We start from the raw sequence: 52369 nt of genomic DNA on the forward strand, positions 1-52369 counted from the left end.
TGTCTGCATATGCATGCATTTTGCCAATTATTTGACGTGTCATTTAGTTGTAGCTTGTGACGCTTCATGCACACTATTAATTGCCCCTCTTTTCTTAGCTTGTCAGCAGGATTAATAATCGAAATGGATTATTTGTGCCCTTTCTCGCAAATAATTTTGTTTTTTGTAAAATTTCTGCAACTTCAGTGTTTACTACGGAACTGTTTTTTTAATGGTTGAGGGAGCTATATATGTAAATAAAAGTATGCGAAATGACAGTCGATGTAATCTGACGACCGTACGTACACATACAGCTCATATTATTTTTATATAAAAAAGTACTCTACAGTCATAAAATTTACGTTCACTGATTTTGTCAAAATTTCAATTTTGATCAGAAATGGTTTGTCAAGTGCTTTAATTTAAAAAATGGTACACGTAGATTACTTTAAAAATATCATCGTAATATCTATAATATATTAATGTTTATATATATGGACATAAAAGTATTTTATGGATTTGGTGAATCTTTTTTTTTTTTGAATAAGAAGGTAGATGAGACTCTACCTTGAATCTTGTTTTTAAACGTCGATTATTTATGACCGGAGGGATTTATGACAGGAGGGAGTATATAATAGATTTGTGTATAGATTAAAATATAGTTGCCGCTAAAGTCTTAAAATACCTAACTGGAGATCAAAATTCTACAGAAGTTAACACGAGGAGGGGAGCAAACAGAGAACAAGCAATCGAAGGGAAGAAACAGAGAAACAGCATATTAATTCAAGGAAACAAGTACCAGCTGACAACGTATCCAATATCGATCGAAGCAAAGAAAATAGCACAGTCCTGGCTAAATAACATGGACTAGAGCTAGAGCTAAGCTAGCCTATTTGATGCATTTTCAACACGGCAACATATGAATTAATGGTCACAAGAATGCCACAAGGACAGTTTGGTGCAGAATTAATATTGAGCCTATGTTTTAAGGCAATGCGACCTGCAGAAAGTATATATATCCCTTTCTTTCCACTTCCAAACTCAGTAGCGAGCATATAATTTGAACTAGAAAACGAACTTATTTTATGAAGCGTAGACAATAAGTCCTTGAAAATTCCACAAAATGCCCAAAAAAATTGACACGTCTTTAAAAATCAAGAACATTTTTTCATTCTCGAAGGAATTCAACTGCTATATATACTGTTTTTTTTTCAATTTGTCTGAAATAGTAATCTACCATAATTTTCCTAAATTGAAAGAAACTTATAGGTAAGAAAGCAAATAGAACACGCAAGAATTGATAGGAAGAAAACCCACTCAACTTTTAGCTTTGTTTATGCTTATAAGCTAAAATTGAATTTTCAACCTTAAATTTGAAGTTGTTTTTGGAGGTTTTATATTATAGTTTATTTTTTACCCTTAGCTTTTATGTCATTAAGAACACATATATAAAATTTAGTTCATAAATAGTTTTTCATTTATAAATATGTCATTTGGATTTTTCCCTGAAAAGCTGCCAAAAGATCACCCTTAGGGAAAATGCAAAAAGGAGATCTGGATAGTCTTACCTATCCGTGTGCAACATTAATTCAGTGAGGCAACAGATTAATTGATGGGTAAAAGTAAGCAATTTCACAAGGACAATATATCAATGTCAAATAAATATGAGATAGGTTATACGCCCTCCAGTTTTCTATATGTTTAACGCTATTGACTTTTAGTATTTGTGTGATCATTTTTCTTATTTATTTTTTTTGTTAAATATAAAAAATATAAGTTATTATTATAGTTACTTTAATAATAAAATAAACCACATCAAAATGAAAAATAATTATATATTTTTTAAATAAGATACATGAATAGTTAATCATAGATTAAAGGTGAACGACGCCAAACATAAACGACCAAATGGAGTAATATCTTAATTCCCATTTTGAGGAGTTAGCGGGCGAGTTAGGGCATGTCCAACAGTGTAGACGGCTGTTGTCTATTTGATATATAGAGACAGCTAAATAGACAACATGTATAATAGGTGGTCTATTTGGCTGTCTATAGCATATATATTTAATACATTATTTTTTATGTTTGTATTTGTGACATGCAACCAATACATGAAGTATTTCTCTAGAAAAAGTTTGCATGCAACTTGGGAGCATGTGTCCAAGCAGTAGACCAGACGAACGAAGAGACAGTAATCTAGTTTTCTTGAGTTAATGATGTCACGTAGGATGAATAATCTGATGTGGACGCATATAGACAGCTGTTGTCTCACTGTTGTACATGCCCTTATAGTCCCTACAAAAATCCATATGTCCTTGCAAAATAAGTTTCTCTAATTAGCTAGAACATGATAGCTTTTCCCGCTTCTCTTTGAAATTGAACTAAGACTGTATATGAGAATCCTACACTAGTTTACTCAAGAGTGCTCAATAAAACAAATTTAGGTATTGGGTAAAAAACAAGGGCCTTTAATTTTAACATGCTTAAAAAAGTATCTCAAGGTGTTATATTTTTCAGTATAAAAAATTTAGTATCTTAAGATATCAGAATTTTATACTACAATTTTTGGTAACTTAAGATACTTTTTCAAGGACGTTAAACAAGCCCAAAAAACAAACATTATATATAAATTATTTCTACATTGAAAAGGAACCGATCGAGGTGTAGCAACAGCAATTAATGTTCCCAACCACATGTAATTAAGCAAAAGAGGATATTCCCAAACTTGGCTTCATGGTCCTTTTGATAGGAACCTATAACCATCTATAGCTGCAAAATATTTTTGGGCAATCGATCGATCGCTTGATGAAGAAATAAATTGATTTATAGGGCTCTACTTTGTGTAAATTAAACTGAGATTGGTCACCTCACGAGTCACGACAAGTCACGGGGATGGGTCATGGGTGGCCTCTTTCACAATCTGAAAATAAAGATCCAACATTTTAATTTGGCATTTTCTCCTTGATATTGATCACACATCGACCAAGAACAACCAAATGCATGCCTTCTTGATATTCGGGTGATGGCTGATGGCTGCTGAATTTGTTTACGGGGCCGGTTTGATGAATCAAACCATAACAAGTATCCCTCCATATTTAAATACACGGTGCTTTGATATTTTAGACTCGTCCTATTTTAATTTCTAAAAAATATTATTTATTTATTATGTCTTGTTTTACTACTCTTAAAGGCACTTTTAAACACAAGACGTATTTTTAGATATTTAAACATTTTTAAGTAAAATAATAAAGTAAAAACGTTATACACTCAACATGCGTAGAGGGAGTAGCATAGACTATAAAAACCTTACACTTTAATTTATAAGTGTGTCCTGGCAAAAAAAGAAAAAGTGTGAACGAAACCGCGGCTAACAGTTATGGTCGCTCGAAAAGAAAATCCCTTTGGCCAGCTACCTGGATAACGTTTTTACTACTGTTGCATGACCAATTCTTCTTCCCTACATTATATACTGTGCAAGGAGAAAGCACGAGGTACCAAATTGTCAGTCTCCTCGCCATATCGTCTTATACAGTTATTTTATCCGTATTTTAATAGATAATAATATTAATTATATATATATAACTATTCGTTCTATTAAAATTAATTATATAATTATCATTTATTTGTTGTAGTAGATTTATTACTTTGTGTATTTTAATTATAACCTATGTTCTTATACATTTGTACAAAATCTTTGAATTAAATGAATGATCAAATATGTGTAAAAAATTAAATGTTGTAGATAATAATAGTGATGGAGCATTAATTTATTTGAAGTGGTCAACCTACTGCCTCTCCCAGACACTTTTCAACGGCAAAATTAGTTAATTAAGATTTTTAATTGATTGTGATTAACAGAAAAGCTAATTAATTGAGCAAACACTGCAGCTAGCTAGCTAGCTAGGCCTCTCTATAAAAGCCGGCAGCCTATGGCTAGCTTTTCGATCGATCTCTCGTTGCTGCACAAGTTGTAGCTTTAGTGCACTAATTAGCACAACTCCGATCCAAGCAGAGCTTGGTTAATTAGAGCTAGCTCCATGGCGAGCAGCAACTGGCTGGCGCTGGCCATGGCGGTGGCGGTGGCAGTGGCGAGCACGCTGCCGGCGGCGAGCCGGGCGCAGCTGCAGGTCGGGTTCTACAACACCAGCTGCCCCAGAGCCGAGGCACTGGTCCGGCAGGCCGTCGCGGCCGCCGTCGCCAACAACTCCGGCCTCGCCGCCGGCCTCATCCGCCTCCATTTCCACGACTGCTTCGTCAGGGTACGTATGAGCGCACCAGCATCACCACTCACCAGCTATAAATTAAAGTTTTTTGTTAATTAAGTTTTAGCTTAATTAGCTTGATACAAAATTAAGGAAGGAAAAAGGTAGGACGAAAACATACATGCATGCATGATCAAATTTTACAATCTCAATTAACTGGCGACTTCTTTAGTTTCCTAAAAAAAGAGAAAATCAGGTCTTGGTTTTGGACCATCGTCTCTTGTAAACATTGCAAGCTTGCCCAATAAAGCTAAATATCAGGACACACATGTGAATATTACGCAACTAACTCCGTTCAAAAATAAATGATTTATACCTATATATAAATTTGGACAATAAATATTTTTATTTAGGGATGGAAAGAGTACTATTAGGTTATTAACGGGAAAGAGAAGGAGAAAGCTAGCCGGTCTCTAGCAGGCACCAATAAATAAGCTATATATTGCGCAAAAAGGTAAAAAAAACTTTATCGTCTATATTAATTGGGTCAAACAAGAATTGTTACTTCTATGTGAAGTTGAGAAACGGTGGCCACTTCGTTTTCGAAAATGGCAAAAACTTGATGTTAACGGCATGTCTTTGTCAAATTTTAATAATTCCATCCACCAAGTTTATATTAGAATAATAAAATTTACACAATATAATATTCTCTTATGACAGTATATTTCGAGCCATAGAAATAGATGAATACAATTTGCTTTATTTTTAAATAAATATTTGAGAAGTTATTTATAATCATATTTTAAAAAGATGATCAAATCTGATATTAAAGAATATTTTTTAGCACCAGAGGATGTAGTACCATGAATTTCACGGCGTTTCTTGCTGGCGACATTACTAGCTAGAAGCAGGCTCTTTAGTGCTGTAGACCGTCTGCATAACATGCTTACACAATTTCGTTTGGACTTTTCCTAGATCGAAACAGTACTATGCTTGCTTTACACATTCCACAATCATAGCAGAAATCAGTTATTTTTTCCTCATTTTGAAAAAGTAAGTGGATTATTCCGAACATTTTTTTTGTCTTAACAAAGGAAGATAAAGTTACTCACTCCCGTTCCATAATTTGTCTTTTTAGTACGAGTACAGTTAAACTTTTAAAACTTTGACTATTAATAATTTTTGAAATATTTAATTTTAAATAATATGACGACCTGTACAGATGAGTTATAAAGGGTATTTTAATAAAACTAAATATTTCTTTATTTATTTATTTTACTAGGAAATCAATAAATTTAGAAACCACATCTTTATTAACACGACAAGAATAATCTGAATCATTAGTTAGCTGTTATGTACAGCGTAGAAACAGCCTAAGCCGACGGTCACTCGGCTAAGTAGCTGGTCAAAGATAAGACACGTACGTAAGCTATCTAATCAAACAGTGATGCATTTTCGGTGCAGTGCACCTAGATATGCAATCTGGGCCACACAAATATAATATAATGTGTCAATATTAATAGGTAGCTAGATCTCTGTATTGTCAAAACCTGTGTATTAATTTTAAACTGTTGACGACCAAGATCGGAGGCACCGCCATGTGAATTGAACCACCTAAAAACGGTGACGTATCCGTGCTACCGTCGACGACCGGTTCTGTTTTAGTTATATAAAACTCAATTCTTTTTTACTTTTATGCGTATCAAATTATAGTCAACACCAATAGTTAAATTGATAATTAAAAATAGTTAATCTCCGATTGATCGGCCGCTGTTTTCGTAGACATATCCATTTCGATATATAGTTTGTTATCGCTTTCACCCATAGATACATGCATGGTCCCTAACATTGAGTATTAATTAACTAGACCCAAAAAAATTGAAATGTTGGGTTAATCAAGTTTACCTTTAAATTTCCAAATCAATCCGTAGAAAACTCGCTGAGATGATAAAATGTCACCTAGCTAGAAATAGTTACATCTTCATGAAATCTCACGATATTGGATGTTGACTACATTGAGAGAGCTGGGACAACTGCTACTTGCAAATAGGACAAGTGCGCCACTAGAGCAGTACAATATCAGACTATAAATCAGCTATAAACATATTTTAAAAAATAAGAAAAGAGAGAAGTACAACGGGTTACAGATTTATAGTCAGTTATAGCATTGACTTCAAGACACATGTGTGTATAACAAGTGTGATTAATATTAATTATATAGTATATATATGTTTATAGATAGCTATGATATAAATTAATTATTAAATTAACTATTGACGATTTAGATACAATAGTTGGTTAGACGATTTAGCTATTTTATATATTGAACTTGCTCTTATGTGTGAAGAAACTGATCAAACTGTAGTACATATGGATGCAGTAGTGCAGTACTACATTGACACATGTTGAAGAACGGATCGATGATGAGTTGGATGGACAGCTACTGTCGTACTTTATTTTGCTTGTCTATTTCATTTTCGCCGGGCCGGTTGCTTATCTATGACTGGATTAATCAACATTTTAAGAGTCTTATCCGATCCGCTTATGGTCCTGGTGCTCGCTAACAACTGCTCGCGCTCTAATTTTTTATTCGATGTTATTAACTTTCACATTTATATTTGATTATTTATTTTATTTTTTAAAAAATAATAATTGTTAATTATTTTATTATGATCTGATTTATTACTATAGACACTCTATAAGTATGTCTTATAATTTTAAGTATTTCAAAAAGAATTTAAATAAGAAGAACGATGTCAAATAAAAAAACAAGAACAATAATACATCTATTTTGCGCTATAAGTTTTCTTTAATCATCTCTATATTATATATATAGATGCTAATCAATTTAGACACGCGTATAAATATATTTATTGACGAATAAATCTAGCTTAAACCTTTATTACAGAATGATGGTCCTTAATTACTACTAATACTCCAGACATTGTATAGAGTTTGTTTTATAACTTTGTATATACAGATGGGGGCATGTCACACCTACCAAGCTATGGGCGTCGCCAGGAAGAAATATTTACTGATCTTAAGTCAAAATATGCGTTAAGTTTGCTTCCTCAAAACAAAACTAATTATGGATTAGGCGGGCAGTTCATAAAACAAACTTATACTATAAGTGTAATAACAAATGTATTAACCTACAGTTTGTTAATCGATACTATATCTACGTCACGTGTACATATTTAGAAAAGAGTATTTACATTTTACTATTGTAATAAAAACTTTATTCTTGTGCGCCAATATTGATAGGGGGTGTACCAATTCTTATAAAAACTTATAACATGCTAATTGATACTATATATATATATATATATATATATATATATATATATATATATATATATATATATATATATATATATATATGACACAAAATAATTTCACATATGGTCATCAACATTGGCCCACGGACATTACGTAATAAAACCCATTTTAACAGTACGATGCATATTTAGAGGAGTATTTGCATTGTTTTAATTTTACTGTCACATATATAAAAATGTGTATTCATTTGTGTCAATACGAAAACGTTTAAATGGATCAGGGTTGTGACGCATCGGTGCTGATCTTCTCGCCGAACGGCACGGCGGAGCGCGACGCGCCGCCGAACAACCCAAGCCTCCGCGGCTTCGAGGTGGTGGACGCCGCCAAGGCCGCCGTCGAGGCGGCGTGCCCGGGCACCGTCTCCTGCGCCGACATCCTCGCCTTCGCCGCCCGCGACAGCGTCAACCTCACCGGCAACACCTTCTACCAGGTCCCCGCCGGCCGCCGCGACGGCAGGATATCCAACTTCAACGATGCCTTCACCCTCCCGAACCCGAACGCCACGGCGACGGAGCTTGTCGACGGCTTCCGGAACAGGAGCTTGACCGCCGAGGAGATGGTCATCCTCTCCGGCTCCCACACCATCGGCCGCTCCCACTGCTCCTCCTTCATCAACAGGAATAGTGAACGTCTGGTACGTATGTCAAAATCAAAACTTGTACTCCCTTTGATTTTTTTTATTTTTAGATTTAATTTTGACTGTCTATCTCATCCAAATCGTTTACAAATATGTAAAATTATAAATCACTGTCAAAGTTCCTTTAATAATAAATCAATCAATATTATTAAAAGATAATTAATAATTATTTATATAATTTTTAGAAATAACATGAATAATCAAATGGAACTCAAAAGTCAATTAATAATTTACTGAATAATGCAAATCGGCACTCAATGGTGGCATAATATTAACAGCAGTGACGCGGCGTTGCAGGCGAACGGGACGATTAGCCCGGCGTACCAGGCGCTGCTGGAGGCTCTGTGCGCGGCAAACACGTCGACGCCGGTGACGACGGCGATCGACTTGAGCACGCCGGCGACGCTGGACAACAACTACTACAAGCTGCTGCCGTTGAACCTGGGCCTCTTCTTCTCCGACGACCAGCTCATCCGCAACGCCACGCTGCTGCCCTTCGTCAACGCCTTCACCGCCAACGAGACGCTCTGGAAGGAGAAGTTTGCCGCCGCCATGATCAAGATGGGCAACATCGACGTGCTCACCGGCACCCAGGGCGAGATCAGGCTCAACTGCAGCACCGTCAACGCCCCGTCGTCGTCGGCTTCCGCCGGGACGATGATCATCGACACCGTCTTCCCCGACGCCGACGGCGGTGAGGTCGCCGCGAGCTAACGGGCGTACGATACGTAGAAACGTACGCTCTAGTGTGGTCGTGATGTAAAATTAATAATGCGATCGCGTGCACCTGCCCGCAGTGTTTCTTACGCCTGGTTTGGTTGGTTTCTTGGTGAGTGTCAGCCCTCAACGATCCATGCGCGCGCGCGCGCGCGCATATATATACATATATATATATATATATATATATATATATATATATATATATATATTCCATCCGTCCAAAAAAATAAATATAGCATGGTATACGATATATTTTTATAACGAATCTAAAATGATATATATTCGATTCATAGTGTTAGTATATGTCACGTCCAATACTATATTAGTTTTCTATGAAATGAACAGAGTGCACGTAATAATTAAGATGCCCAACTGCCAGTAACAAATGGAGTACAATACATCTACTTAGGATTAGGATGTATTTGGTTCGTGGACTAGGTGGGACGGGTTGGTTCCATCACTGTTTTTTAGGATGGGTTGGCTCTATTTGGTTGGCGGGATAGGTTGAACCCTATTTTTTGTTTGGTTGGAGTAATGAGATGGGATGGAGTGAACTTATCACTTGTTTGATTTAAGAGATGGAGCTAAGATGACAAGATATGATTAATATTTGAATAACCTAATGCAATTTTGTGTTTATTTACACTAGTATATTTAAAATCAATTTAATATATGACTATGGATATTTTACATGTGAGGACTAAATTATTTTTTGTCATGTTCGAAGCAACCAAAAAATCCCAAATTCAAAGAAACAGCAAATTTGCTACTGTGATATATGTGCAAGAAGAACCATATATGTACCGCTATAACAAGAAGCATATATGTACTGCTACAGTACAACAATACATCCACGTACCGTGACAACCACATGCATCCAGAGCAGAAAAAAAAAAAAGAAAAAGAAAGCAGGCACCGAACAATCCACGGCTCTTCGCCCCCGGCCCCGGCGGCATGGCAACCCAAAAAACGGTGGCGAACACACTAGCCGGCGGCGACGAAAATGGATCTACAGCCCGGCAAAGACGAACCCGGCGCCGCCTCTGCCGACCGTCGTCTGGTGCATCAGCGCCGCCGCCAGCAACCGAGAGAGAAAGGTGCGATGCCCTCCCCCCCTCTCTCTACGCGACGTGCGATGCCAGCCGGTCCGTAGTGGGTTCGTTTGGTCTGGCCAATTTGGTGGAATCATTTCGGCCAGTATACTGAGGTAATATTTTTTACTGGGTTAAACCCAACCTATCTGGTCCATAAACCAAACACTACTTAAGATGGGATAGTTCTATACATCCCTTTCCATCCTTGGAACTAAACAGACTCTTAGTTACTCCCACCATTCCATAACATAAACCACAACCATCATTAACCCAAAGAGCAAGAAAGAGTTATAATTATATTCTCGTTTAGATTAACTAGGTGCATGTATGTATGTATTCATGTAACATGATTGGATGGTTTGATGATAAAAAATATGCTAGTTAATGCATATTTCTATGCACGTCTTGTATTATGGGACAAACAAAAAGTGGTTATGCCTTATACTATTATGGAATAAGGGAGTACCATTCATATAAATAAAAGTTGTATGCTTTGGGCAGGGATGGATCCAGTATCTAAAGTTTGGGGGGGCTGGTTATATCGTTGTTCCTCCGGCCTGGCCCCCTCTTTTTTCTTCCTATCCCTACTCCCTCATTTTCTATAGAGGATCTAGCGTGTAGGGGGCTAGAGCCCCACAACCCTCATGCTGGATCCGTGCCTGACTTTAGGTTTCTCTTAATTTCATAGTCATAAAAGTAATATTTTCATACCACATATTTATGTATAGAAACATGTACTATCTCCCAACTATATATTCTTTTACAAAATAGATTTTTTTATTAATCTGGACTCTTAATTTCGTAGTCATAGAAGTAATATTTTCATACCACATATTTATGTATGGAAACATGTACTATCTTCCAACTATATATTCTTTTACAAAATAGATTTTTTTTATTAATCTGGACTCTATATCCACAAAGGATATACACAACCAAAATATACCCCTTTTTATATTTAACACTATTGACTTTTGGGTCTATGTTTTACCATTTGTCTTATTCAAACAACTTAGATAATTATTACTTATTTTTCTATGATTTGATTTATTACTAATTGAAATTTTAAACATAACTTATAATTTTACATATTTACATAAAAATTTAAATAAGATGACTACCAAATATAGATCCAAAAATTAATAATATCTAACAAAAAACCCAGAGAAAGTTCAAGAGCTATTATACTCTAAACCTCGACACTGAGGCATAGAAGGAACACATAGAATACTAAACTTCAACCTTGTTCTAACCATAGGCTCCAAACTTGACCATTTATCACGTCCAGAATTTCCTCACATGAATTTCTGAACTTAATTATGTATTAAAATCCCTGTCCAGGACCAGCCAGGGTACACAAATAGATAATGTTGATTACATAACTATCGTTCTTAGAAACAACTTAAAATAACACTTATTCTAACGAAAAAAATACAGCTTAAAGATAGGGTAGACTAGCTCCAGCGGGTATGACTCCAGTCCACAGGCAAAGCTTCGACGGCAGCCCAGCTCACTCCTGAGAGTCACCTTCATCGGATTTCACTTCTAACTTTGGAGGGGGAAATAGGGCAAGGCTGAGTACAAACCACCGTACGCAACAAGCAGCACGGAAAAGAGGACAATAAATGATGCATAAGGATCATCAAGGGCAGGCTAGTGTTAGTTGCAATAAAGCAACATTTAAACAAATATCAGGGATTGAATTGAATAAAGGTAATTAAATAAATTAAAGAATAAATAAATAACAGTTGTAAAATACCACAACACTGTCGAACGTTACACCATGTTACGACAGGCCCAACCACTACTCAACGTTACACCACGTTGCAGTAGTCCCAAGTCAAAACCAGTTACCCAAGTCATTAAAGGTTCACTAATCACAGTGAAGCTGGTAGTCCGCCCGTAACCGTGGGCATGGCTATTCAAATAGATTATACTCTGATCAGAGATGTACTACTATACCCACAAGACATGACTCCACTACACTTGAACACGCGCCGACATACCACTGCATTTCAATCGCACCGCATTTCAGGTTTCACCCCCTCCTTTACACCAAGTCGGGCAGTCCCCTTTTGTGCCTTGGTAAATCCGGAAGCAGCAGAGGCTTTCGTTACACCACGATTATCCGTCCATACTCCATCATGCCTACCCTTGCCTTAGTACATCAAATAGTTCGAAGCCATGCTTCAAATCCCACCTTATCTATTTCGGCATGTGGTTAGCACTAAATTACTTCCAGGGTTTCCCGTGAAATGGTCCTAAATTTTTATGGGTGCGACACTCAAAACCATGCACCCACAGCCCACCATTATCAATATTTTAGTTGACATTAACCCAAATCGGGTGATGAATCATAATTAACAGCTATTCATAACTAGTAAAGATTAAGTGTGATCCCCTGAGCTACTTGTTCTAAGCACGACTAAGCATTAACCTAGGCCTAACTCTATTCAAGTTATCCCTGGTCTAACATGAATAAAGTTGGGAAACAATGGCATAATAATAAGGATTACCCAAAAAATAAATACAGTAAATACTTTAATTAAAATAGTGCATATTTGAATAAATAAAGCGGGGAATTTGCCATAATAGGTTCAATATGATCAAATATGAGGCCAGTCGCCTTGCTCTGCTCCTTGGGGTACTTCAGCAATGATCTTGAAGTAAACCGACTCTTCGGTGGGGTCTGAATCTACGCGACAAAGCACAAAAATAAATAAAACAGACACATAACTATACCGAAACAGTAAAAGAAACTATTTTTAATGGATTCTTGACAATTTTATGAATTTAATGAAATTTGAATAGACCTAAATGGAGACTAGATGAATTAGATATGAATTTTAGAAGTTTTCTGGGTTTTTAACTAGATAGAAAAGTCCTAAATCAATTATTGCGTAATTAATGGGGCTCGCTGATGTCAGCAGAGGGGAGGTGGCGCCGACGGGTGGGGACTGCCTGTCGACGGGTGATAGAAGAAAAGGGGGCTAACAGCTGGGCCCCACGGGAGGAGAGAGGGAGAAGGGCCGGTAGTGGCTAGCGGGCTAGGCCGGCCCACTGGCCAGAGGGAGAGGGGAGAGAGAATGGGAGGGGCGGTCGGCTAATGAGTGGGACCCGCTCATCAGCGACCCGCAATAGAGGAGGAGGAGGAGGAGGGCAGCTCGGTCGACCGCAAGGGGAACGGCGAGGACGGCGACGACGCAACTCGGCGACGGCGACGACGCGACGGGCGCGGCGGTGACAAAGGGGACGGTGCCCGGCGATGGCCGAGACGACGGCGACGACGCGGCGGGGAACGCCGGCCGCCTCGGGGAGAAGGCGGCGATGGCGTGACGGACCCGGCGGAGCTCCGGCGGCAGTGGGGTCACCTCGACGACGGCGAGGCGAAGGCGAACGGGCCGGCGCGGGCGCATCGACGGCGACCGGCGTGGGTGCGTCAACGTCGACTGGCGAGGCGAGCGCGTGGCGGCAGCGCACGGGGTCGGCGGCGGCACCCGAGAGAAAAGAGGGGAGGAGAAGGGAGGGGTGATGTTCACCGGCAAAGCGAGGACGGGGGTGGCGGTGGCGACGTGGATAGGCGGCGATGTCCGACGGCCGGCGGCGAGATCGGTCGGCGGCGCACGGGTGAGGCGAAAAGTGGCGGCGGTGCGGAGAGGTAGGGGCTTTATAGGGTGGCGGCGCCAGCGAGGGCGGGGCGGCGGTTGCGGAGTCCGCACCGGCCACGGCGCGACAGAGGCGGCGGCGGGTTCGACCACGATGCGGCGGCACGGCGAAGTCGGGGCGGAAGCGGACTCAGGCATGGCCGGTGCGGCGGGGAGCGGTCGCTGACATGCGGGCCCCGCCTGTCAATGGCGCGAGGAAGGAGGGAGGTGGTGGCAAGACTTGGTGTGCGGCCGAGCGGGCATGCTGGGCCGAGGCAACTGGCGAGCGAGGAGGGCGTGCGGCGTGGGGGAGAGAGGGGCGATGGGCCGGTCTACTCCGGGCCGGCCCGAGAGGGAGAAAGGGAGAGGAAGGAAAAAGAAAAAGGAGGGAAAAAAGGAAAAAGAAATGAGGGAGAAAAATTAGACTTCGGCCCAATTTGAGAAGGAAGGGAAAAAGGAAAAGCCCCACTTTTGCCGAATTTTAAATTAATTTTTGGGCAAAATTTTATACTCTGTAATTTGAGTTTACATCCAGTTAACCAATTTGGAACCTTGATTTAATTAAATTAATTCCTTTAGAGAGATTTTTTCTGAGTTAATTAAGCCAATTATTATTTACGGATTCTTTTACGAATTAGGCTTAGGATAAACTCCAGATGTGACACCATTGATGCTTCAACATCCTTCTACCTCTTCGCTATCCTTCAGTGTGGAGATTTCCATCACTGCTCGAGAGAGAGCAAGGGACTATGTGGCAACTCTAGTCTGCATTACTCATCACCATAGTCTCTTCATCGTTGCAAATTTCCACCACCAAATAGTCACCACACAAAAAAGTTATTGCGCTACCTACTGACACAAGTCTGATTACGGATGTTAAACGGAGAGATAGCCTACCCAAACCATTGACGTCACAAGTGTTCCCGAACTATACCAATTGATAAATTGGCAGATCCTCACATGACAACAACCAACCCCTCATCTTCACCCGCGGTATTGTTGGGGTGTTTATATGGTGGCACTCCTAGTGCACCACCAAATGACACCGACACCAAGTATGCATTCTTGTCGTCATTGCTTCACTTGTAGCTATTCCTATCATGTCGACGAGTCGACCAGCCACCACTGCGACCACCACCATCCACCGACACCACCCTGGTTCCTAGCGCCATCTCTCCAGGCTCGTCTATGCATCTAGGTCATATTAGGGGCACCAACACCACGGTCAACTGCTACCTCTATCATTCGTCACCCCTGGCCATGACCGTATTGCCACACATCCGAATGCCCCTAACAGAGATTGGTCACCTCATGAGTCACGACAAGTCACGGGGATGGATGGCCTCAATAACAATCTGATAATAAAGACCCAACATTTAAATTTGGCATTTTCTCCTTAATATTGATCACACATCTACCAAGAACAACCAAACGTTCTTAATTTTCCGGTGATGGCTGATGAATGCTGAATTTGTTTATAGCGCCGGCTCGATGAATTAAACGATAACAAATACTCCCTCCATATTTAAATACACGGTATTGGGATATTTTGGACATGAAGTACAACTATTTGTCATGCTTAATTTCTTAAAAATATTATTTATTTTTCTATGACTTGTTTTATTCTTAAAAGTACTTTAAACTGAATATGTATTTCTAGATATTTAAATATTTTTAAGTAAAACAATGTAGTCAAAAACATTATACATTCAACATGCGTAGAGGGAGTAGCATACACTATAAAAACATTACACTTTAATTTTGTATTTTGTAAGTGTGTCATCGCAAAGAAAAGCGTGAACTCAACCCCGGCTAATAATTATGGGCGCTCGAAAATTCATGGAGTATGACATTTAAAAACAAAATAATTTATGAATAAAACTCTTATATATGTATATCTAACGATCTAAAAATTAAGGAATTAAGGCTAAAAATAAAGTTTAGTAAAATAAAATAGTAGCAAACTAATTTAAAATTTAAAATTAAAAAATTAAATTACAGCTTATAAACATTAACAGAAGAAAAAAAAAGAAAGATAGGATCCATCCATTTAGCCGGCTACCAGGATAAAGTCATCAGTCCATGTAGTAGCCACCGACGTGTACAGCAACCTACTACTGTTGCATGACCAATTCTACGTTCCTACAGTATATACTGTGCAATGAGAAAGCATGAGGTGCCAAAATTGTCAGTCTCCTCTCCGGCCGTACTGTCTTATATACCATCTTGCTTGGTTAATTATTTCATTTGTATTAATAGACGACACCCGTTAATTCTTTTACACGTTTAACTACTTATTTTATTAAATAAATTATATAATTATTATTTATGTTTGTTACGATGAATTTATTGCTATGTATATTTTAATTATAACTTATATTTTTATATATTTGCACAAAATAGTTGAATTAGACGATCAGATTTGTATAAAATGATGGACGACGTCATCTATTTAATAACGAAATAACGAGGGAGTATTAGTTTATTTGAAGTGGTCAGCCTACTACCTCCCCCGGACACTTTTCAACGACAAAATTAGTTAATTAAGATTTTTAATTAATTGTGATGAACACAACAGCTAATTAATTGAGCAAACACTGCAGCTAGCTAGCTAGGCCTCTCTATAAAGCCTCTCTATAAAAGCGGGCTCTCGTAGCTAGCCCTCTCTATGGCTACCTTTTCGATCGATCTCTGGTAGCTTTAGTGCACTAATTAGCACAAGTCCAAGCAGAGCTTGGTTAATTAGAGCTAGCTCCATGGCGAGCAGCAACTGGCTGGTGGCGGTGGCGATGGCGGTGGCGGTGGCGAGCACGCTGCCGGCGGCGAGCCGGGCGCAGCTGCAGGTTGGGTTCTACAACACCAGGTGCCCTAACGCCGAGGCGCTGGTCCGGCAGGCCGTCGTGGCCGCCATCGCCAACAACTCCGGCCTCGCCGCGGGCCTCATCCGCCTCCATTTCCACGACTGCTTCGTCAGGGTACGTACGCACCAGCACCACCAGCGATTAATTAAAGTTTTTTTTGTTAACATTTTATTAGTTGAGAAAAGGTTTACACATGGAATTAAGTTTTAGCTTAATTAATTATCTTGATACAAATTAAGCGAAGGACGAAAACACATAGGCATGCATGCATGATCAAATTTTATCATCTCACTTAACTGGAGACTTCTTTAATCTCCTTAAAAAAAAAGAAAATCAGATCTTGGTTTTCGACCATCGTCTCCTGTAAACATTGCACGCTTGTCCAATAAAGCTAAATATCAAGACATAGTTGCATAATATGCAACTAACTCTGTTCTAAAATATAACAATTTATAGGTAAATATATAAATCAGATAATAAATACTTATATCCATGGATGGAAAGAGTCTTTTCCTAGAAATTAACGGGAAAGAGAAGGAGAAAGCTAGCTGGCCTCTAGAAGGTACTAATAAATCAGCTATATAATGCATTCTTAACTATGTTCCGCTAAAAGGAAAAATATACTTTATCTTCTAATTGTGTCAAACAAGAATTGTTACTTCTATGTGACGTGGAGAACGGTGGCCTCTTCGTTTCAAAAAATGGTAAAAATTTGATCTTCACGACATGCCTTTGTCAAATTTTTATAATTCCAGCCACCAAGTTTATATTAGAATAACCAAATTTACACAGTTTAATATTTTCTTATGACAGTATAGTTCGAGTCATAGAAATAGATGAATACCATTTGCTTTATTGTTAGAGAAATATTTGAGAAATTATTTATAATCATGATTTTAAAAGTATGATCAAATCTTATATTAAAGAATATTTTTTATGACCAGAGGATGTAGTAGCATGAATTTCACGGCGTTTCTTCTTGGCGATATTACTAGCTAGACGCAGGCTCTTTACGGCTGTAGACCGTGTGCATAACATGCATACACGAGCTCGTTTGGACTTTTCTTAGATCGAAACAGAATTATTCTTGATTTACACATTCCACAACCATAGCATAAATCAGTTATATTTTCACATTTTGAAAAAGTAAGTGGATTATTCCGAACATTTTTTTTCTTTATAAAGGAAGATAAGTTACTCACTCCCGTTCCATAATTTGTTGTTTTGAATACGTGTGTAGTCAAACTTAATCTTTGACTATTAATAATTTTGAAAATATTTAGTTTTGAAACAATATGATGGCAACCTATATAGATGAGTTATAAAGGTATTTTAATAAAGTAAATATTTATTTATTTTAATAGAAAATCAATAAATTTAGAAATAATATCGTTATTCAACGTGACAAGAGTTATCAAAAGTGATAATAACACATTGATTATTTTAATAATATAGTACAGTCACTTTTAAAAATCACAAAAAATACTTAAAAGTCTCTAAAAATGAAAAAAATTTGTGTGCTACAAGATTTTGATATGAAGAATCCAGTGAGCCATATAAATTAAAATTTAGAAGTGATTTGATATGATTTTAGACTCCAACTCATGAAGCAGCCCGTGAGTTGCAACTCACCATATATATAGATTCATTAGCATCCATATGAATTTAGCTAATCTTCAAAACTTGTGCATTAATTTCAAACTGTTGACCAAGATCAGAGGCACCGCCATGTGAAGCACCTAAAAACGGTGACGGACATCCGGCCTCGATTGGCAGAGCGCCGTGTCCGTGCTACCGTCGATGCCCGTCACCCACGTCTTTTCGTTTTGTTTATGTATACGTTAAAATCTAAACTTGTAACTTTTAATTTAGTTTATTTTCAGTTTTAGCTTTTAAATTGTTAAAAATATACATATAAAAGGTTTATTCATAAATTATTTTTTATTTACAGATATGTTGTTTAATATTTTTCTATGAAAATGCCAAATAGTCAACCCGCATTTCTGTTTTAGTCATATAAAACTTCATTATTTTTAACTTTTATCTGTATCAAATTATAGTTAACACTAAATATTTCATATGTTTTATATTATAAGATTTTCTGCTATTACCTATATTTATATGTGTGCTAATAAATATATATATATATATATATATATATATAATAGGTATTGGTGCATGAATGAATATAGACACAATCTTATAAATTATAATATGGAACATATAGAATATTTAACTTGATAAAAATGATTGATCTCTGATTGATTGGGCGTTGTTTCCGTAGACATGCTATCCATTTCGATAGTTTGTTATTACCTCCATTTTATATCGTAAGACTTTCTAGCTTTGTTTAAATTTATCAATTGATAAATATATATAATTTATATATGTCTATATTAATTAGCATCTATATGAATTATATTTATATGTCTATATTCATTAGCATCCATAAGGCTAAAAAGTTTTAGCCTTATATTGTAAAACGGGGAGAGAGTATCGTTTTCACCCATAGATACATGGTCCCTAGCATTGGGTGTTAATTAGACCCAAAAAATTAAAATGTTGGATTAGTAAAGTTTATCTTAAATTTCTAAGTCAATTTATAGAAAACTCGCTGAGATGATGAAATGCCACCTAGGCCGTGTTTGGCGTGGAGGGATAAGATAACTTATTTCTGACACGGAAAACGTATTAATATATTAGCACATAATTAATTGATTATTAATTATTAAAAAAATAATAAATAGATTAATATGATTTTTAAATAACTTTTCTATTGGAAATTTTTATAAAAAATACACCGTCTAGTAGTTTGGAAAGTGTGCGCACGAAAAAAAAAGATGATAACTACCTTGCTTCACCGAACGCGGCCCTACTGACCTAGCTGAAATAGTTACATCTCCGCCAGACCTCGCGATCTTGATGTTGCTAGATTGAGAGAGCCGGGACAACTGCTACGTGCAAATAGGACAAGTGTCGGACATTATGTATGAATAACTGATCAAAGTGTAGTACATATGGATGCAGTACGACATTGACACATGTTGAAGAGCTGGTCGATGATGAGTTGGATGGACAGCTACTGTAATGCTACCTCCGTCCCGAAATAAGATCGTCTTTCGTTTTTCCGTGTTCAACGTTTGATCATTCGTCTTATTTAAAAAATTTATAAAAAACTAAAAAAATATAGTTACGTATAAAATATTATTCATATTTTATCATCGAGTAAGAAAAAAATATTAATAGTAAAAAAATTTTAAATAAGATAAAGAATCAAAATATTGTATAAGATATTTTGGAACGGGGTAGTAGTAATTTATTTTGCTTGTCTATTTCATTTTCGCCGGGCCGGTTGCTTATCTATGTCTGGATTAAATCAACATTTGAGTCTTATCCTCTTATGGTCTTGGGTGCTCACTAATAACTACTCGCTTATTTTTTTATTTGATATCCTTATTTAAAAAATACATAATTATTAATTATTCTATTATGATATGATTTATTATTATAATATATACTCTAAGTTTGACTTATAATTTTACATACTTTAACAACCAAACGTATAATTAAAAGTTAATGACGTTAAATAAAAAAACATGGATAGTATTAAATCCGTTTTGCACTATAAGATTTTTTTAGTCCTCCTAATATTTAGATGGATGCTAATAAGTTTAGGTACATATATAAAACATATTTATTCATCCATAAATAAATTTAGCTTAAACCTAAAAAGTCTAGAACAATGGAGTAATTAATTACTACTAATACTCCAGACGTTGTATAGGTTTTTGTTTTATAACTTTGTATATACAGATGGGGCATGTCACACCTACCATGCTATGGACGTCGCCAGGAAGAAATATTTATCGATCTTAAGTTTATCATCCTCAAAACAAAACTAATTATAGATTAAGTAGGCAATTCATGTAACAAACTTACTGGATAAATTTTTTAACGTATAGTTTGTTTATATATATACACGTCACACATATATATATTTAGAGGTGTATTTATATTTTATTACTGCTGTAAAATCTTTATTCTTGTTTGCCAATATTAATAGGTGTGTACCGATTTTTATCTAAAAAATATAGTATACTAATTGATACTATATATCTACATCATGTACAGTACATAATAAACCAACACAAAATATTTTCACATGTGGTCACCAATATCAGCCTGCTTACATAATGAAAAACCTCTTACCTAGAAAACCCATTTTAACAGTGGTAGACATATTTAGAGGAGTATTTGTATTGTTTTTTTAAATTTTCACATATATATATATAAATATATGTATATATAAAAGTTTATTCATTTGTGCCAATATATATATTAATATATATGGATCAGGGGTGTGACGCATCGGTGCTGATCTTCTCGCCGAACGGCACGGCGGAGCGCGACGCGCCGCCGAACAACCCAAGCCTCCGCGGCTTCGAGGTGGTGGACGCCGCCAAGGCCGCCGTCGAGGCGGCGTGCCCGCGCACCGTCTCCTGCGCCGACATCCTCGCCTTCGCCGCCCGCGACAGCGTCAACCTCACCGGCAACACCTTCTACCAGGTCCCCGCCGGCCGCCGGGACGGCAGGATATCCAACTTCAACGATGCCTTCTCCCTCCCTAACCCGAACGCCACGGCGACGGAGCTTGTCGAGGGGTTCCGGAATAAGAGCTTGACCGCCGAGGAGATGGTCATCCTCTCCGGCTCCCACACCATCGGCCGCTCCCACTGCGCCTCCTTCATCTTCAAGAATCGTGAACGTCTGGTACCTACCTCAAAAACAAAACTCATACTATATTTGGTTTTTTTATGTAATTGATTTTTATATTTAACTGTTTATCTTATTTAAATATTTTTATAATATATAAAATTATTGGTCATTCTTAAAGATTCTTAATAGTAAATTAAAAGCATAACAAAATCATTAATAACAATATTTTTTTAAAAAAATAAGATGAATGATTGCATAAACTCAAAAGTTAACAGTGTTAAATAATCGGTAATAATCCACTCAACCATCCAAATCGACACTCAATGATTTTACTGTGGCCTCTGCCAATAAATATTAACAGCAGTGATGCGGCGGTGCAGGCGAGCGGGACAATTAGCCCGGCGTACCAGGCGCTGCTGGAGGCGCTGTGCGCGGGGAACACGGAACAGTCGTCGAATGTGACGACGGCGATCGACTTGAGCACGCCGGCGACGCTGGACAACAACTACTACAAGCTGCTGCGGCTGAACCTGGGCCTGCACTTCTCCGACGACCAGCTCATCCGCGACGCCACGCTGCTGCCCTTCGTCAACGCTTCCGCCTGCAACGAGACGGGCTGGAAGGAGAAGTTCGCCGCCGCCATGATCAAGATGGGCAACATCGACGTGCTCACCGGCACCCAGGGCGAGATCAGGCTCAACTGCAGCGCCGTCAACGCCCCGTCGTCGTCGGCTTCCGCCGGGACGATGATCATCGACACCGTCTTCCCCGACGCCGACGGCGGTGAGGTCGCCGCGAGCTAACGCGCGTACGATATAGTACCAACGTACGCTCTAGCGTGGTCGTCATGTAAAATTAATAATGCGTATTTATACTCCATCCATAATGCATATTTATACCTCAACGATCCATGCATATTTATACTCCATTCGTCCCACAAAAAATGAATATAGCATGGTATATGATATATTCTTGTATAACGAATCTAAACAGATATATGTTAGATTCATAGTGTTAATATATGTCACGGTCAATACTATATTTGGTTTGTATGAAATGGGTAGAGTGCATGTAATAATTAAGATGTCCTACTGTCGGTAACAAGTGGAGTACAACACACCTACTAGTTACCATTCATATAAATAAATGCCAGTAACAAGTGGAGTACAACACATCTACTAGTTGCCATTCATATAAATAAAATTTGTGTACTTTGGCTTTGTAATAAGTTTCGTAGTCATGAAAATAATATGCTCACACGACATATTTATGTATGAAAACATGTCCTATCTCCCAGCTATATATATATTACTATCTCCCAGCTACATATTTTTTTCAAAAAATGGATTTTTTTATTGATCTGGACTCTATATCCATAATGGATATACACAACCAAAAGATACCCCTTTTTTATTTAACACTATTGAATTTTGGGTCTATGCTTTACTATTTATATTATTCAAACAATTTACATAATTATTACTTATTGTGTTGTGATTTGATTTATTACTGACTGCAATTTTAAGCATAACTTGTAGTTTTACATATTTACATGAAAATTTTAAACAAGATGAGGGTCAAACGTAGATCACAAAATTAACAACATATAATAAAAAAAACTAGAGTTAGTTCAAGAGTTATTATACTCTAAACCTCAACACCGAGGCATAGAAGGAATAAAGAAAGAAAAAACAGAATACTAGACTTCAACATTCTTCTAACCCTAATCTCCAAACTTGACCATTGATGTGCCATCCTTCTAGCTCTTACTAGCATCTTCCTTCCATGCGGAGATCTCCATCGCTGCTTGAGAGAGAGAGAGCAAGGGACCATGTGGCAACTTCAGTCCGCATTGCTCATCACCATAGCCTTTTCGCAATTGCAAATCTCAACCCCCGAACAGTCACCACACAAAAAAGTTGGTGCGCTACCTGCCGACATGAGTCCGATTGCGGATGTTAGGAGGGGGAGCTAGCCCATCCAACTTGCAAGCCCACTGATGCCACAAGTACGTGTTCCCAAACTAGACCAGCTAGCAACTTGGCAACTCCTCGCATGACAATGCCAGCCAACCCATCATCTTCCTTGCCCATGGTGTTGTTGGGGTGTTCAGCAGTACTCCTAGTGCACCGCCAAATGACACCAACACTGAGTCCACATCCTTGTCATCGTTGCTTCACTTGCAACCATTCCTATTCCTAGCATGTCGACGAGTCAACCAGGCACCATCGTAACCACCAGATCCACTGACGCCACCCTGGTTACTAGACATCTCCAGGCTCATCTATGTGTCTAGTATATCACCAAGCTAGGTGGCAGTATGGGCACCAACACCGCCATCAACTGCTACCTCTGTCATTCGTCATCGCCACCCCTGGCCATGACCGTATTGCCGCACATCCAAATGCCCCTAGCAAGCCAAAGTCGCATTGTCACACCACCACCAAATACAACCATCCTTCGATGCTTCAGGTTGTCCTCACCAACTCAGGCCAGCAGCGAGGTTCTGCCACCATCCGTCGTCGCCACTCCCTTAGCACCGCTTCCACACTCCGCTTCGCTCCTAGAAAGCTACGGAATGGCCTTTTCGTGCCACCGTTGACCACTGCAATTAGATGTCACGTTGCACAGCCCCAACAACACAATCATCATGGACAATGTCGAATCTTTCATAATTCGTCGTGGCCTTGGCCCTTGGCATCATTGTCGTGCTCCTGCCACTCCTAGAGCGTCGTGGAGTCGCTCTATAGTATTTGTACCATTGCCTATAAGCACTAGCAATGTCACGCCGCTCCTGTCTACCGCTATTTGGCGCTTTATGTTAATTATGTGATCCAAATTTAACTGGAATTATATTTGGATTAGTTTCTTAATATGATTCTCCCAATCGTTTCCTATTAGAAGTAGGATTAGTTTTCTAATAGAATTCTCCTAGTTTTTTTCCTACTAGAACTCTTTGATTTCTCTTTATATATCTCTTGTAAGTTGCATGAGAAGGGTGCGACGGCTTGTTGTATTCCCTTGTATTATAATCATCTTCTTATAGTGGTTATTGCCGGTTAACGCCCATGGTATTTTCCTGCAACGGATTTCACGTTAAGTTTGTGTCTCGGTTGTGCCCCTATTTTCATAACTGGTATTAAAGCATTAGAAATCAATCTCTTATTCGACAGTCGGCGTGTTTTGTCCTGACGTCGAAGTTTAAATTGCTTCTGCATGCACAGGGACATTGAAAAGTTCGATGGCAGTATCAATTTCAGCATATGACATGTTCATATGGAAGCTGTTCTTAGACAAGTTGGTATTCATAAGGCCAAAATCAACTTAGCAAAATGAGATTTTGATTGTTTCTGTTTAGCACTTTGATCAATCTGTTTTGGGTGAATTAGCTGCATCAATCCGAACAAACGTACCAGGAGATCTGCATATTTTGTTTTAGTTTACATCTCTGTTGGATTCCACCAATTTATACCACCAGATTTAGAATTTTATTCCTATTGCAAGTTTGAAGTATGATCTATGGCTTTTATTATGATCATGTGATTTCAGAGGAACTGCTATAACCACATTCAGTTTGCTATATTCATAGGCCAAGTTTACAAGGAGGTTTATATGGAGATCAAAATACTTCATTTTATGCACTCAGAGTGTTTTGCGTTTCTGCTAGGGTTCCAAAAAAAATCATACAACAAATTCATGATTTTATTCCCAAGATGAGTTTGAAGTATGATCTACTTCTTTTAGATTGAGATGAAATATATATATTCTCGTTATGCCAAGTGAAGATGCAAGATGATTTTATCTACATGAGATTTTTTGGTTATTGGTGAATTTTATGCTATAAGGGAATTCGTCTCAAAGTGGAGATCGTTAATTATATAATTCAAATTTGACTAGAATTATTTGAATTAGTTTTCTAGTAGGATTCTCCCAATCATTTTCTATTAGGAGCATGATTAGTTTCCTAATAGAATTCTCCTAGACTTTTCATATTAGAGCTCTTTGATTTCTCTTTATATATATATATATATATCTTGTAAGCTGAATGAGAAAGGTGCGATGATCCATTGTATTCCCCTGCGTTGTAAATTGTAATCATCTTCTTATAGTATTTATTGCGGTTGGTGCCTATTATTTTTCTCCATAAGGTTTTCACGTTAAATTTATGTCTCAGTTATGCCCCTACTTTCATAACACTTTATTTTCTTCAATTTTTTCGAACCTCACTAAAATCAGCTTATTAGAACTGTTCTAAGAGAAACCATGGCAAAGGTCTCCAATAATAGGAGAATTGGAGTAGAGTAGTACTACCTGTGCTCATCTACTCCACTGTAAGAGTACGTTGTACTGTCCTACATCCATTACTGTGAACTAGCTGGGGATGAGTAATTTCAAACGTTGAAATATAAATGATCCGGTTCCGGCCGGCCGGCCGGTCGTCAGGCTTTGTCGACGAAAACGTGTCAGCTTTTGGCCTTTGCAAGGCCATCTTTAGTTTCAAAAAATTTTCTCAAAAACATCACATTAAATTTTTAGACATTTAAATGGAGCACTAAACATAGATGAAACAAAAAACTAGATAAACAGTTACGTGAGATATCTTGAGATGAATCTTTTGAGCCTAATTAGTCTATGATTAGCCATAAGTGCTACAGTAACCAACATGTGCTAATGACGGTTTAATTAGGCTCAAAAAATTCATCTCGTGGTTTCCAACCGAGCCGTGAAATTCATTTTTTTATTCGTGTCCGAAAACTCCTTCCGACATCCGATCAAACATTCGATCTGAAATTTTCTTCAAAAACTTTTGCATCTAAATATGGCCCGAAAATCGTGGGTTCGTGATCCCCGTGATAAAAAAAAATATCGAATTGACCGCTTGCAATGGTTAACTTCAGGTCAACATAAATACGTGTACATGCGTGTACATGCATGACCCAATTTTCGTACTACCGTGATGCATTGTACTCCTATCTCACACTATGAAAGGTAAATATCCTTGTCATTAATTTGATGTTTGAATTTTTACAAAACTCTCACGGTATTGACTCTATATCAATATATTTAACATACTTATTACGAGAAAATATTGTTATTATTTGGTCGGATGTCTATTTTTTTCTTGCATGTCACCTAGATAATTATTGATAAAATAGTGTACTTAGTGCGTTTACAGAGCTTAATTCATAAGTTCTTTTCAGTGGTGTATCCAGAAAAAAATATTAGGAGATACTGGATGAAAAAGAATTGTTTCTAGTCCATCCTTCTTTTCAGTAATAAGAGAAATTTTGCGCGGGCTAAGGAGGGGCTTCAATGCGCAGAGGGACTAGGGGGGCTGAAGCACCTAGCTTCGGTGATAGATCCGCCTCTGGTTCTTTTGGCCTTTGCATAAGAGTAAAATTTACAAACGTGTCATTATAATTTTATAAAGTTAGAGATATGACATTGGTATCTCAGTGATAAGGCTTGTATGAATCAATGACATGTAGATCAGGATGACATATCTCTAGTTTTATAAAATTATAATGACATCCTTGTAATTTTCAGAAAGAAAGAAACGCCTTGTCACGTGATACCACGTTAAAGCAAGCAAAGAGGAACAGATGCTTCTGAACAATTCGATTATTTAATAACTACACGAGCGTAACTAACCTTCAGGGTGATGCAAGATAAATATTAATCATCCACAAAAGTTGCGCGAAATGTGATCTAATTCCATGTATGAATTGATTGTAGAGAATACAGAGCAGAGTCGTGCCAAATCGTTCAAATAAACAATGAGGAGAACAAAGTCAAGCCCTCAAATATTTAAAACATATATACTTACACAAGCACAATAAATAATAACCAAACGTATTTTTTTCTGCAACATAGCAAATTAACAAACGTGCACACGCCATCACACCATTACCATCCAACACCACACACCCACAAATACGCATATGTGTGTAATATTTAGGTTACCATGATTTAAACCCAGGTAGATGGAGTCATGCACCCACGAGATTATCATCACGACATTTGTGCTTCTCCATCCATTAATGCATCATAAGTAAACATTGGCATCTTCACATAAGTACAAGTATTATTATTATCAATCAGAAACATGCATCAAACAATACTAGAGCTAAAGCTAGCCACACGAATCTCTACTAGACACGGGCGGTACCAAGCATGTGGTAGTTTAGACTGGAGCCCCACACTGACAAAAAATCGTATTAGGAAGTTACTATTTTTTACTTAAATTTATCAAAAATATTTATGTTTCATTGTTAAGCCTTAGGCTTAATAAATTTCTGGTTCCGCACCGGTAATAGAAACAAACGGAGTACACGTGAAGTTAAATCGAATTTAACTCCTCGCTAATTAAACCCGGCCCCTTGCTCGATCCGTTAATTTCCTTTGACTAAATCTCATCTTATCTTTTCAGCACTCGCGAGAAGACGATGGGACGCCGACAGACATGCAAATCAAGATGTACTCACTCACCTACTCTTGTTTGAGAAATTGAGAAATAAATAAAGAAAACATCATCAGCTGCAATGATATATAGTAATTTACAATATTCAGCTGCAGGCTGTGCTAATACTGTACTAGGACTAATATTCAGATGAGACTGATCCAAAGGTGTGGCTACCTGCTGCAAGGATTCTCTCATCAACTTGGTACCAAAATCAACTATTTTCTTCCCTGGGGACCGGGCAAATGGCTCATCAATGATAGCTAGCTCTGAGGTCCCAATTAACCCAAAAAAGGAGATCGTTCGTTCAAGATCGAGTGATCGACCCATGGGTGAGCCTGAAAACACACATGGGCCATGGCTGCTTTGCAGCATTGGCAGGGAGCATGTAGGTCACAAAGAAGAAAAGCAAGCCACTTGGGGGCTGTGTGTGTGTGGTGTGTCAATCCTGCAGCTTTTAATCGCAACTACTCTCTTAATTAGGGGATGATGGAAACAAGTCTAGGATAATTAGGGTTTGAGCCATAGGCTTTTCTCTTTAATCCTATTTATATCATATAAAAACTTTATGCGAGCTTTTCAATATATAAATAATGGGTACCCAAAAAATACACTAATTAATTAGCTCGGGCTCATCAACCATGCATGTACCTGGCCAATTTCTGGCTCTGATAATATAAACAATTTGACGAGATTGTCCTTTGATTTCTTGTAATGTGGAAGCGGAAACCACTCCATTATTTTGCTATATAAACACCTCATGAAAGCTTTGCAGCAGAACAAAAGAACCAGACCTCACCTGACCCAATTAATTAAGCTGGCATGAGCTCCATGGCCATGAATCGCTGCTGCTTCTTCTTCTTCTTCGTCGCCGGCTGGGCCGCCGTCGTCTTCCCCGGCGGCGCGGCCGGCGCCGGGCTGAAGGTCGGGTTCTACAGCAAGACGTGCCCGTCGGCGGAGTCCCTGGTGCAGCGGGCGGTGGCCGCCGCCTTCAGGAACAACAGCGGCGTCGCCGCCGGTCTCATCCGGCTGCACTTCCACGACTGCTTTGTCAGGGTACGTACGATCTAATTCAGTTAATTTTGCGTATGCTTGCACTACTGTTTGTGCAAGAACAGCCTATCAGTTGGGAAGCTTGCAGCTTTGATTAATTAAAAGAAAGATCAATTTTACGGTACTCGAGAAGGTACCAAGAGGTACCAAAATTTCAGTGTAAAATTTTGTTACCTCCTAGTATCTATTTGAGAAGGTACCAGGTACCAAAATTTCGCACTGAGACCGTAAAATTACTCTTAGTCACTTCTTCGAATCGATTGTACAATTGCAATTTCTTCGGATTGATTGTACACTTGCAATGCAGTTAGATAAGATAAATTTGTGGGTAAATAACTAAATATTGTAAAATATCGGCATAATTAATACTGCTTTAATACCAGAACACCTTGGCTAGCAAAAAAGATGTTTATACATCTGTAATGTGTGCAGTCAAATTGTGCCAGTTAGTTAGTCAAATTCCTCAGAGAAGATGTATTAATCTGGGCCAAATTAAAAGATTGTCTAACATAGGCGGTTTGGATATAGAGACATGGTCGGAATAAATTTGTTTAAGAAACTATAACGAAATTTTAGAACATTTTTTGGGTTCTGACAGTAAAATTTGGTGTGGCCGTATTTTTGTTGACTTAGAAAAGTCATGAACGACTTTATTTACCAAAGAAAGTACAGTCCCATGCTTTGACATTTTGAGCACCTTTTTGCTCCACGACCTATGATTTTGATGGTAAATTTACATATTATGGAATTATTTGTAACAAAATTTAATGATGTGTTTTTCGTCAAACAATCATATAGAGTTTTAAATGTATTAGTTATCAAATTATAGAAAAGTTCATATATACTACTCACCAATTAGCAATTACCTACTGCCATGGCTGTCCCAACAGCAAGCGAGTATATAGTTTGAAATAGTGTGAACTTATTTCCAATATTGTCTCTTTCAGTAAAGGTACGACAATAACATATTGAAAAGGGCTAGCCATCAGCATATAATGGTCACTTTCAGTTAACTGCAATCTGCATACAAATCATCACATGCATCTAGTTCCTACTTATTAGGTTAAGTTGCATAATTTACTTAACATTACCGACAACTTAAGTACGTATACGTGCTATATCAGCTGAGAGAGATGTTACGTATTATATCTATTTTATATTATAAGATATTCGAACGCATTTTAGATTTATACGAATGATAATAAATTACACTATCTTTTTAAGTTCTTACGTACCACTAGGCATCGATCTATACCTTGCAATACTCCGTATTTTCTGATATATAAGTCCTCGATATGCGGGTATGGCTACGACAAAGACCTCTCTCTGCTGCTTTTGACCAGAGATTAATTAGTACAGCAGTTTCTTAATGCTAACCAGATACTCCCTCCGTCTCAAAACAAACCAAATTTTCACTTTTTACTTTGACTCTTCGTCTTATTCAAAAAATTTATGATTAATATTTTTATTTTTATTAGATGATAAATTATAAATAGTTTAACGTGTGACTATTTTTTTTAATTATTTAAAAAATTTCAAATAAGACGGATGGTCAAACACTGGGCAGGGGAACCGAAGAATTGGTTTATTGTGGGACAGAGGAAGTATAATGTAGCTGGAAAAGTGGAAAGTGCAATGTCATCTGAATATGACCTATGCAGCTTTTCGCTAATATTTCTACAAATCTAATAAGTTTGTGGCAGTACGCTAGTGGTACTTTTTCAAGCCAGATATATGTGTACCCTTTTTAAGCTAAGCATTTATTAATAAGTTATTGATTGCTAGACTTATAAAAGTTTCACCAAAGTGATATATTGTAAACGTTTAGTATTTATGACCCAAAGTGATAATTAATTATCACACTTGTCTTCTTTGGGGACGATCAATCAACAAATGCACATATAGATATTCCTTTTAAAACTGTCGACCAAACATGGATGCATACAAACAGATTTTTTAAAAAAATTATTTGACATAATTAAATTCCCAACCTTTATCTCGATAAATTTCAGCCATACACGCATGGTTTTCTGGATGCTGAATGTCATATCAATCTGTTGATTGGTAGAACGAAATTACACCCGTTACGTACTGGACGGCGATATTTTTTAGCATCAGAGTACGGTCATGAAAACAAGTTGAGCATATGGCAACGTACCATCATCACTCGTTTTATTTTAATAATGGGCCATGGAAATAAGTTCGGATGACAGATATGGCTGAGCGTCATCACCTCAATTGATAGAAGTCTAGACGAATGCATAAATTAAAGAAGTGTAAATTTCATCCCGTTATACAACAGAGAATTGATAGACAAAAGTGAACGAGGTGCTAGTTTGGAACGGTATATTTGCAAATAAAAAATAATTTAGCAATAAAATTTTTATAAATATATTGTTAGCAATTTAAAAGTCAATGCTGAAAAAAACCTTAAAATCAACTCTAAATTTAAGCTTGAAAAAATTAATTTTTAGTTTATAAGTAAAAGCAGAAGCAAAGTGATCGGGTGCATGCAAGTTTTTACGAGTTTAAGGATGAGAGAATATATCTTTCCATATACTCCTTCTTATACTCCTTCCGAAAAAATTAAACCTCTTGATTTCTTATAAGGCTATCATCCCATTTACCGTGGATATATCTTATTTTTATAGTGGTCTCTATTCGTAGAGTTGCAAAACAATATAAGTTATATATGTAATCATGTATTCACAGCACAATATTACTACACTAGAGTTACATTTGGAAGCTGTAATTTTACCAGAAAAATAAATAAACCAAAATTTAAATTTGACGGTGGTGTTCATCTCGTTTAGGGGTGCGACGGGTCAGTGCTGATCGACCCGGTGGCGAACAGCAGCGTGCGCGTGGAGAAGCAGGCCATCCCCAACAACCCCAGCCTCCGGGGCTTCGACGTCGTCGACGCCGCCAAGGCCGCCGTCGAGGCCGCCTGCCCGCGCACCGTCTCCTGCGCCGACATCCTCGCCTTTGCCGCCCGCGACAGCGTCGCGCTCTCCGGCAACGTCACCTACAGGGTCCCCGCGGGCCGCCGCGACGGCAACGTCTCCCTCGAGGGCGACGCGCTGGCCAACCTCCCGGCGCCCTTCTCCAGCGCCGCCGAGCTCGTCGGCAACTTCAGCCGCAAGAACCTCACCGCCGAGGACATGGTCGTCCTCTCCGGCGCCCACACCATCGGCGTCTCCCACTGCTCCTCCTTCACCAACCGCCTCTACGGTTTCAGCGCCGGCAGCGACGTCGACCCGACCATCAGCCCGGCCTACGCGTTCCTCCTCCGCGCCGTCTGCCCCTCCAACAGCAGCCAGTTCTTCCCCAACACGACGGTGGACATGGACGTGATCACCCCGGCGGCGCTGGACAACAAGTACTACGTCGGGCTCGCCAACAACCTGGGCCTCTTCACGTCGGACCAGGCGCTGCTCACCAACGCCACGCTCAGGGCGTCGGTGGACGAGTTCGTGAAGAGCGAGCGGAGGTGGAAGAGCAAGTTCGTGAAGGCCATGGTGAAGATGGGCGGCATCGAGGTGCTCACCGGGACGCAGGGTGAGGTCCGGCTCAACTGCAGGGTCGTCAACAGGAGGAGCACCACTGCCGCTGCCACTGACACTGCTGGCGCTGAGCTTGAGCTCACCGCCGTGGCCGGCTCTGACGACGACGACGTTTCATCTGCGGTGGCAGCAAGTTAGGTAGCTCAAAACTGCAATTTTTCTCCTTCTTCAGAGGTTCAGTAAATAAAAAGTCTCTGATCAGTGTTGCTAGCTGCTGCTTTTCACAAGAATAAAAGCTGCTGGAGAGGATGTTTTTCTTCCTTTTTCTGCCTTTTCTTTGTTTCATTTCGCTTGTGTGTTTTGGTGAGTGCTTGGTGTGAAACTGTGAATCTGTCATAAATCAATAAAATATACCACATCCAGTTTTTATGGTGTGTTCACCGTTGTTGACTTTTACATGTATAAGCTAGAAGTCTGAACGTTTGTGTTATTTAAACTTTTTGCATGTATGAAAATTATGTTGTGGTAAAGTTCCTTTAGTTACAAAAATCACGACAAAATAGATTATATATATATATATATATTGACAAAAATCGAAAACAGGAGGGGATCTTTGTCTTTGTAGGACATTTAAGAGGTGTGGGAATGAACCGTCCTGTTCCTTACTTGTAGCAATATCCGGATATTCTGGGAATATAGAAATGGTGTTGGTGAGCGAATTAAACTACCCTTAAAACTAAGCTATTTTAACCACTTATGATTTATTCTAAAATATTGTTATTTCTCTATCTATCCATTCATCTTAACCAATCACAACTATTATCTATTTTTTTTCATCTGCGTTCTCTTGTTAACCAATCACAATTTTTATCTAATTATTTTTCACCTACTTTCTTAATACCCGTGCTATCTCTAGAAATACTTACATATTAGGGTGGTGATTATAGACCACTTCATTATTGGACGTAGTTATTTGCACACATGTTATAATAAAATATTGCTATGCTTCAATACTTGTGAAGTAGCAATCTGTTCCAGCACTGTGCCAGTGTGTGTTAATTACTTACATGTCCAGCGTAGTTACTACCAATGTTTGGTGCTCGGTAACAGTAAAGCAATTTGTAGAACTGAGGAACAGAAGGCAGGCAAATACGTGCATCCATCTATGTTGTCTCTTGTAACATTGCTAATTAATTAAAGAGAACACTATCCAAATGCAAACAAGATTTCATGTTCATGGTACTCGGCCTAGATTTACCAGGCAACTTTCTGCAATTTTGACATTTTGTCTTTTTTAAAAACTTATTTTACAAATATATCTCTAAAAAAACTTGTTGCACGAATGAATTATTTTAATTATACCAACGTCATTGACGTCGTCGTTGAAGAGAACGGTGCCTATTGCTACCGTTCTCCGGCCACGAGATCATAACATAATAGGACGGTGCCTATTCAACGATGGTGCCAATGACATTGGTGTGGTCAAAATTAAAGATCCATTCATGTAATAAGTTTTTTTCAAATCTATTTATAAAATAAGTTTTCAAAAAAAACAAAATATCAAAATTCCAGAAGCAACTATAGCCTACCAAAAGGGCATTGGCCGGCCCAAGTAGCTATCCCGGGCCAGTTTCCATCTGTATGCCATCTTCAATCTGCAAAACTATCTAGGGGAAGATCAATGTCTTCTTTCTTAAGATGATACTCATTTTATGCCACTAAGTTTTATGTAGCTTTTAATGTAATGTAATGATGACCATATTCGCATTCTCGTGTTAATGAAATACGAAAGATTATTTAATTTTTTATAGTTATATAATGATATAAAGTATAGAACTACTCCTATAAATTTAAATATCTACTGTGATGAACTTATATGTAGAAACTATTTATAAAAAACGAATCATTTTTAACTATTTAAAAAACGTGTAGGTAAAAGCCAAGAAAAAAAGAGAATAATATGATGTAAAGACCAGATAACCCTTGAAGAAATGCAAAAGTAGATGAGATAAACAACAGCCAGGACTCATACCTAGCCTAGCTTTACATAGACACAGGCACACAGCACACTTAACCACAAAACACAGGATACAGAGCAGCAAAGTTAAACACACCTAGACCTACACTACCGCATAGTAGATAACACGAACCTATATATAGCTAAGCACGCCTCCATTCTTGATTATACTTTTTGGGGGCTAGCCGGCCTGACCACTGCCCTACGATCACGGCTTCTTCGCCTTCGCGGCGGCGCCGTGGATGCCGATGACGCCGCCGCCGCCGCCTGGCGTGAGCGGCGACCCGCCGCCGCCGGGGAAGACGAAGGAGCCCGGCATCCCGCCGAAGCCGACCTGCGGCGTGACGCCGTTGGGGCCGGGGAAGACCCAGTTGACGGACGGGCCCGGGTAGAAGCCGCCGAACCCGAACACGTTCTGCGGCCGGTACGCCGTCGGCCCCGGCTCGCCGGGGGCGTCCCTCGCGCCGTGGCACGCGCCGGCGGCGAGCAGGAGGAGGCCGGCGGCGAGGCCCACGCGGAGGACGGCGACGCTGATCCCCGCCACCATTGCTAGCAAGCTGTAGCTGCTATGCTCTGCCTGAAGTAGCTGCGCTCACGAGAGGAGACGCTTCACTTTATAAAGCAATTCTTGCAGCATTGCACGTCTCAGCACCCACCTGTCAGTGACTAATGACACAATCAACAGAGGATAATAGAGTCTGAAACAATTACCACGGATTATCTACTTGATTAACTTACCAAGTACAGTAGCTAAGAATAACCTCTGAAATGCAGCAGAAGAAAGTTATTTTTTATAAAAAAAAACTAATGTATTCTTAGAAAAGTGAAGTAAATAATCCGGAACAATAACTCTGGTCATAAGCAAATCATAGTGGGAAGATATGTGGCCACGGAGCTCCATGGTACTGTATTCCTTGTCTTAGTTGGGCAGCTCGGGCTTAATGAAGACCAGAAAGCAAATGCTTGACCTTACTTAAAATGATTAGCAGCGAGCAAAATTGGTGCAGATATGAGGGCTGGGCTGCAGACTTGGAGGGGGCCGCACTAGGAGCATCTCTAAAAGAATGTCTAAATTTTCACTCTCTAAATCTAAATTTAGTCCTTCAATGTCAGGCTTAGCAAGTTCAAATCTAATGTGCATTCCAACAGACCCTTCATCCTCACTCTCCAAATTTGGTGAGTGGGAGGATGGCAGACGGGTCCTACTAACATGGGACCCATAAATAGCAATCTTGCTAGTAGAAAAATAATGACTTGCTAGATTTGACTAATGAACTAGTTATTCAAATAGTATAACAAGTTAAATATGAAGTCTCTTGCAGAATAATTTTTGTATAAAATTATTAAAATTTAGTATGACAAGTAAAATGACTGGTCCCTTAGAGATGCTCTATACGGTATTCATGGCAACGGCAGTAACTAAAGTTACTAATTTACTTCAGCTCCAGAGCTGACCAACTACCTACATTTACACTATCCACATTTACAGCTATCATGGTTCATGTCAGCTCTGCAGAAAACTCAGGAGCGCTGTAGCAGAACAAGCCAATACGAAAACGACAGGAGAGTTTGCTCTGCTCACTTTCTCTGGGAAGGTGCAAAAGGAGACAGCATGATCCTATCAAGTACAACTTCTCAGAATAATTCTGAGGTTAACAAGACTAGACTGTCCCAAGGAGTAGTCTTAACAAGAGATGTCTACAAATTGCAATGTACTAGCATATTGCTAATCAGGATAGCATGTTACCACCGTTTTCGTCTCTTTTCAGATTCATGCAGGCCAACTCTAACTCAGCATTACAAACAATTGGTACTTTGGCATACTTGTCATGTCTCTACAAACACGGGGGTGATTGTTTGGCTGGAAAATGCCAAACGGCATTCGATGAAAAATAATTTGTAAGTAAAACCTTTATATACATATTCTTAGCGATTTAAAAGTCAGGACTAAAAAATAAATTTCAGTGACAATACCCTAAAATCAACTTCAAATTTAAAGTTAAAAATTTAGATTTTGGCTTATAAATAAACATAAGCAGAGGCGAAGGATGGGGTTGAACATAACTGCTGCACTCAAGCACTCTTTTGATTAAAAAAATACTTCATTTCTAAGTTGTAAGATAGCTGGTCAAATCCATCCACAGCTGCAAACTTTCGATGAAATATATACACGACAATTCCAATAGGAACCTGTATGATCTCTTCCCACTAGATAAAAATAACTGAAGGAAATTGAAGCTTTTACTCACATGAAATTTACATAACGTTGATTGCTTTGCCAGTAATCTACGATGACACATGAAATTGGGGTGGGGTATATGAGCAATGGTACCACCAAAAAGAAGGTTAACTCAATACAAGGGAGAGAAGCACCAATAAAAAAATCGTAACACAATACGAGGGAGAGACGAGTACCACTATTAGAAGCGACTAGTGGCAGACTTTGAGAAAACCATCTTCTGTTCCAACAACAAACAATCTTGACATAGGAAGCACAGCAATAGTCGAAAGAACAGACAGGTTTTTATATTTCACTCCTCGGTCACACGAATAAAGGTTCTGAGGTAGGAGCTGCTGGTGTCCGATCTGCATGATAAATTCACAATAGATCGACGATTACTTCTGTGGGAACCAATCGAATTCCAACACAGCATATCCAAAACTTGCTAAAGGGGCCTATGTTACTGTGCCAAATAGCAAAGTTCCATGATTAAGTACTTGCAGGCGTGAATAGTAGAAAGTACATACCTCACTTGTTGGCATCGAAAGGGAAGTAAGTGCAATTTTGTTTCTTGAAACTGATACCACATCCTGACCCCACATACAAAAGTTAATGATACCATCTGAATGACTTCTGAAAATGTTTGACTGGGCTGATAGATTCCTGTTACATTTCCCACAAACATCTTAGCAAACCATGAAAGTTCAAAGTGAAAAAAGTTTATAACCCATGGCATATATAATTGTTCCATAATCCAAACTTGAAGCATGTATTGCCTCTGCTGTGAGCATAACACGTGTCATGGACTCATGGCTAATATCCTGGCATGAAATTTCCAAAGTACTATTAAAAGAAAAAATAAATGTGCACCTCTTATGTCTCATGGTTAGATATATTAAATAAATTTAATCAGCAAATGGACATCAGGCTAGGTAAATTGACTCTAAATTGAATGAATAAGCTATTGGATTATCTGAGAATTACCCTCTTAGGTCCCAAACTCGAAGAGTCTTGTCAAGGGAGCTTGACACAATCAAGTGATCCTCTGGTGCTGCTAGCTGTATGTGAAAAGATAAATCAGATAGCAGAATAGGAGATGCTTCATGTTTTCCTGATTATAATTTGAACATTTGGTAGTAGCCTGGTAGGGAAACTGGAATACCTTTGTAATGTGACCATCATGTGCTCGCCAAACTGCAACGATATTTCCACTACGTTCATCAAGCAATCGACAATGACCAGAGCTTAAACCTGCCGCTATCCAGGATGATGAAGCTGCAGGACTGCCTTTCTTCAGCTTGTCTGAAGCACATGAACAAATAGCTGATACAAGCGATGAGAAAGAAATTTCATCTGAGTCACTCTTCCATAAATGCAGCTTCTGATCTCGATAAACATCAATAAATCTGCATGCACAATACAATAATTGGAGGCATTTCTAGGGTAGTGAGAAAGAGAACCTTTTTTTCCTATATTTTGCTACAGCAATGTCTATCAAACATCATCAGCATTGTGCACATAAGAAACTTGGCGCTTTTTGTCCACATACATTCCACCCAATCAAAGGCACTAATTCCAAAGAATGGAGAAAAATTACAATACCTGATTGAACCATTTCCCATACCAGCAACAAGTTTATCTTTAGATTCCATGTAATGGATAGTCGTATATAAACTACCACGAAATGCATTTGACAATATTCCACCTGAGAGTGCATCCTGATTAAGCATGTTTGCCTGCTCAATAGTTGCAGTTTGCTGAGGAAAGCCAATAGATGACTCGGTATGAACTGCGATGAGTTTTCCTGTCTGTGCGTTCCATATATGAATTGTGCCATCACAAGATGCTACTTTTCCGGTAATTGACAAAATGCAGACAGAATTGACAACCTAGGCAATATTGAAGAATGATCAGAATAATTAGGTAAGAAAATGTTTGCACATAAAGAAAAGGGTAAGGTATGGATTAAATTTATTGAGTGCAAAAATATGAATTAAATTTATTGAGTGCATCAATGAGTGCAAGCAATTTGATATATTATCAAATAATACTTAGCACAAAAATAGTTTATCAAATATTTTCCTCAAATTGTAACTTTACCATAAGTGGTTAATATAAGAATTTGATTTGAAAACTACTCCATTGCAAAATGTAATAATTTATGAGATTTGAATATTGTACCAAAATATAAACATTTCTAGTACATGGTACCGTTTAACCCATCAATCACTTCTCGTTCAAAATTCTTCCCATTTTATATCCACCTACCCACCCAAATCCATTCCTCTTTTATTTAAGGGGCAACTTTGTCTTTTCTTCTCAATCTTAATTTCTGATAAACAACTTAGATATGCTTATATTTTAGAACGGAGGTAGTATATTTCTCTGGGGATGTTACTTGTCACTAGATGCTTTTATCTACTGTCTCATTTCTTCTTGTGGCATCAACACAGATATACCTTACAACCTTTGTACCTATATTAAATTATACAGTGTATTGCATTTTGTTTTTGTCTTTGTGAAATGAGAAGTAAAACTTAAGGACAACACCACATGATCTGATCACAATCATGGCTCTTAATTTCTTACACAGAGCATGTTGGAGAGTACATTTTTACATCCTTGTGACTCCTGTTATCTAGACATAATATCACCAACCAGGGGCAGACCCAGGATTGGCCAAGGCTGGGCCAGTCCATGGTGAGTTGGGACTAGAGCAGGAATTACATAGTGGAAAAATCTTCACTGTTAACTCCAATCCTAGTATCAGGCCATGTCCCAGGTGACCCAAGGCCAGGGTCTGCCCCTGTCACAAACCCCTCAAAACACCAGCGTTGCATACTACATCCTCAGACCTTAGTATAAGGTGTACGTAGTTAGATCAGAAAAGTCAAGCATCCTATCATATAGCAGAGTAAATAAGAAAAATGCCATATGAAGGAAATAGTACAAACTGACCTCTTCATGCCCATAATATCCAGAACTGCAGTTCATGTTTGGCAACTCCCACTTCTGGATACTTCCCTTAAAACCAGGACCAACTCCGCCAGTAAAAATTGTGCACTGATCATCATGGACAGCTAATGACCGTAAAGCCCCAGGATGGGCACGGGCTGAGTAAAGGACTGAAGCTTTGATCTTCCATGGAAGTTCATCCTTCATGCCAGCACTACGTCCAAGAAAATCGGGTGCCCAGCAATTACTATCTGGACTTGGGAACCAAAACCATGGTTGATTTGCAGAAGTTGAGACAGACAAATTGTCACTAGATGACCCATGCTCAAGCCTAGATCCTTGGTTGGAGGTTCCGATATTCCAACCATTTTTAGCAACCTCTGCAAAAAGTTTTGTAGGAACAGGCTCATGTGAGGCATAGTTCCCAGGCTGAAACCTTTGACCTTTCATGTCAGAATGGTCAGTGGACGGCTCCCACTGAAAGAAAGGGATGAGAGTCAAAACGTGAAGGGACTTACAACATATGAGCACTAACAAGGACAGCTAGGTGCCCACATGGTGGGAATAACGGGTTGACTCCCACACACCTAGATTCAATCCATAGGACTGGTATCATGTATGTGGCTGTGTGCGCACACAAAAAAAAATAATGATAATGATAGTGATGATGATAATAATAATGATAATAATAAACACCGTAGAAGGTAATGCAACCTTCCGTACCTTCCAGCCATACAATCTTTGAAGGGCTTGCTCTAATAGAAACCATGTAGAGCAACATTCACGGAGCTTCTCTATTCCAACAAGTGCTGCCAAGAAAGGGTAAAGGAGAAACCTACAAGTTTACCTCAAAAAGTAAATGCATGAAGCATGTAAAACTAATTATATAAGAACACATAATGCTCTACTTACATGAGATCAATCCTAGATTCCATTTTAGTTGGCTCTGTTTTGTTCCCATCAAACAACTTTAACCCTTTTGCGGGGGCGCTAAGACCAGAAGACTCATGAGAGAAGGCTAATTCAGCAAAAAGCTCTTTTAGATGTGGAAGCACATATATAGCCGTATTCGCTGGTCCAATTCGTTGACATAGATCAACAAGTGCACTAGCAGCCACCTAATTAATAGAATACAAAGAAACTAACTTAATTTATTTGACATCTGCTATTTGACGTTATTCTGATGGAAGAGTAACAGCAAGTTGTCTGTGAAGAGTAATTGCCTGAATCACACGAAGATTCAAATGAACCTGCATAAGAACCTTTATATGAAGACAGACTTGGTCCTGTAAAGTGGGCAAAAAGAAGGTAATTTAGTGTGTTTAGAGCAAGGATACCATTACATTAGATGTCTATTCCAAATTTTGTAAAGCAAGATCCCAGCCAAGTCATATTTTCTAATTTCCATTCAGATCACTACCAAAATTTAATAAATGATAAATGGGATCTGCATCTACCCTAAAAGGTAAGAGCTAAAAACATTATCATCCACAGCACTAGTGCACTATTCATTTCATTCATGATTGTATACCTTAGAGTGAATTCATTTGAATTCTGCAATGCGCTTATTTAACAAACAATCCATGCAATCCTGATTTCCATAGTCTCTAATTATGGATATCATAAAGTGTAAGTGGCAGAATTTTTTTCGAGGTTCTAGGGATGTTTTATCAATGCATTTTCATTCCATTTGGACCTCTTGCAAATTCGAACTTTCGTTGAAATTGTCTCTATTCATAATTGCATTTCAACTCAAATGATGAAATCGGACAGTGTACACCCTTCAATTGTTAATACTGTGTAATTTACCCCCCTGAAACTATTTCAAGTTGCTTTGGCATCTGCACAAATTACTGTGGCTCTCTTGGACTCTACGTCCGCATGTGCATGTTTACTCCTCTATTCATCCTCTCCCCATCCTGACTCCTACCACTACATTATGCAAGCTTGACTAGTGCAGAACACCCTCCTAAGTTCCCACTTGTCACCTCATACTTGAGCTCCACCTCCAAGTGCATACCTAGATTGCTTTCGTCTTCATGGTCTGCGTAAGAGATGGCCAAATAAGTTCAAGCATGTAGCGAGAAAGTGTTACAGTCATCCTTGAGTTCTAGTACTTAGTGCATGGTTGCATGCATAGATTAATGACCATGCCTTGTCTACCCCAGTGATGCCTAGATTAATCTTTCTACATACAAAGCACATGCAGGGGATGGGAACTCAAGGGATGGCCTTTAACTTGATTTTGTAGAGGAGCATCAATTACCCCTTCAAGTAGCATGCATCGTAGGCCATGGTGAAGTGTGGTGTGAAAAGCGCAACCAACCTGGATGGACCTAGAAGATAAGCTTAAGACAAGAAGGAAAAAGAAGATGGCAATGGAGGATGGCAGGTAGCCCTCTGTCATTCTTCCCCCCAAATGGTGACTATGCTATCATCTCAGTCAAAATACAGATCACGTGTTGAAACAACCGCCACATATGAACCACATGAGTTGAAGACCACAGTAGGATGACCTCAAGGAGGGTAAAGTGAGAGGTGTGTGAACTTTCTCAAGGTATGGATAGTGAGAGTTGTCCAATATCTGGTTTTGCATTTGGGCATCAGAGATGTGGACTTCAATTAGACCTCATTACCTTACAAGAAGTTATAAACTAATAATAGTATCTCCTAACCATCGAATAGTTCTCAAGCAAGTGATAACTGAGTATGGTATCAGATCAGTTTCAAAATTATCTGCTTTCAGTTAGTAATGATTCAAGTGAACCCGAAATCAATACATTTTCTCTCCCTTATCATCATTAATTGAATTAGTGTCTGCCACAAAAATACCTGAAGAAGCTCTCTGAGTATTGTTTTGACAGGAAGAACTGATACAAGGCCTTCCAATGCAGATAAACCATCCATTAGGGCAAAAGAGTTCCAACTATGTTGTGGCTCAGGCTTACTGATCTTTGAGGAATCAATGCATGAGAGCATAACATTCCTGAGCAAGGGAAGAATTTGCTTGACAGTAAAACTTTCTCCAAGAAGTCCACCTGGAATGGTTAAGCTCAAATAATGTTAAAAGAACTAACAGCTTTATCACAAGTAGAAAGCAATTAATTGGGTTACCTATCCTGACCAATGTATCAATTCCATCTGGACATAAACCTTTGCCAAAACACTGGATTAGAGGTAAAACTGTCTGGATGAAATGAAGAATAAATCAGTAATGCAAAGGATTAGGGGGTAAGCAAAAACAAAGGTTTCTAACAAGACTTGCCTGATTAACAGTTATTGGTATTCCTAGTTCCTCGCTTGAACCAATTAAAACAACAGATGCAGCAGAGGCAGTAATCTTGTTAGGTGAATTGTACAAGTTCATGATTACCAAAGGATGCACTTTTTCAATGTAAGTTTGTTTTCCCATTTTTTTGCACAACTCCCGCACAAATGAATCTTGAAGCAAGGAGACCTTCAGGTGTGAATATTCTGGTGCCTACAGCAAGTAGAAAAGACTAGTTGGAATAAAGAAAAACTAGAGCCAGAAATGGATGAAAGTTATAACAGAATATTTATTAGTGATATTTTAACTGGCCTGTAAGATCTTCTGAATGATGTGGAGTATAAGATCCTTAGTAGCTTGGACACTCAAGCACTTCACAAATTCTTTAAGCAGAGCCAAGGCAAATTCGGTGTCAACATCTGACAAAGATGGTGAAACAAGGGGTAGGCAGTACGGTGCACACATTTCGGCAGCAAATTCTCCCATAGCTTTGAGTGTTCCTTCACTTGCAAGCTTAGCGACATACTTAAGGCGATCTCTAGATTTACATATAAGTTGAAGTGGAGCAAGAAACATGTATGCAGATCGAATTGATGGAGGAAAGTATTGAGATTCCAATAGGTGCTTTGCCAGTGGCCTCCTGCAAAATATAACTAGTTCATAAAAGAGGTCCAATGGTTTCCTTCTAAAAAATTAAGAATAACACACACAGTGATGGCACACAAAACTATAAATTATAAACACACACGATGATGGCACATAAAACTATAAAATAAAACAACAGTCAACATACCTTTTCCATTCCCTCTGTATGCATGACTCAACCAGAACAGCGACGTGGGTAGGCAAATCTTGAATTGCTCCTGGCAGTATGCCAGTTTCTTTGTATGCAGATAGCAATTCAGAATCAAAAAGTGGCTTGTGCATATACATTTCTGCCAAAATACATCCAATAGAAAATATGTCATTTGCATGATGCTCAATAACTGAACAAGACTTTTGCTTCCAACGAAACAGCTCTTGATAACCCATTGGAGAGCTATCATCAGATTCAAAGCATTCAAGAAAGGAACAAAAATCAAAATCTGGTGCCACTGGTAGCACACCCTCCTGATTTGAACAAGGGATCTTAGAATATTTGACTGATGAGCAACATGAAGAAGAATTGTCAGAATAATTATATATTGGACACAAATGATGTTCAAGCTCCACAAACAAGTTTGCTTGCTCAAACTCTTCCAGATAGCCAATTTGTGATGACATAGTAGAAGGGTTGTGGCCATTTAATAGTAGACCAGAGGTCATGCTACTTGATTCCCCTTGGCATCTAGCACAAGATTCCATTCTATTATGATAGGTACAGTGAGGTGTGCTAACAAGTCTCTTAGGATGTGGTTTTGTGAAAAGTTGGCGTCGCCCTGTTGATTTAGGCTTTGCTGGATCACTATGAGGCAGCATTACATTCTTGGCTTCAACAGATGCCTCCCCAGAAAGTTTATAGCCAAAGGTTATGTCAATCCAATGATGCAGTTGTCGCGAGACTCGGTCACTCTCTAAAGCATTCCTGTGCAGACAAATAAATTCCTCTGCAGAAGTCACCCAGGAAGGCAAAGCCAAATTGCTCATTTCAGAATGAAGAGAGACAAATATCCGAGGATCGCTATAGAATTCTGGAATGCACTCATCAGGAGTCCATTGGTATAGCCTTTGCATGTTAGATGGGTATTCGTTGGGCTCATAGACAGAGCGCACAGCAGACCTCAAGATGTTCTTTGGTAGCCTCCTTGCTTTATAACTGCAAACTGCTAGCTCTGAGAGACACTCATCAGACACATGATGTGGAACCTCAGACGATGAATAGGTAAAATCAAGTTGTTCATCGCCTTTTGCCAACCGCCATTTACTTTTGGTGAGGTCCCTCCAACCAACATCAGAATTTTCATCAGGCCTCTCTGTGAAATCTATTACCCATGGCATTACAGTGTGAAAAGTTGGATCACCCCACCTTCTACCAGCTAACTTGTTTAAGACAAGAATATATTCGTAGTTGCTCAATTCACCCTTCCACCATCGCTTGAAGTGAGACTGCCAATCTAAGGATGATGTCAGATTGAAACCAGTATAAATGGCTCTTGAAGAACAATCCTCCTCAAAACAACACGCATTAAAAGATGGACACAGAGACTCAGCAAAACCACAATTCTGTTTTACAGGACATATATCACTTATGCTCAGGTAGGGCCATAAAGAATCTGACATAAATATGGTTGCGGGTTTCAGATTACCATGATGAACACCAAAATCATGAAGATACACCAAAGCAGAGATTATCTGGTAAATGAGAAATCTAATATTCCAGTCTGAGTACAATGCCTCTGGACTGTAATGCATTATGTTTTCCAAGGTATATGGAGACTTGGGATGCAACATGTAGCAGCAATCATGTGCTTCTACAACACCTAAAACAGGTAAGATGTTGGGATGCCTGACACGACCAGAAGGATGTATATCATTGGATGCTGAAAATCCAATAAAATTGAGAAAATCTAAAACTCCTGAACCATCAATCTTGTTTTCAGACAACAGATTTAATGAATTCATCACATTCTCTTCTGTTGAAAATTTCAGATAACTTGAGATAAGCTCTCTAATTTCAGAAGTTGAGGCCCTGGAAAGATAGTGAGTAGGAGTTAACTTAGTAATTGTGTTTATAATTGATTGATGTTTGTGGGGAATGGAGGAATTTTCATGATCTTCAATGCATTCTTTACAAGAAGGGGGGTCTTCCTGCACAATATATTGGTTATCGTCAGCATGTATCCTGTGCTTTCTCTGCAGATCTATCTGACCTCCATTCTCTAAGGAATTACTCTCACTGCAGGGTAGTAAAATGCAGAGAATATTAAAGGTTGATGATAAACTTGGGAGCCTTTTGGGTATAAAATATGGTACTTAAAACAAACTTTACCATTCTTGAATATCCAAAAATGCCTTGTAACCATGTAGTCCCACCAATACAAAATAACCAGAGGTCTGTTGGCTGCAACATATAGAGCGGTACTTGACAAGTGTTGAGCAAAAAATGAAAAAGAAGAGGGAAATCCAGTAGGTTACTTAGTTAAGAAAACAAAGGAGATAGATCAGTGAACCATCATAGAAGAACTAGCTCTAATAAAAAAATTGCATAGATGTACTAATGATTTTCGTGTTGGTTTGCAGATGACTACTATTTCCCATGTCTCTTGTTTTCAAGAACTGATGTACTTGTTAGCAACGTCAAACTTGATTGTGTTCAAAATAGTAAGTGTCCAAAGTAAAGTCTCAGCATGTGTTTTAATGATATTCCAGACAAATTTCACGGTAGCACTAAATATAACGCTGCTAAAAACAGCTACAGTTCAGTTAGTGATTTACTCAATTGGTTCCATTACTTACACAATCAACAATCTAACTGAATTATAATGTTGTTATGTTGTAAGAGGTAACAACATCATCAACACAAAACGTAATTGGTTTAGATAACACGCAAAGTATTTGATGTAAATATCCATCCACCAAACGAGTACATACTGAAGTAAACAAAGAATGCCAAGTCCTACCTCCCGTTACATTCCTCGGCCGCATCAGACGCTATCTGTCAGGAAACAAAAAAAATGTCAGAACTACAACCAAAATCTTCAGAACAACTAATACAACAGAACTACAAGCAAAATGTCGGAATGCAATGGACGCGCAACTAAAATCATCCTCACGAGATTATTTTAGCTCCAAGGTCGAGCAACACCGCTAACACTTTTGGGGCTAAGCAACAACATGAGCACAGCGAAACAAAGAAACAGGGTGGCGGAAGACCTGAACGACGGCGGAGGAGGCGAAGGGAAGCGGGGACTCGGAGAGACCGTGCACGAAGGATAAGCAGGAGCCGGAGAGGTCTGACAGGATCCGACGCTCCAGGCACTCCGGGCATGCCGCCCCCGCCCCTGCCTTCTCCAACGACCAGACCATCGCGGCTGCTGCCGCCGCCGCCAGCGACGACGAGGCCTGGATCGACCGATGACGCAAAGGGGGCTCCTAGTGCTATGGAATTTGGACTGCGGCACTGGGGCGTGGACGGACAGGACCCCTGGTGATATGGAGTCGGAGTATCGGACTGAGGCAGCAGCAGGCGATCCCCCCGCGCGGTGGCGCCGCCACGGCGAGGGCGGGCCGGCGTCGTTGGGGAAGAGAGTAGTCGCCGTCGATCCAATTCAGAGGGCTCGGTTCAGGCCCGAATTGAGAGGCCCAACTCCTCAATTTTATTGGGCCGGCAAACAGATGGATTGAACTAGGCCCATGCTAATTCTCACTACCCAGATCCAGACCAGGCGGTCCGTAACGAATTATTTTTATCTATATTTTTTAATAAAAAATAAAAAAAGATTTTTTTAAAAATCACAAAACTAACCCCCAATGCCCGAACTAATGCCGGGGTAATTTTGCAAGCGCCCCCTACCATAGATTAAACGGTCAATAACCGGGCGACAATGGGGCCACCTACAAATTTGCCTGCTAGGCCACAACCTCTGTCACCTGATGTTCATACGCCATCGCCCACATCATTTATCATGGCTAGTTAGTGGGTATTTCGCATTTTGCGCCCATCAGAGAGGCACGAGATGTTACTTTTGTAATTTTTCAAAACAAAATTCTATCCTTGTAAAATATTAAAAAATATAAAATTTAAAAATTCTTCCATAACTACTTAAATCCAAATCTTCAATATATATTTATGGGTGTGTTAAATTTCAAAAAACAACACGTATTATGGGTCAAGTTCCACATAACCATTGAGTTTTTATAATATGCCACATAACCACGGGTATTATGGTTCTGTACTTTTATAAAACACACTGTTGAATAATTGCTGTTTCATACACTACAATTACAACTTATAAAATTACATTGGATTTGTATTTTCTTTCATATATCATGTACTAGTTACCCATATAAGATTAAGTATTTTTATTTGCTATAGTATTATACTACCTTCGTCTCCGTTTCATAACGTAAGATATTTGACTTTTAGGTTGTAACGTTTGATCATTCGTTTTATTCAAAAACTTAGTACAAATTTAAAAAATAACAAGTGGTGCTTAAAGTTCTTTTGATAATAAAGTAAGTCACAAGCAAAATAAATGATATTTCCATATTTTTTTTTAAAAAAGACAAATGTTCAAACATTGCAAATAAAAAAAATCAAATATCTTACATTATTAAACGGAGGGAGTATTAAATTTGTCAATAAATGTGATTTTGTGAAACTTTTTTATCATAGTACCCGACGTTATGTGAAACATGTCAAAACCCTTGTGGTTTGGTGCAACCTGGACTGTAATAAGTGTGGATTTGTGAAATTTACTCGATCTTCAGATTAGTAATACCACCATGAATTTTTTTTTTCTTCCGATTTAGGTTGATCAAAATTTACAGCTGAGTGGAATGTGATTTCAATTCAAAAGTTCGAGATTGCTTGCTCGAAAAAAGTGTCTAGCTATGAGTTGATCCATATAATTCAGAACGAAAGACTGAAGTGGCAAACACGGGAGAAATTTTGCAAATTTCTTTCGTGAAGTAGAGGTGGCCCAAACAAGAGAATTCGCAAAAATTTCCTCCAAAGCCATCATACCGAGAGTAACAAGAAATGCTTTCTCACTTGAAGCACTACGCACACGACTCTTGCTAGGTGCACACAGGGCTACTAAAAGACTAGAACAAGCACTAAGCTCCAAGAGAATGAAGCAAATTAGCACAAAAATGTACTCTTGGGATTTGCATAAGGTTGCATCAGCTTGAGAGAGTTCCAAAAGCCACCAAGGAATTCAGGGGACCAAGCATATATATAGAAAACTGAGCCAACCACCCGTTTGAGATAGATGCAAAAAAACCAACAAATTTACATAGGGTCGGACAATTTGTCCGCATCGCGGACTCTTTAGAACTTTGCAATGGTCAATGGCCAAATAGCCATTTAACTCTAAAGGTCCAGATTGTCCGACCCAACCTGAATTATTCGTTGTACTTACCCATACTGCTAGAATTTGTCCAATAGCGTTTGGACAACGACCTAGGTGGACTGTCCGGCTGAAGGCGAACACACATCTCCCTGTGCTATCATCCGGACAAAGCCTCGAGTGGACCGTTCGACCAAGGCCCAAATAGTTCGCCTTAAGGTGATCACACTTATCACTATTCATGATCACCTAGACAAAGCCTCAAGTGTATTCGCTGGCCAAGGCCTAGACCGTCACTATTCATACTCATTCAGACAAAGCCTCAAGCAGACGGTTCGGCCAAGGCCCAGACCATCCGGCTGAATGCAATTAGAGCCAACAGTTTTTCATTAAACATGTACGATACTCTTCAACTGCAAAAAGGTAGTGCGAAGAACTAGTAAGAATTGTGCCTGCCATCCAATTCGTGACGTGGGCCCATATTGACTATCATGAGATATTTTCTTGTAAGAGGTAGACTCATATCCTTTCTTCCTTAATTCATTATTCCATGAAAAATGGATTATTCCATGAATTCCTCAAAATGAGTCTCAAAGGGAGAAAGCTCATGTAGTTCTGATCTCATTCATTTTCAAATCGCATAAAAAGCTCTTCGTTTTTCCTGGGAAAACCAAAGGCTAGTTGGGATCGATCTCTAATCCAAGGAGAGTAGAAGTACACATAATTATGTCCAAAAGTGATCATGTTATTATTTTCGCTCTCCAAGAGTATATCTATACTCGTTGGAAAATACATTCGATGGTAGAGAAGTTGTTTCACACGGGAGACACCATAGCAAAGAAGTTGGGATCCTCAAGATTGGATTGCTTGGATGATGTAGTCCATACATGATGCTCTAGACATTGAACTAATCATACAATTTGATCACATCTGAATTGTCTAGCTCAACACATGATTAGGTGATCCCTTGTGCTTAGCCAGACAAGTGCTAAGGGCTGGTTGGCATCACAAGGGTTATGCGACTCACTCAGTTTCAATCAATTCAAGGGATTAGAACAAGTACTACATGACTCTTGACCAGGGTTTCCCTTACCGTTCTTCCCGCGAAAACCGCGGCGCCGCGCTCCTGCGGATCCCGCAAGGTAACCGTAAAAACCACCAAAACCGCAACGAATTTGAAAACAAAAAATTTGAATTCAAAACCGCGCGGTAAACGCCACGGTAAGTACTTGCTTAAACAGCGCATGAAAACCGCGGTAAACGTGTTTTCTCGTGCGGTTTTTGCTACCGAAACCGCGGTTACCGCGAGAAAACCGTGGTTACCGCGAGAAGACCGCGGGTGTGATGTCAAATGCAAAAAAAAACATTAAAAAATCTTTAAAATTACATGAAAAATAGGAAATTATTTTGTGACTATATTTGTGAGTTGTGATATAGGAAAAATTGGAAAATAGAACATGTATTTAGGGAAAACAAGAAAATTTTCACATGACCTTTTTTAAATTCTTAATATTGCAATATACAAACATACACCGTCGTATCACCTTTCACCAAATAATTCACACCAATAATAAGTAACAACAACTTCATTTGATTGGTACGTCACAACTATACCTACTACCCATTATTACTAATCTACACATATAATTTTTCTCCATACATATTTTTCATATATCCATTGTTGTATATTCGTATTTCAATGTTATGTCCTAGTGTCTAGTGCAAATTAATAATGACTCAACAACAAAATATACTTAACCATCTTCCTATGAAATATTATTTGCAATAGGCTATTTTTTAATTTTGTTTTCCAAAATTATCGTTTATGATTTTTAATTACACCGAAAATATACATTTTCATGAATTTCTTCGACAAAACTACACTATATATCAACATATACAACATCTATTTTTTCCATTAAATTTCCTTAAAATTTTTAAATTTTTCACAAATTTAAACTTATTTACCGCAGCTTACCGAAGCCGTACCCCCACGGACCATGCGGTTACCGCGGAAACCGTGAACCCTGCTCTTGACACAAACCCAAGATGCCATGCATGATTAAATATCGAGGTGGAGGAGAGAAGAGAGGACATGAGGCACCCAAGATGCCATGCATGATACATGGTGTTATTATCCAAACATATTGCTTACATGTCGTGGAGACGCACGGATGGGCAATCCGGGATGAATACGGGTCTCAGATCGGGTATGATTTTTCTACCATGGATAGTACCCGTAGGTGTACCGAATGTAGCCCACGTGTTAAATTTTGGCTAAAAACTTATTATGTTATACATGTAATAATATTTGTGATGCACTTCCTTTTAACTAAAAACTTTGATATAACCTGTCTTGAACCTTTGATGTGTTATAAAAACTTTGATATGATCTATCTTGAACTTTTGATGTGTTCTGTAATATTGAATAATTAGATCTAAACATCAGATAATATGCTATGTGCTGTTATTATTGCTATTCTTAGTTTGTTGTATTTGTTGAAATATTTTATTATGAGCAATATATTGTATTAGTTAAACTTTTCATGAGATGCAATTATATTATAACTTATAAGCAATATGTTTCATTTATTGTATTTGTTCGAATGGTTATTTTAATATGCTTTTGACATGTGAAATGATAATCCTAGCAGGTACCCAACCTGCCTGATACCCGACAGGCACAAGTATTAGATTTTACCCATACGCACAGGTACAGGTAAAAAATTATACAACCATCTTGGAGTTAGCGGGTGGATAATTCCTCTACCCACCCGGCTTTCTAGCAACAGCGTCAGCAGTAAATTTTCATGACTGCTACTGGAGAACCTTTTTCATAAGATACGATGATACCAGGCGAGCCTCAGCCTAGCAGAACTTGCATGTCATGTTAAGCTCAAAACAGGCACGCATACAGCTCGGCCAGGCAACATACATGACAGTAAGGCACGTGCTAGCAAACGAATCTGGGATCACCGGATCACTCATGCAGCATACCAATGTTCATTGAACAGACGCTGTAATACATCCCTACGAGACTAAGGAATCCAAAAAGAACTCGGCAAAATAGCCCCGTAACTTCGGGAGAAGGGGTGCCCCCTCGCAAAAGGGGGTCACAGTGACCAGGCCCGGACGACTGTTTATAAAAAACACATGTCCAAGCGACTGTTTACAAAAACACAGGTCTCCACAAAAGTAAGACCATATATGGGGGCTGACGCCTGCCCAGTGCTGGAAGGTCAAGGAAAAGGAAGTTGGTGAACTGATGACAAAATCTCAAACACATCCACTGCGCAGATGTTTAAGCATTATATCAAGATGAGACACAATGTTTACCAAAAATAATAAAAGAACCTGCCTACGAAAGGAATAATACCAAATACTGCTCACCACAAAATAATCAGCAACGAATAATCAATACTGCTCAAGTTAAGACCACAAGGCACGTGCATCAGTTAGCAGAAATTAGATTTAAGCGAAGCAAATCTATAACATCCAACAGTCTGATCAGCACATGTTTGTTTTCTTTCAAAACACAGGTGTCTCACAGTGTATTCATCACAGGTTTATGCAGCAAAGTACCGCTCTACTGTATGACTAGATGGAGGTTTATGAAAACATTATAAAAGCTAATAGAATAAAATTGAGATTAATTATTGTGACTCCTGCTAAAGCCGCTTCAAAACTCTTCTATTTATTATGAAGCTATC

At 38.8% G+C, this 52369-nt stretch overlaps 6 protein-coding genes across 10 annotated transcripts in view; 4 read left to right on the top strand and 2 right to left on the bottom strand.

Annotated features, from left to right (window-relative positions):
- The window catches only part of LOC102706430 (peroxidase 1-like), a 3758-nt gene extending 3613 nt beyond the window's left edge, over positions 1-145 (top strand). The window contains exon 3 of the mRNA XM_006645772.3: positions 1-145. This exon is cut by the window's left edge and continues 498 nt beyond it. The gene's annotated coding sequence lies outside the window, so the exon portion shown is untranslated.
- Positions 146-3937: 3792 nt separating this feature from the next.
- Positions 3938-8982, top strand: LOC107304581 (peroxidase 1-like). The gene is made up of 3 exons (XM_040524730.1): positions 3938-4238; positions 7741-8154; positions 8455-8982. The coding sequence occupies exons 1-3, from the start codon at positions 4017-4019 to the stop codon at positions 8869-8871; spliced, it is 1053 nt and encodes a 350-aa protein (XP_040380664.1). The 5' UTR covers positions 3938-4016; the 3' UTR covers positions 8872-8982.
- A 7304-nt stretch (positions 8983-16286) lies between these two features.
- LOC102707254 (peroxidase 1-like) lies at positions 16287-22472 on the top strand. The gene is made up of 3 exons (XM_006644065.3): positions 16287-16590; positions 20833-21246; positions 21573-22472. The coding sequence occupies exons 1-3, from the start codon at positions 16372-16374 to the stop codon at positions 21993-21995; spliced, it is 1056 nt and encodes a 351-aa protein (XP_006644128.2). The 5' UTR covers positions 16287-16371; the 3' UTR covers positions 21996-22472.
- A 5797-nt stretch (positions 22473-28269) lies between these two features.
- Positions 28270-32637, top strand: LOC102706987 (peroxidase 1-like). The gene is made up of 2 exons (XM_040519966.1): positions 28270-28708; positions 31519-32637. Exons 1-2 carry the CDS (start codon positions 28475-28477, stop codon positions 32404-32406), a joined length of 1122 nt encoding a protein of 373 aa, XP_040375900.1. The 5' UTR covers positions 28270-28474; the 3' UTR covers positions 32407-32637.
- A 1503-nt stretch (positions 32638-34140) lies between these two features.
- On the bottom strand, positions 34141-34792 carry LOC121053930 (translation initiation factor IF-2-like). The gene has a single exon (XM_040522515.1). The coding sequence runs from the start codon at positions 34770-34772 to the stop codon at positions 34434-34436; it is 339 nt and encodes a 112-aa protein (XP_040378449.1). The 5' UTR covers positions 34773-34792; the 3' UTR covers positions 34141-34433.
- A 3-nt stretch (positions 34793-34795) lies between these two features.
- LOC102707531 (protein GFS12) lies at positions 34796-46844 on the bottom strand. Of its 5 annotated transcripts, none has more exons than XM_040522507.1 (18): positions 46522-46844; positions 46269-46303; positions 45638-45709; positions 43463-45544; positions 42982-43309; positions 42667-42882; positions 42516-42588; positions 42234-42439; positions 40625-40687; positions 40314-40519; positions 40125-40236; positions 39405-39878; positions 38049-38335; positions 37609-37852; positions 37431-37504; positions 36974-37109; positions 36641-36811; positions 34796-34881 (listed from the first exon to the last, which is right to left on the bottom strand). In XM_040522507.1, the coding sequence occupies exons 1-17, from the start codon at positions 46672-46674 to the stop codon at positions 36656-36658; spliced, it is 4917 nt and encodes a 1638-aa protein (XP_040378441.1). In that variant the 5' UTR covers positions 46675-46844; the 3' UTR covers positions 34796-34881; positions 36641-36655. The 5 variants fall into 5 exon arrangements, 4 of the variants coding, with proteins under 4 accessions (XP_040378441.1, XP_040378438.1, XP_040378443.1 ...); XM_040522504.1 differs by having other exon boundaries at positions 34806-34891; XM_040522509.1 differs by lacking the exon at positions 34796-34881 and having other exon boundaries at positions 36203-36811; positions 43463-44587; positions 44675-45544.
- Between the last annotated feature and the right edge of the window lie 5525 nt (positions 46845-52369).

The sequence above is a fragment of the Oryza brachyantha genome, chromosome 1, assembly GCF_000231095.2.
Source record: "Oryza brachyantha chromosome 1, ObraRS2, whole genome shotgun sequence".
Lineage (NCBI taxonomy): Eukaryota > Viridiplantae > Streptophyta > Magnoliopsida > Poales > Poaceae > Oryza > Oryza brachyantha.

What these genes read in the sequence shown, in the direction of transcription:
- LOC102706987 (XM_040519966.1), top strand. Translation starts at nt 28,475, where the DNA reads ATGAGCTCCATGGCCATGAATCGCTGCTGCTTCTTCTTCTTCTTCGTC. An exon ending in TCCACGACTGCTTTGTCAGG is followed by an intron (nt 28,709 to 31,518) that starts GTACGTACGATC and finishes CATCTCGTTTAG; the next exon opens with GGGTGCGACGGGTCAGTGCT.
- LOC121053930 (XM_040522515.1), bottom strand. Translation starts at nt 34,772, where the DNA reads ATGGTGGCGGGGATCAGCGTCGCCGTCCTCCGCGTGGGCCTCGCCGCC.
- LOC102707531 (XM_040522507.1), bottom strand. Translation starts at nt 46,674, where the DNA reads ATGGTCTGGTCGTTGGAGAAGGCAGGGGCGGGGGCGGCATGCCCGGAG. An exon ending in ATACAGAGGGAATGGAAAAG is followed by an intron (nt 43,310 to 43,462) that starts GTATGTTGACTG and finishes TATATTTTGCAG; the next exon opens with GAGGCCACTGGCAAAGCACC. An exon ending in GATATTATGGGCATGAAGAG is followed by an intron (nt 38,336 to 39,404) that starts GTCAGTTTGTAC and finishes AATATTGCCTAG; the next exon opens with GTTGTCAATTCTGTCTGCAT.
- LOC107304581 (XM_040524730.1), top strand. Translation starts at nt 4,017, where the DNA reads ATGGCGAGCAGCAACTGGCTGGCGCTGGCCATGGCGGTGGCGGTGGCA. An exon ending in TCCACGACTGCTTCGTCAGG is followed by an intron (nt 4,239 to 7,740) that starts GTACGTATGAGC and finishes TAAATGGATCAG; the next exon opens with GGTTGTGACGCATCGGTGCT. An exon ending in ACAGGAATAGTGAACGTCTG is followed by an intron (nt 8,155 to 8,454) that starts GTACGTATGTCA and finishes GCGGCGTTGCAG; the next exon opens with GCGAACGGGACGATTAGCCC.
- LOC102707254 (XM_006644065.3), top strand. Translation starts at nt 16,372, where the DNA reads ATGGCGAGCAGCAACTGGCTGGTGGCGGTGGCGATGGCGGTGGCGGTG. An exon ending in TCCACGACTGCTTCGTCAGG is followed by an intron (nt 16,591 to 20,832) that starts GTACGTACGCAC and finishes TATATGGATCAG; the next exon opens with GGGTGTGACGCATCGGTGCT. An exon ending in TCAAGAATCGTGAACGTCTG is followed by an intron (nt 21,247 to 21,572) that starts GTACCTACCTCA and finishes GCGGCGGTGCAG; the next exon opens with GCGAGCGGGACAATTAGCCC.